At 33.6% G+C, this 60,948-nt stretch overlaps 4 protein-coding genes and 1 non-coding gene across 10 annotated transcripts; 2 read left to right on the top strand and 3 right to left on the bottom strand.

Annotated features, from left to right (window-relative positions):
* Positions 1-13,572: 13,572 nt before the first annotated feature.
* On the top strand, positions 13,573-13,678 carry LOC141694360 (small nucleolar RNA R71). The gene has a single exon (XR_012563674.1). It is a non-coding gene; the product is annotated as a small nucleolar RNA R71 (small nucleolar RNA).
* A 10,094-nt stretch (positions 13,679-23,772) lies between these two features.
* On the bottom strand, positions 23,773-27,461 carry LOC141690183 (L-cysteine desulfhydrase). The gene is made up of 2 exons (XM_074494859.1): positions 25,987-27,461; positions 23,773-24,191 (listed from the first exon to the last, which is right to left on the bottom strand). Exon 1 carries the CDS (start codon positions 27,370-27,372, stop codon positions 26,014-26,016), a length of 1,359 nt encoding a protein of 452 aa, XP_074350960.1. The 5' UTR covers positions 27,373-27,461; the 3' UTR covers positions 23,773-24,191; positions 25,987-26,013.
* A 2,349-nt stretch (positions 27,462-29,810) lies between these two features.
* On the bottom strand, positions 29,811-39,955 carry LOC141690101 (uncharacterized). 3 transcript variants are annotated; one of them, XM_074494718.1, is made up of 11 exons: positions 38,382-39,626; positions 38,248-38,293; positions 36,725-36,871; positions 36,374-36,637; positions 35,965-36,262; positions 33,021-33,133; positions 32,793-32,914; positions 32,576-32,680; positions 30,366-30,466; positions 30,052-30,263; positions 29,811-29,973 (listed from the first exon to the last, which is right to left on the bottom strand). In XM_074494718.1, the coding sequence occupies exons 5-8, from the start codon at positions 36,202-36,204 to the stop codon at positions 32,595-32,597; spliced, it is 561 nt and encodes a 186-aa protein (XP_074350819.1). In that variant the 5' UTR covers positions 36,205-36,262; positions 36,374-36,637; positions 36,725-36,871; positions 38,248-38,293; positions 38,382-39,626; the 3' UTR covers positions 29,811-29,973; positions 30,052-30,263; positions 30,366-30,466; positions 32,576-32,594. The 3 variants fall into 3 exon arrangements, with proteins under 3 accessions (XP_074350819.1, XP_074350818.1, XP_074350820.1); XM_074494717.1 differs by having other exon boundaries at positions 29,811-30,263; XM_074494719.1 differs by lacking the exons at positions 29,811-29,973; positions 30,052-30,263; positions 30,366-30,466; ... (1 more) ...; positions 32,793-32,914; positions 33,021-33,133 and having other exon boundaries at positions 36,062-36,262; positions 38,382-39,955.
* Positions 39,956-40,194: 239 nt separating this feature from the next.
* LOC141690099 (uncharacterized) lies at positions 40,195-42,532 on the bottom strand. Of its 3 annotated transcripts, none has more exons than XM_074494714.1 (6): positions 42,410-42,532; positions 42,262-42,309; positions 42,033-42,090; positions 41,819-41,941; positions 41,323-41,535; positions 40,195-40,840 (listed from the first exon to the last, which is right to left on the bottom strand). In XM_074494714.1, the coding sequence occupies exons 1-6, from the start codon at positions 42,490-42,492 to the stop codon at positions 40,673-40,675; spliced, it is 693 nt and encodes a 230-aa protein (XP_074350815.1). In that variant the 5' UTR covers positions 42,493-42,532; the 3' UTR covers positions 40,195-40,672. The 3 variants fall into 3 exon arrangements, with proteins under 3 accessions (XP_074350815.1, XP_074350814.1, XP_074350816.1); XM_074494713.1 differs by having other exon boundaries at positions 40,200-40,840; positions 41,819-41,944; XM_074494715.1 differs by having other exon boundaries at positions 40,200-40,840; positions 41,368-41,535; positions 41,819-41,944.
* Positions 42,533-45,250: 2,718 nt separating this feature from the next.
* LOC141693101 (putative polygalacturonase) lies at positions 45,251-49,637 on the top strand. Of its 2 annotated transcripts, none has more exons than XM_074498107.1 (7): positions 45,251-45,338; positions 45,731-45,769; positions 46,487-46,804; positions 47,454-47,574; positions 47,654-47,828; positions 47,936-48,006; positions 48,778-49,637. In XM_074498107.1, exons 2-7 carry the CDS (start codon positions 45,752-45,754, stop codon positions 49,467-49,469), a joined length of 1,395 nt encoding a protein of 464 aa, XP_074354208.1. In that variant the 5' UTR covers positions 45,251-45,338; positions 45,731-45,751; the 3' UTR covers positions 49,470-49,637. The 2 variants fall into 2 exon arrangements, with proteins under 2 accessions (XP_074354208.1, XP_074354207.1); XM_074498106.1 differs by lacking the exon at positions 45,251-45,338 and adding an exon at positions 45,345-45,581.
* Positions 49,638-60,948: the final 11,311 nt, after the last annotated feature.

Below are 60,948 nucleotides of genomic sequence, written 5' to 3'. Positions count from 1 at the left end.
TCATAAAAACAATTTTAGAGACACTTTAAATATTTATACAAATAAAGTTGCATTAAATCCACTTTAAAAGTGGAACAATTCAATGCAATTCCTTAATTAATCACACGAACTACCCAGTACATCATAAATCGCACCTAGATAAAAATCAAACAACACATACCGGTCAAACCAATACACATATTTTTTTTTAATAATTTCCATAATAATCACATATTTAAATAGTTCAAAAATACAGGGGTCCTTATAGCTACGTTTGTTCCTAATAACTTCTCCGCTATTCTTAGCAAGTCAGAAGCCCCATCTGAACTTCACTTCATTCAGGACTTTCTTGCTAGTTCTGATATTGGGTATGCTCTGACCGAACCTGAAGCAGTATCCGGTACTCAAGTACTGGAGTTCTGGAGAAGTGGTGTATATGATGATGGTGGTGCTCAAGGGTCCCCAAGTATTATTTTTTCATCAGGGAGGATGAATATGTTGTGACATTGTCTACGGTTCGACAAGCACTGCAGCTACCTGAGAACTGTGTATATTCTACTGTTGAAGAGCCAGTTCTTCAAAACATGATGGCCAGTCTGGGATATGAGAAGACATTGGCAAGGCTGGGCCAGTTGAAGAGATCTTTCATAAGGAGGGAATTGAGTTTCTTCTTTGATTGCATAACCAAGGCTTTTGCAAACAAATGTTCCAATTTCGATGCAATTTCCATATTCAGCCAACAAATACGGTATGCTCTCATAAATCAAACTGATTTTGACTATGCAAGTGTTGTCTTAGGTTTTCTTGGGGATAGAATGACAGAAGATAGAACTACTATTTATTTTGCTAGATTCTGTCAGCTTATCTATAGTTTCTGTTGTGATAATAAGCCCCGATCTGCTAGTGAATTAATTTTATCATTTAGACTAGCTAAAAGAGCTTTTAATGACTTATTATCTACTGATAATAAGAAGGCTGTGTTAAGACCCCTCCTAATTCCTATATCTGCCAAACAAGCCTTAATAACCTACGAACCAGTTAAATACACTGCATTATATCCTGATGTTCAACCATCTGAACCTCATCCATCAGCACCTACCACCTCTACTCACCCACCTCAAACTTCTCAACCTCAACCTTCAGATCCTATAGTGCAGCCTTCATCTTCCAAACCTAAGAGGACTAAGAAAGTACCTCAGACACAACAGAGGAGAAGGAGATTCATTCTGCGAGATGAATCAGATGCTGAGGAACAGGTTCCTATATCAGAACCTGTTGTTTTAGAAGCTGAGAAGGTCTCTTCTCAGAAGGATGTTGATATTGGGAGTTCTAGGCCCCTAACAAGGCTTAGAAAGCGTAATTCCTGATGATACAGCTCCTACAGCCTCCTCAAAAGCTAAAATATTCAAATCATTGGCAAAAAGGCCTGAAGATTTTGGTAAAGGAATGGAAGCAGCAGCTAAGGAAGGGGGTCAGGAATCTCTGATATCATAAGACCCTGTTGAAGCTCACAATTCTCCTAGTGCTGATCCAGACCTTCATGCAACTCATCTCTCTCCACTACATGAGCCAGAAACTACTCACATTCTCACACCTCCAGTATCTCCAGTACATGCTGATAACCAGGGGCCAAGTGATAAAATTGACATCCATAACTTGGAAGTGCCTCAGGTTTTGAATCTAGAAGCTCCACCAACTCAAGTCACTCCACCAACAACACCAATTCCTGATGCTGATTTTAATCCAGAATTGCCTACAACACTTTCTCTGTATCTAGATACTGAAGATCAGATTTTCGGTAAGCATCAGAATATGGCTGTTGATCAGAACTTAGTTGGAGATCAGCACTTAGAGGATGATGTTGAAGCCTCTATAGCCTCTCATACTGTTCTTTTATCAGAGGATGCTGAAGATGTTGACTTTATAAGTTCTGATGCTGCAAATGTTGATAATACTGGTAATGCTGCTACAAATGTAGATGCTGAAGCAGCTGGTCCTTCTGGACATGCACCTCTACAAGCTCCTTCAAAAGCTGAGATAGTCAAGAAGTTTGTTACAGGGGAAGCACCGGTACCTTGGATTGAAACTCCTAGAGGAGAGGAGTGGACTAAAGAATGGAACTCAGTCAGTTTTGTTCCTTCTGAAAAGATTCTTGCTCAGCACTTGGCAAAAGTTGATGAGATGCTAGTCAATGATGATTTCAAGACACAGCTAAGAGTTACTGCACTTAGTACAAGGCACCTTCAAGGTCAACAATCTGTAACTCAGGCCAAGGTGGACAAGATTCAAGAATCCTTGAATCAGCAAGATACAGTTGTCAAGCTGGACAAGAAGATGTTTTTCAAACCTACCTTTGACAGAATTGCCTACACTGAGAAAACCCAAGAGAAGCAACAGTCTCAGATTGATGAAATTTTGAAAAATCAAGCTTCTCAGCAATCTCAACTCAATGAGATCTAATCCTCAGTGGAATTGTTTGTCTCTCTTGTTTTACCTGCTGATGCCAAAAAGGGGGAGAAGGTAATTAAGTCCAAATGCAAACATGTTAAGACACTGAAGGGAAAGGATGATGGTAATGATCCGGGAAACTCTTGAATGGGTGGAGGTCATGGTCAAGGTGGAGGTCTCTCATCAAGTAGAACTGGAACTACAAGTCAAAGAACAGGTTCTGATACTGGGAGAAGAATAACTTCTGATACTGGTAAAAGGATAAGTTCTGATGAACTTTTGGAACTTGATGAAGAAATTTCAAGACAGTTATTTCTGAAAGAAAATCCAGGAATGGACTTTGAGAGTCTAAAGGAAGAAGAAGCTAGACTTAAGTTAGAAAAAGTCATCTCCAAATCTGAAGCTTCTGTTGTTGAAAAGAAACTTCCTACGGCTAAAGGCATTGTGATAAAAGAAAGGACAAATCCTGTGGCAACCAAGGCCAAATCACAATTGCAGATAGATCCAAGGTCCAAGGGCAAAGAAAAAGTTGGTGAACCTGTAAAGGTTTATGTGTCTCCTATGGATGAAGAAATATCTGATGAAGATGATAATCTTACTCTGGTTTCAAGGAAAATTTCTCAAACAACCTCTGACATGGCTCAAGTTGTTCAGAGTCAAGATATAGTAAGTTCTGATATGACACTGAATCAAGCAACCTCTGACATAGCTCAAGTTGGCTTGATATCAGAAGATAAGTCAAAGGAAACCTCTGACACTGTTCATGTTAAATCCTCAAAGTTACTCCTACCAGGATTCACTAAAGCCAAACAGACTCAACCTTTAAAGACTGCAGCAAGTGGTTTTGAAGCAAGACTAGTTACAGGAAAGGAAGCAAGAGATAAATCTGGACTGGGTAGTGCTGATGAAAGAAGAGTACAAAACACAACCAATGATCCAACTTCCTTAAGTGAACCAGGTGTTGGAGCAACTCCTGAAAGATTGAATCAGCTTGAATCTGTACAGATGGTTTACCATACCTTCTTGAAAGAACACATCTTGTTATACTTCATGACAGATGGAAGGGTTTACCATATTAGGCAGAATGCTATACCACTGAAGTATTATGAGGAACTAGAACATGTTCTATTTCTACTTCATGTGAAGAACAGATTAACAGATAGTGCTGCAAATTATTTGATGACTCAAATTCAGAGACAGAAGAAGCTTTATTCTGTAAAGTCTGACAGCACATATTGTCCAAAGTACAGAGATCACAAGGGTGATATTGTCGAGATGAAGCCTAACTCTGCTAAGATTATAACTACCTTTCTGGGTTATAAGGCTGTAGAATTCAATCTTGAGTCTGACAAGGCATATCTGATCAGACTAGATCAGGAGATAGGGAAAGCTAAAATAAATGATCTTAGGGCTGCTATCTTTCAAATTGGTGAAGATACGGTTGAATTGAAGAATGCTAAAAGGAGAATGATTGATGAACTCAGATATGCTGAGAGATGTTTCTTAAAGAACTATTTCAAAACAACTCCTGACATTGAAGAGATCAGAAATTGAAGCCAAGTCAAGATCTACAACTGCTTAAATTCTGATATGTATACAGACTAAAGTTGTTATCTGAAGTTAAAGTTGGTAAAGCTTTAAGGACTGTAACTTGTAGTTATCTAGTCAAATTCTCATGCATTTGTACTTAATGTTTTTGACATCATCAAATATCTGTTAAACTTGTATATTATGCTAATTTACAAGTTGGGGGAGATTGTTAGATATATTTGATAATGTCATGTCTAATATGATTTGTGTTTAGTTTTCAGATCTTACTTAAACAGGACAAATTAGTAATTAACTGGAAATCAGCACTTATACTGAAGTCAGAACTTAAGTTATCAGAACTTAAGGTTCAGAAGATATTTATCAGGAGATAATATCAGGACTCAAGGAGACTTTCAGATAAGGAAGGCGGCTGATTGAAATGAAAGAAGATCAAGACAAATGCAAGAAGAGATATGTATGAAGAAGGAATTCTATGAAGAATTGAATACTTGGAAGAAAAGATATCTGATTGATATATTTTAGGAAGAAAAATTATATTCCATATCAATTAGTGATTATCTTGTAACTGTGTAGTATATAAACACAGACATAGGGTGTACACTAAAACTGTTATCAAAATCGAGAATAATATTTATTGTAACCCTAACAGCTCTCGTGATATTGTGTTCATCACTGAGAGAAGACAGTTCCACATTATAACAGAGTTTAATAAAGTTTGTTTTTTGTTACTTGTGTTCTTTGAATTCGATTTGATTGTGCTATACACTTGATGTGTTATTTTATATCTAACCGCAAACGCACGGTGTCTATTGTTAGTACAAAGTGGCAAGTGCAGGTCGTATCCACAAGGAGACTAAGTTTTAAGAATTTCAATTTAACTGTTATTAATTATTTCCGAGAGAAGAACGAATGTTGAAGGTTTTTAACTATCTTACTAATGCAAATTAAATATGTTTTCAAATCAATTAACTAAAGTTCTAGGGCGATGCAGGTTCACCATGTTTACACCAAGCTAATCATAGAAGTATAGAAATCCAGTGGGTCAAGTAATTAAAGTAAAAGTTAATCTTTCCCAAGCATTAACACTTTTAGAAATCCAGTGATGCTCCCGCTCTCACTTTCAATTCTGCTATCGTATATGTGCCTCTAGTGAGTAAAATCTCCCGATCTATTACCCCTAATGCATACAGATAATCTATGATATTGGCCAATTACACAGATTAAGTATTAAAACATATCGACTAGAATTACTTTTTACCCATTAAACTACTAATCAAATTAAAACATATTCATGGTGCAAACATGACTTCCCTTTGCGCCCTAGAATGAAACTACTCACTCATGCTAGATGTAAAAGCAATAAAAACATTGATGAACGTCATGTAAAACATATACCAATGAAAACAAGAGAATAAGGAATACCTTGAACTTTATACTAATGGAGAATAATGAATCTAAGCTAAAATAAGTGTATCCAATCAAAGAGATGAAGAAAAACCCTAGTTCTCTATAATAGTATGTACGTATGTATCTCTGTTATTATCTAATAATAAAATCTGAAGTCTAGTCTCATAATAAAAGTATTTTATTATTCTAATAAAATTACAAGTGAGAGTTCTAGACCGAGTAGGATTCTGTAATTAAAATTCGCAGCTTTCTGTTCACTGCAGTTTCTGGGCTGCTCCGGTTGGATTTTCCTTACTGAACCATCTTCGAATTAAAGAGAATTCCATGGGCTTCGCGTGGACTGTAAGATCGTCAAAATCGGACTTCTGGATCTCTAGATATGACCCAAACAATATTTGCAGCCCGAGTAGTCCAATATTACGAATTTTCTTCTATTTTCACTACAAAATAGTACTTTTTGCTCCAAATTCTTCCAAGTCTAGAATTTCCTTGTAACCTACAATAAAACATCAAAACCTATTAAATAAATATCCAAATCAGTGCAAAACAGAATTAATATGAGAATAAAATCATATAATATATATATAAAAATATATTATATCAAACATCCCCACACTAAGCATTTGCACGTCCTCGGGCAAATAAGTGAAATAAAAACTAAGTCCTAACTAGCTAACATCGTTTTCGTAGATGGCACGATTGCACTGAGCGAATTCAACAAGCCGTTAAACCCCTAGGCAGCCCTAGTAGGACGAGTTTTGTCTTGTGAGGGCCTGTAGAAGATGTACCCACAAAATCAAATATTTTCAGTCACCAAATCTCTCAAACATGCAACATATCATGGTACTCCACACATGTAAAGCTCAATCACATAACAACCTGAAAGTGTCTGAAAAGTACAAGTACTCTCACTTAAGCATCAATTAACACAAAATAATCCAAGTATGCACACAATGTCTTGATAGACAAAAATATCATGAAATAGACATCAAAGTCGCAATCAGTAAGTGAGCACGCTATGGATGGAAATCACACGTGATTATCAACTCACACAAGTGTATAGGTGTAAGTGTTTCACTCAAGTTCAATCAATGTACATGTGCTACCATATGTCTGGTTGTCCACTGAATCTCCACTACTTCGTATACATGCATACATGAATCAAAAGGTCTTTGATAAGGTTGTAATGAGGCTTAGGTACGGGTAGGATATCAAGAAAATGGCTAACAAGTGGCTAACTAGATAAACCAGTAGAGCATACTGTTCACTTTTAATTAAAGCACTCAACATGAAAATTAGATCATGTAAAAGATGATAAGTCTCTCACAAACATTAAATTTCAAAGCACATATAACCCATGTACTTTCCCCACTTTCATATTGTAACAAGCAATGAACATAAACCTGATCTTGTTCTTTTTTTTCAATTTTTTTCAAATTCAAGTAATTTTCCAGTAACCAAGGGCAGTGAAAAGTCACCAAGAATGAACTTGATACCAGCACATCCATGGATCGTCCCTTTCAGATGACATTGTAATTGCCGCCCAATGATCTCAAAGGAGTACTTAATCTTTCTTTTCTTTTTTTTAAGATCAAGTAGCTATTTTATGTTTATTCCCACTGAAATGTATCACCTTAACTAAAGAAATCCCCACACTTAAGATTCACCAACCCTGAAGTTGAATCAATATGCTCTACCAGTAAATCAAGATAAGAATAAATAAGTAGGCTAAAGAAATTTAGATTGGTGATATATGAAAGAAACAGGATATAAGCTTAAGTGAGTTCACTAAGGATATATTTTTCATGGTTATTGTTTAGGTAAATAAAGTAACCCTAGTGCCTTTATCATATTCATGTACACAAATATCATATAGTCTCAAAATGGTTTAAAACAAGTTCTAGAGCAACATGCAAATGATGAACATCACAAAACAAACGAAATCGATTGATAAAGAATGCATCAATCATAAATTAGGCTCAAATCCTCACAAGGCAAAAGCATGCTCGACTCACTGAAATTAACTAAGAAGCATCTCAAGTTTTCAAATTTTCGCAAACACACAGAAGGAATTATCAAGCATCAAATGATTTTCACGGATATGATACTCAGAATTAATCATGTAAAATTAATCTACACAATGGGTACGTATTCATGCTAACATGCTCTTGAGACAAGATAATTATATACAAAATATTTTTTTTTAATTTTTTTGAATTTAATAATAAATAATTTTTTTTTGAATTTTTTAAAATATAATATGATTGAGAACACATCCACACACTAAAGTGGTTCATTGTCCTCAAAGAACAAATATGAAAAAGAAAAGAAAAAAAATTATATTATAGTACAATATTATAATAATATAATAATAACTCACACAATTCTAAAAAAATACAAAAAGAAAATAATAATAATAATAAATTATACAAAGAAAGTAAGAACTACTCCCCCAGTGCTTGTGCCCAAAATCCCACTTGAAAAAGAATGGTGGAAGGTGTCTCAAATACTTTAATTTTCATTCTCAGCTTCCTTATTTATAATGTTAAATGCATTAGTTAACATACAAAGTGTTGTAGAGTACTCCAGCTAGAAGCTTAGCAATACCAAGGTCAGGGGTTCAATTCCTTCTCCCAACATTTCCAATACATTTTTGCTAAATGGGAAGGCCACCAATCAATCTGCTAAAGAATTGAACTGGGCCGGTTGAGATTGTTTGGGCCTGGATGCATGGACTTAAAGAAAGCTGGATGTAAATGTTGTAGATGAGCAGTAGCTGGATGTAGATGAGCCTTATAATGGGCTGGAATAAAAGAAAAAGCCCAACGGAATAAATTGTGAATGGGCCGCAGGTCAAAAAGCCCAACAGATTAAAATTGAATGTGTGGAGCAGCAACAGGAATCAAGTGTACGACGTGAAGTTGTGTTTAGTACAGAGGCTCAGCGCACCGCGGTAATATATTATGCACCAAGGCGCGTGAAAAGAAGCTGACTTTTCAGAAAGTACAGAAGCAATGTACACCGCGGGTAGAGAAACCCCGCACGGGGGTAGCCAACGGAACCAAAATACTTGTAAACAGACGATTTGTGCACCGCGGGGTAGAGAATAAAATTTCTCTCGGGTGATATCTAGGCCATGTTTATTAATTGCTGCATCAAAATTAAGTTTTCTCCTGAAACACTTCACACAAAATTCATCAAGCACCTAACAGAAGTAATAAAAAAATACAAAAATATCATATAATAATAATACAATAATAATAATAATTAATAATAATAATACAATAAAATACATTACCAACACAATGGGTTGCCTCCCAAAAAACGCTCCTTTAGAGTCATTAGCTTGACTTCTACCCCCGATTTAAAGCTTAGTAACGAGGTTGTTGAGACGAACCGTCTCCAATTTTCCAACGAATGAACCATCTACATATAATTTCAGGCGTTGACCGTTTACTTTAAATTTTCCTCCATCAGATCTCATTATTTCAATAGCGCCATGAAATTTAACATCAGTAATAGTGAATGGCCCGGACCATCTAGATTTGAGCTTTCCAGGAAATAGCCGAAGCCTCGAATTAAATAACAGAACTTTGTCACCAACTTGAAAATCACGTCGTTGGATCATCTTGTCATGTATTCTTTTCGTTCTTTCCTTGTACAGCCGAGAATTGTCATAAGCATCCAAACGAAGCTCATCTAACTCATTAATCTGAAGAAGTCTTGCTTCACCCGCAGCTTTCAAATCCATGTTGAGCTCTTTTATAGCCCAAAAAGCACGATGTTCAAGCTCAACCGGCAAATGACATGCCTTTCTATAGACAAGTCGATATGGAGTAGTGCCAATAGGGGTCTTATAAGTTGTCCGGTAAGCCCACAAAGCGTCATCTAACTTCAAATACCAATCTTTTCGAGACTTTACAACCACCTTCTCTAGGATGCTTTTGATTTGACGATTTGAAACCTCTACTTGGCCACTTGTCTGCGGATGATATGCTAGGCCAATCTTGTGAGTAACACCATACTTCTTGAGAAGAGTTTTAAATTGTCGATGGCGAAAATGAGAACCACTATCACTTATCACTGTTCTTGGAACTCCAAAACGTGGAAAGATAATATTTTTAAAGAGCTTTATCACAACCTTAGAATTATTGGTTGTCGATCCAATAGCTTCAACCCACTTCGATACATAGTCAACAGCAACCAAGATGTACTTCATCCCACAAGAAGTTGGGAAAGGTCCCATGAAATCAATACCCCATACATCAAAAATTTCAACTTCTAGAATCCCAGTTTGTGGCATCTCATGGCGTTTAGAAATATTACCCGTTCTTTGGCATGCATCACAAGCCAGACAGAAAGCATGAGCATCCTTAAATAAAGAAGGCCAAAAGAAACCATATTGGAGTACCTTTGCAGCGGTCTTAGATGGACCATGGTGTCCTCCACATGCTAGAGAATGACAATGCCGGAGAATGTCATTTACTTCAAACTCGGGAACACATTTACGAAAGATACCATCAGCGCACTTTCGATACAAGAAAGGGTCATCCCAAAAATATTGTTTAGCATCATGATAGAACCGTTTTCGCTGTTGATAGGTCAATTCTGGAGGGTGAGAGCCACTAACACAGAAATTTGCAAAGTCTGCATACCAAGGAGTTTGAGTAGCAACCGCAAATAAGTGATCATCTGGAAAAGAATCGTCAACTGGAATGTCTGATACAGTATCCGTTTTGAAACGCAACCGTGAGAAATGATCTGCAACCACGTTCTCAGCACCTTTCTTGTCCTTAATTTCCAAGTCAAATTCTTGGAGTAACAGTATCCAACAAATAAGCCTCGGTTTTGCTTCCTTCTTGGCCAATAGATATTTAAGAGCAGAATGATCTGTATGAACAATGACTTTGGAACCAATGAGATAAACATGAAACTTGTCAAGAGCATAGACCACTGCTAGAAGCTCCTTCTCAGTAGTAGCGTAGTTCACCTGAGCTTCATCCAAGGTTTTACTTGCATAGTAGATAGCGTGCAATACCTTGTCCTTTCTTTGACCAAGAACTGCACCCACAGCATAATCACTTGCATCACACATGATTTTGAAAGGAAGATTCCAATTTAGGGGTTGTATGATAGGTGCAGTGACCAAAGCATTCTTTATCCTGTAGAAAGATTCTAGACAAGCGTCAGTAAACTCAAAAGTGGCATCCTTAAGCAACAATTGAGTGAGGGGTTTTGCAATTTGTGAAAAATCTTTTATAAAACGTCGGTAAAACCCCGCATGACCTAAGAAACTCCTAACTCCCTTGACATTAACAGGAGGAGGAAGTTTCTCAATCACCTCAATTTTTTCTTTGTCAACTTGGATGCCACGTTCAGAAATAAGATGACCAAGTACCACTCCTTCATTGACCATGAGGTGGCACTTTTCCCAATTTAAAACCAAATTAACCTCTTCACATCTTTTAAGCACTTTAGAAAGATTATGCAGACACACATCAAAATCAGAACCATAAACACTGAAATCATCCATAAATACTTCCATAATAGACTCAATGAAATAAGAAAAATTGGCTGTCATGCAACGCTGAAAAGTAGCAGGGGCATTACATAATCCAAATGGCACTCTTCGATATGCGAATGTACCGTATGGACATGTAAATGTAGTCTTTTCCTGGCCATCAGGGTGTATAGGGATCTGAAAGAACCCTGAGTACCCATCCAAATAACAAAAGAATTTATGCTTTGCAAGTCTTTATAACATTTGATCAATGAATGGAAGAGGGTAATGATCTTTTTTTGTGGCGGTGTTTAACCTGCGATAGTCAATACACATTCGCCAATCAGTGACAACTCTAGTGGGAATTAATTCATCTTTATCATTTTTAATCACAGTGGTACCTCCTTTCTTAGGAACTACTTGAACCGGGCTTACCCATTTTGAGTCAGAAATTGGGTAAATAATCCCCGCATCAAGTAATTTTAAGACTTCTTTTTTAACAACCTATTGCATGTTAGGGTTCAAACGGCGTTGTCCCTGTATGCAAGGCTTATGATCTTCATCTAGATGAATTCTATGCATGCAAAAGTCTGGGCTAATCCCTTTAAGATCATCAATACTATACCCAATTGCTTTTCTATGCATACGCAACACAGTAAGAAGTTTAGAAATTTGACCATCATCAAGATTAGAACTAACAATCACAGGAAAAGACTCATTATCATCAAGATACACATACTTGAGATTAGATGGCAAAGGCTTTAACTCTAATTTCTTTACCCGAGGTTTATCACAAGAAGTAATATTATTTGTTACCTCACAACCTCGTCTTGGATCAGCCTTACCATCCAACTCAAGAATCAATGAGTCAACTTCAGCATGTCATTCCCCTTCTGAGGCTTCAAGCATAAGAACTGCTTCCAATGCATTATTCAACAAAATTTGAGGTAGCTCATCATGAACAATTTCATCGATGACATTAATCCTACAACAAGTATTCTCAAGCAAAGGGGACTTAAGGGCAGAGGTTAGAGTGAAAGTAATTTTATCGTCACCCACACTCAAAGTTAGAGTTCCATTTTTAACATCAATAACAGCACATGCAGTACAGAGGAATGGTCTCCCCAAAATAATGGGAGTTTGGCTATCCTCTTACATATCCAACACTACAAAGTCTACAGGAATATAAAATTTTCCAACCCTGATAGGCACATCCTCTAAAATACCCAAAGGATATTTTATTGAACGGTCCGCCATTTGCAGTGTCATTTGTGTGCATTTCAACTCTCCCATATTTAATTTTTGAAAAATCGAGAGAGGCATGACAGAGACGCTAGCGCCTAAGTCACATAAAGCTTTGTCAATAAATAATGCACCTAAATGACAAGGAATTGAAAAACTTCCAGGATCTTTAAGTTTAGGTGGAGACTTATTTTATAAAACAACATTACACTCTTCAGTAAAAGCTACTATCTCCACCTCACCAAAAGATCGTTTCTTTGTCAAAATATCCTTTAGAAACTTTGCATATGATGGAACTTGAGAAATTAAATCAGTGAAAGGAACTGTTACCTCAAGATTTTTGACAAGTGTCATAAATTTACCAAATTGTTGATCTACCCTTATTCTGTTCATCCTGCTAGGGAATGGTAACTTAGGCACAAGCGGTGGAGGAGCATTTACAATCTTCTCGTTATTAGATTTCTTGCTTCCTTCAGTTCCACTCTTATCTGTCTGATCAACATCATCCACATTGTCATCTTTACTGATTTCCTTTTCTTGGTCAGCAGACACATCAGCAGTAGGCATTGAAGGACCATCATAGGTAAGACCACTCCTAAGATAAATGGCATTCACATTCTCTTTTGGATTTGTTGGTTGTGATGGTAAAGATCCAGGCTGCCTTGCTGTTGAAGAACTAGCTAATTGTGCAATCTGAGTTTCCATCATCTTATTATGAACTTTCATATCTTTAATCTCTTGCATCAGTAATTTCAGCATCTCATTTGTCTGATCAGGCTGTGCAGCTTGACTAGCTTGAGGAGCGTAATTTTGAGGAGGCTTCTGAAATCCAGGAGGATTCATAGGACCCTGAGAAGGCTTATACTGTTGTTGTTGAGAACTCTAATAAGATTGTTGATACTGTTGCTGCTGATTAGGCATAGGAAGATTTTGTGCATTATTGTTCCTATATGAGAAATTCGGATGATCTCTCCAACCAGGATTATAAGTGTTGGAGTAAGGATTATACTGCTGCCTTTGTTGAAAAATATTAGCTTGCTCCATCTGAAAATTTTGTGAATTCTGAAAATTATAAGAGCATTCATTACCTAAGTGTCCTTGAACACCGCACACTTCACAAACAAGATTATTCATAGGAGCCATGGATGACAATGCATTAATACTCATAGGAGGATTAGATGATTGTGAAGTCTTCAAAGAATGAATCTCCTGAGTTAACGCAGCGAGCTGAGATGATAAGAGAGAATAAGCCTCCACTTCAAGTTTACCTCCCTTCTTAGGTGCTCTCGGGTTATTAAAGTGATTTGCAGCCAAATTTTCAAGAAAAGCATATGCATCATCAACTCCCTTATCTAGAAAAACACCACCTGCAACATTATCAACAGTACCCTTTGTTTCAGGGTCAAGACCATTGTAGAAGCGTTTAATCAGAAACCACTTCTCAAGACCATGATGAGGGCATGCACGTTGAAGATCTTTGAATCTCTCCCAAGCATCTTTAAGAGACTCTCCATATTCTTATTTGAAACCCATCATCTTGTCAATCAAGTCATCAGTTCTGTTAGGAGGGAAATACTCAGTTAAGAAAGCTTGAGCAATTTCGTTCCACTCAGTCACGTTGATATCATTCAACCATTTTTTAGCTTTATCACGAAGAGAAAACCCGAACAACATGACTTTCAATTGGTCTGCAGTGACACCCCGATGTTTGATGGTAGAGTAGAGTTGTTGAAACCTTTGTAGATGAAGTGTAGGGTCTTCAGAGGGAAGACCAGCAAACTGATTCTGCTGGATCATAGTGAGCAATGCTGGTTTGATCTCAAAGTTTGTTGCTTCAATAGTTGGCATAGTAAGTCCAGTTGGCACACCACTCAGAGAGGGTTGTGAATAGTTCTTCAAAGATTTAATAAGAAGTTCTGCCATTATGATCTTTAAATCACCGAGATTTTGCTGCCTTTCTTTTCTTACTCGATCTATGTATTGCTGACAGGTAATCCCAAAATCCGGACTAAGAGGAGTTACTTCTGCTTCTTTTTTGGACCTGAGCATCAACAACTAAGACAAGAAAAACAGTGAAATATGCCTCAATTGGAAGTAAACCTCCAATGAGACAAAGGAAACATTCAAAAACAATTAAACTAAAATCTATATAAACCAGGCGTCTCCCCGGCAGCGGCGCCAAAAACTTGATGTGTTATTTTATATCTAACTGCAAGCGCACGGTGTCTATTGCTAGTACAAAGTGGCAAGTGCAGGTCGTATCCACAAGGAGACTAAGTTTTAAGAATTTCAATTTAACTGTTATTAATTATTTCCGAGAGAAGAACGAATGTTGAAGGTTTTTAATTAGCTTACTAATGCAAATTAAATATATTTTTAAATCAATTAACTAAAGGTCTAGGGCGATGCAGGTTCACCATGTTTACACCAAGCTAATCATAAAAGTATAGAAATCCAGTGGGTCAAGTAATTAAAGTAAAAGTTAATATTTCCCAAGCATTAACACTTTCAGAAATCCAGTGATGCTCCCGCTCTCACTTTCAATTCTGCTATCATATGTGTGCCTCTAGTGAGTAAAATCTCCCGATCTATTACCCCTAATGCATACAGATAATCTATGATATTGGCCAATTACACAGATTAAGTATTAAAATATATCGACTAGAATTACTTTTTACCCATTAAACTACTAATCAAATTAAAGCATATTCATGGTGCAAACATGGCTTCCCTTTGTGCCCTAGAATGAAACTACTCACTCATGCTAGATGTAAAAGCAATAAAAACAATGATGAACGCCATATAAAATATATACCAATGAAAACAAGAGAATAAGGAATACCTTAAACTTTATACTAATGGAGAATAATGAATTCAAGCTAAAATAAGTGTATCCAATCAAAGAGATGAAGAAAAACCCTTGTTCTCTATAATAGTACGTAGGTATGTATCTCTGTTATTATCTAATAATAAAATCTGAAGTCTAGTCTCATAATAAAAGTATTTTATTATTCTAATAAAATTACAAGTGAGAGTTCTAGACCGAGTAGGATTCTGTAATTAAAATTCGCAGCTTTCTGTTCACTGCAGTTTCTGAGCTGCTCCGGTTAGATTCTCCTTACTGGATCATCTTCGAATTAAAGAGAATTCCATGGGCTTCGCGTGGACTGTAAGATCATCAAAATCGGACTTCTGGATCTCTAGATATGGCCCAAACAATATTTGTAGCCCGAGTAGTCCAATATTACGAATTTTCTTCTATTTTCACTCCAAAATAGTACTTTTTGCTCCAAATTCTTCCAAGTCTAGAATTTCCTTGTAACCTACAATAAAACATCAACACCTATTAAATAAATATCCAAATCAGTGTAAAACGGAATTAATATGAGAATAAAATCATATAAAATATATATAAATATATTATATCAACACTGTATTCAACCCCCCTTCTACAGTGTGTGTGACCTAACATTATTTGTTATGTTTTTTATAAATATGATAAAGGTGGACAGACAAGTATTAGATGTTGTGCATTGTATGATGAACAATGGCTCATAGTGCTTGCTTCTTTTTAGATTATTATAATTTATTATGATTTTGTATTATTATTTCGGAACAAATTATACTTTGTATTTATACTTTGAATGTTTAAAAATTTTATTACTAGTATTTATTTTGCTAATTTTATTGGACGCGGTTTTATAACCGAACCCGATCCGATAAAAACCGAACCGAGATTTTTAAAACCGAAACCGAACCCGTAGTTTCGGTTGTAGTTTTAAATTTTAAAAACCGAGGGTATGCGGTTTCAGTTTCGGTTTTACCCAAAACCCGCCCCGCACTCTCCCCTAGTTAAGTGGATACCTAAGAGATAAAGCAATTTTTACAGGTTTATTTGAAGGTCTATGTTCCGCGAAATAAATGGATCATCGACAGTAGTTGTTCACGTCATATGACGGGTGATAAATCCAAGTTTCTATCTCTAGTTGCCAAGGAAGGTGGTTTAGGTACTCTTGGAGACTCAAACACCGTCCGAATTATTAGAAAAGGCACCATTGATAATGACAAGTTTAATATTTCTAACGTTCGTTTAGTTGATGGTTTGAAATACAATCTTTTTAGTGTGAGTCAACTTACCGATGCTGGTCATAAAGTTAAGTTTGATAAAGATGTATGTTATATTGGTACTCAATCTAATGAGTTTGCTTTAGTTGCCAAAAGGAAAGTGAATATTTTCGTGTTAGATTTTGATAAATAGCAGGAGGAAATTTGTCTTGCTACGGTTCAAGATCAGCAGAATCTTTGGCATCGACGTCTAGGTCATGTTCACATGGATCTTCTTCGGAAGATATATTCTCATGATCTAGTACGAGGTCTACCCAAGCTGAAATTTAAGAAGGTTGAACCTTGCACAGCATGTCAGCTAGGAAAACAAGTAAAGACATCTTTTATTGTTAAGAATCGTGTGTCAATAACTGATCTTTTGCAGCTTCTTCATCTAGATCTTTTTGGTCCTGAGAGGTATGTAAGTTTGGGAGGTAAAAATTATGCATTTGTTATAGTTGATGATTACTCCCGTTTTACTTGGGTACTATTCTTACGCACTAAGGATGAAGCTTTTGTCGAATTTAAAGTTCTTATTACTAATCTTGAAACTAAGTATTCATATAAGCTCAAGACTATCCGTAGTGACCATGGAGGTGAATTCGAGAAGGATTTCATAACCTTCTGCCAATCAAGAGGAATTACTCATGAATTCTCATTTCCTCTTACTCCCTAACAGAACGGTGTAGTAGAACGCAAAAAAAAGGACTCTACAAGAAACTGCTAGAACTCTACTACATGAGAGTAAGCTTTCAAGAAAATTTTGGGCTAAAGCGGTACACACTTCCTGTTATGTCTTAAATAGAGTACTTATTCGTCCTATATTGCTTAAAACTCCCTATGAATTACTTAAGAAAAGGACTCCTAACATCAGTTATTTTCGAGTATTTGGTTCAAAGTGTTTTATTTTAGATACTCAAAATAATCGAGGTAAATTCGATGCAAAATCTACGGAAGGAATTTTCTTAGGATATTCTACTACAAGCAAAGCTTATCGTCTGTATAATTCTGTCAAGAACAAAGCAGAAGAATCCATCAATATTGCTTTCAATGAATCCTCAAGGAATATATCTCAAATTGATGAAGACCCTGCGGATCTATCATCTCATTCCCAAATGAGACAGTCTCATTCTGACAATTCTAACAGTCAAGACTCTCCAGGTCCTTCGCAGTCTTATGATAATTCTCCAGGATCTACTCAAGCTTCAGATGAATCTTCTGGCTCTCCAGAACTCGTGATAGTGTTTCAAATATGAATTCTGTTACTCCTCTGGATAAATCTTCACAAGCGGAAATGAAACAGTCTCTTTGGAATGAGACAACTCCTATTCATTTCCAGGCAGACAACTCTAATGAAGAAGAAATGAGCAATATTCGTCTTCCAAAGTCTTCCAGAACAGTGAAAAATCATCCACCAGATAATCTACTTACAGATTTGGATCAAGGAATCTCTACGCGAAGCAGACTTCACAATCTATGTGCATTCTGTGCTTTTGTTGCTGAGTTCGAACCCAAGAATGCTCAAGAAGCAGTTGCAGGCGAACACCGGTATGTGGCAATGCAGGAAGAATTGAACCAGTTCGAGCGCTGTGACGTTTGGGAACTCGTCCCACCTCCTCAGGATGTCAAAATCATTGGTACTCGTTGGGTTTTCAAGAATAAGAAGAATGAAGATGGAAATATCATTCGAAAGGAATCGATTACGACGAGACATATGCTCCAGTAGCTCGATTAGAAGCTATTAGAATTTTGATGGCTTTTGCAGCTCACAAGAAGTTCAAGCTTTATCAGATGGACGTCAAGAGCGCATTTCTAAATGGCTATCATAAGGAAGAAGTATACGTCAAGCAGCCTCCAGGTTTTATTCATGAAACATATCCTAACCATGTTTACAGGCTCAAGAAATCTGTTTATGGTTTGAGACAGTCTCCTCGTTGTTGGTATGAACGTCTCAGTCAGTTTCTTGTGAACAATGATTTCACTCATGGTACACTCGATCCAACTCTCTTTATATTTCATAAACGTGATAACTTTCTTTTAGTACAAGTTTAAGTAGATGATATAGTATTTGGATCCTCTAATGAATCTTTATGTAAGTGGTTTTTCGATTGCATGCATAAAGAATTTGATATGAGTTTGATGGGTGAATTACAGTACTTCTTAGGTTTGTAAATTAATCAGTCTAATGCAGGGATATTTATTCACCAAGGCAAGTACATAAAGGATCTACTTAAAAGATTTGCACTTGATCATGTCACACCTAAATCAACTCCGATGAGTACTTCGGTTAAGCTTACAAAGGATGAACAAGGTACACCTGTAGATGTCACTAAATTTCGAGGTATGATTGGTTCATTATTATATTTAACTGCCTCACGGCCTGACATTATGTATAGTGTATGCTTGTGTGCTCGTTTTTAATTTCAACCTAAATAATCTCATTTGAATGTCGTTAAACATATTTTTAAATATTTGAAAGGTACGAGTGACTTGGGATTGTTTTATCCAAGCTCCTCTTCCTTTAACTTAATCGGTTTTTCAGATGCTGACTATGCAGGGTCACAGGTTGATAGAAAAAGCACAAGTGGTGCTTGTGAATTTTTAGGAGATTGTTTGGTTGCATGGCATAGTAAAAAGCAAACATCTGTAGCTCTTTCTACTATACTGAAGGAGAGTATATAGCAGCTGGTAGTTGCTGTGCTCAAATTTCATGGATGCAAAAAACATTGCAAGATTTTGATATTTCTTACTCAAATATCCCTATTTATTGTGATAATACCTCTGCAATTAATATCTCTAAAAAAATCCAATCATGCATTCTCGTACTAAGCATATTGATGTTCGCCACTATTTTCAATGAGATAATATTTCTAAAGGTAATATTGAACTTATATATATATATATATATATATATATATATCTACTGAGAAACAACGTGCAGATATTTTCACTAAGCCCTTAGCTGAAGATTGATTTTGTGTAATGTGACGTGAACTAGGTATGTGTTCCATGTAATTTTATGTGATTAATTGTGTAATTTGTCATAATATTTATATATGTTTTTGTATCTTATATTCTTGTGATAATTAGAGAATTTAGTTCTGTGTTAATTAATAATTACTACATGTGTTTATCTGTTTGTATAATTATTAGTATTATTTTATTTTATTATTTTTAGTCCGTGTGTTGTTGAGTGTTTATTGTAAATAGATTTAGGATATCTTTTGATTAGATTTATCACCTCCTCGTATATCGTGCATGTACTTTCTTTTCAGTAGATCACTTCTTTCCCTCTTCTATTCGTTTCCACTTCCATCTCTAACTCTTCAGTTCTTTCTTCTATTTAAACCAATTTTCTTAACCTTTTCGTTTTCTTAATCACCTACTCTATCTTAAATCTCACACCCTTTTTCTTCTCTCTTTTCATCTACTCGTCGTTGCCAATGGCACGCAAATCGACTCCTTTTACCCGTTCAAGATTTGCTTCTCAGCGAACCCCAACCGATGGAGCCTCGGGCTCAAAGCGTCAAAGAGTCGGTAAATTGGAATTTGAAGCGTCTAGCGGAGCGTCTGCAAGTTCTTTTTAGCGTCATGCAAAAGAAAATGTTTCAAAGGTGATGTAAAAGTTAATTTTGAAGGAACGACTGTGTGATTTGGATCTTTTGAAGAAAGTCGGTGTTATGGAGTTGTTTGAGTTAGTTGGTTGTTTGTCGTTGTTGTCGCCGCCAGAGGTTATTTATCCTGAGTTAGTGAAAGAGTTTTACGCCAAGCTTCGTATTCTGGATGGTAATATTGTGTTCTCGAAGGTGTAAGGGAATCCGGTTTGTTTTAAAGATGATCTACTCGCAAGGCTTACGGGCGTTTCTGACAAAGAAATTTGTTCGTCGAATACTCATCAAGCTTTTCAAGATATCCCTGGCGTTCAGTATGAGGAACAGCTCAAAGTCATTCTTGGCGACAATTTCGTTTCAGTATCTGTCAAACTTGTGGTAAGAGATTTAACTCATGTTTCTTTTTTGTTGTTTCGTTTATTTCATACAAACGTACTCCCTCGCAAATATGGTCGTGATAGGGTAACCTTCCAAGATTCTATTCTTATGTCTGTTTTTGTGTAAAAGATCCAGTGTGATGTTGCTTCGTTAATTATAACCAATATGAGTCATTGTGTCAAACATGGTTCTATGTATTTACCGTACCCCGGTCTTTTATCTCGTGTGTTTGAATACTTTCGGGTGTTAACCCCAGCTGTTGTGTCTAACAAAATATCGGTTGTTTTTTATTTGTCAGTGTTAACATTGAATGGTTTAATTGTTTCTGAGTCGAATGAGTTAGTTTTTGATGATTCTCATAGGAATGTTGGTGGAATTCCTAAGTCCCCAAACTACGCGTCTGACCCCTTTGATCAGCCTACAAACACTTTGCTTAATTCCTTGTTGATTAAATTAAATAAAAATTCTACCGCTTTGGCTAATCTTAATCAACACTTTGCGTCTGTTGAGACTTTGGGTTCACTGACCTTACAGGTTAGTATGATGCATGCTTCGTTTGAGTTATTTCGTAAGTTTGTTTGTTCTTCCTTGGATTCGATCAATGCAAAGTTATCTAGTTTTGCATGCTTCTGATGTTAAGTTGTCTAAGACTCTGGACTTTAAGTTTGGAACCCTTCAAGAGGGTCTGGTTTCCTCGGCTAAGGCCTGGGAAAAAGAGTTTGTGAAGTTGTTCTTTAAGTTGGGCTCTGAAACTAAGTTTGTGTCGTAGCAGCTGTCCACTATGCAGGACAAAAGCAAAATGTACTGGCATAAGAAGCGTGATTGGATAGGCGATTGTAAGTTGGAAGAGATAACAGCTCCTTTGCCCCTTCCTTCCATCCCTCATCCCTCTGTTTTCGGCATGTCAAGGGAAGAATACAAAGAGAAGATTTTCGACTGGCTTCGGGAACGAGACGGAAAAGCACCAGCTCATGATGCGTTTGACAAGCTTTTCTCAGAATATGGTTCTGCTCATGTGTATCCTTCATCCTAGAACAAGGCTTCTGGTTCAGGCAAAGGGAAAGGCAAGTCTCCAGTTGATATTGATGATGACTCTGACTGAGGCCCTTTTATGATGAAGGGGGAGAAGTTTGTTGTTTTGTTTTAAGACATTTGGTTTATTTTGTTTAAGATTATGTGTTTGGTTTATTTTCTTTAAGACTATGTGTTATGCATGCTCCTGATGTTTTTGTGATGTTTTAAACTTTGATGGTTGTGTTATATGTTTGAATGTTAAGGCAACTGGACACCCTGGTCGAATGGGTGGGTTGTTCTTATGATGGTTTATTTGAGACTATTTCTTTCATATCTTTTGATTGTCTCATTCATTTGTTATGCCTATTGTCTCATTCATGTATTTGTTGCATATATCTTTTAAACTGCAATATATTATGTTGCATTTAACTCTGTTTTACAGGCCTTTAGTATTTTTGATAGGGGGAGCTTTTATGCTCTTTTTGTCATCATCATAAAGGGGGAGAATGTTAATTTACGTGTTTATGATGATAAGATATTTCAGCAACAGAATGAAAAAAACAGATTGAAAGCATATGAGATTATAACAATGCTTATCAGACCTTCCAGCAATGCAGTTTGTTCAGATATTTCAGGAGTTTATCTCGCAGGTTTAGGTTGTTAGGGTTTTGTGTAAATCATGTTCTGACTGAATATATCTTTTCATCTTATCTCAACAAACCCTATCCTATAAACCAAGTTTGAATTATTCAAAACTTATCATTTACTTGGTTTATCTATTTCAAACAAACTAACAGATTAGCTTTCAAGTTTTCTGTTAGAACTTGTCTATAAATACAACTCACTATTTCAGATTTGAGACTAATGCTTTCACGTCAATTTCTATTCATCTGAAACACCTTCTTGTTCATTATTATCAAAGATACAAATCCAGTCGAACAAGATATAGTTTGAGTTGTAATCAATTTGTTTATACTTGTACTTGTGTATTCATATCAACTTTGTGCCGGGTTGTGACAAGCTTGATTTCAAAGTATAGTAAGGTAGCTAGAAGGCTAAGGAATAGCAGTGGGCTAGGTAGTAAGGTAGCTTGGGAAAGGGTTTCTTTCAAGTGCTATTTTTGTAATCAAGGAAAGATTGTAAGTTTTTTATTAAAGTTGATATAATATTTTCTCTATGCTAGTTATACTAGTTGGCATAGGGACTTGGATGTAGGCCGTAGACTAGGTGTAGGGGCCGAACCAAGTGAAAAACTTCTGGTGTTTTTACTTTTTCAGTTTTCAGCATTTTGTATTTTTATTACTGTTATTTACATTCTGCAGTTAATTGAGACTGTCTCATTTCCTGTCTCATTTGTAAAGAATTTGTCTCATTTGTATAAGAGACTGTACCATTTGCTTTGACAGTTAGAAGTTAATACATATCTATCGAGCCTTTGAATTTCAAGTTTCCCCTTTTAATTACCGAATAATATGTTTAAAACTTTTAGTCGATGTAATAATCTTTCATAATACAAACAAGGGGCGCATATCAATTACACTATGCAATCTCTATGCACGTAAAGCTACTGCGATGCAAGTGAAATTCCTGAAATGCTTAGTTATGTTACAACTAGGTGTATTTTCTTGATTATAATTTCTTAGTTTAAGCAGAATGTGCCACCTAGGTGATCTTTTGTGTTGCTTTCAGTTGTTTGTATCTGGCAATGTAGAATGTTTGATCTGTGCATATGGTTCACGTGAGCTTTTTGCTTGAATAAGCCTTCTAAATAACCTCAAATCCTTGAATATGGTTCATGTGAGCTTCGTGCTTGAATAATCCTTCTAAAATGACCTCAAATCCTTGCTTTTATGTTGTTAAGATTGTTCAAGAGCCAAGAAGTGGACGAATATCTACCAAAATTGTCTCACCAGAATCATTAGTTTCCCTTTTATGTCTCTTTAAATCCTAATTTTTATTTTTTCTCTCCTAATCTTTCAGACAAGATTTCAAGGAGCATTGATATTGTGGAGTCAGAGCAGCCGGAATGTTTCATTTGTTTTTCTCTCATGTTGCCCCCCTTGTAAAGTGGAAGAGTGAGCTGTACTTCTTTTTTCATTTGGTTATTGTGTACATTATCCTAACGTTAAGCTGATCAAGCGTAGAAACTTGAGAAATCGACGTTAAGGGTGAAAATATATGAAATTTTTAGAAGACCGGAGTGTAATTAAGCATACTCTAATCAGTTTTAAGTTAATATTTCTCTGGGGCAAGAAAACAACATTAAGAAACTTATGCGCTCTTCACATTATACACACATACTAGGGTCATAAACGAGTCAAGTCATTTGGGGTCTTTTCGAGCTAGGCTTGTAAATTCTAAAGAAGAAAATCTTGAAGAACAACAAAAAGGTATCAAGCTTTTTAACAAGTTCTATCATGAAGTCCAGCACCTCTGGTGCGGGATTTGATTTATTATGACCAGTTCTGCCTAAACATGGAAGAATAATGAAATGGTCTGTAACAAGAAAAATAGAAAAAAGAAACTACATAGTAAGACTGATGAAAATGCAAAAATTGTACAAAATTGAACTAGATAACCAACCACTGGCAACATATAGCCCAGGGTGCCGGGCACATAGAAACCAAAATATCCTACCGACAAATGTTATAAAGTATACATTAATCACTACAACTGGTGTACACTGCCAGAAGAACCAAAAAAGGAGTAACTATTGCCCATACTTATTGCAGCTAGAAGTTACAGAATCGTGATGCTAGCCTTTTTAGTTCTTATTGTCAGACATCTAATAAAACTTTCTGTAGATTCACCTAGTCCATACAACAACCAACTCCACTGCCGCTTGGCTGTCCAATGATGTCTCCAAGTTCTGCTGTTCAGAAACTGGGGAAATTAGTGTGGAAGTGTAGAAGCAGATCTTATTTGCTAGTATGAATTCTTCAAATGTCTCCAATTAGCTGCACAGAGTGAAAATGTTATGCCAATCTAGAAAGTCTTTGATACGTGTTTTTGTGTGTCTTGGCTATATGGATTTGTTACATATGCATGTTTAATAAGTAAAAACTACAAGCTTTACTGCACATCTCCAAATTCCATGTGCAAGTGCAACACTAATAGACCAAAAAATTAAATGAGAACATGCCTGATACATGGTATGAACAGATGCATGGTTACGAAGGAGTGACAGACTGATTTAGTGCATCTATTACAAAGACAAATGGAACCCAATATAAATTTAATTTGTGCTTCAAACTTTTAAGTTTCGGGAAGACAAGAAAAACAAAATAAAGATACAAAATCTAAAATTCACTTTGTAGCACCACGTAAATAGAAATTAGATTAGTCTGCCGCAAGCACACTATTTACATACTTTATACCGAAGATATGATAAATACATCGATAGCTACCATCAAGTATAGACTACAACATCTTTGGGCATAAACCAAGATGATATTGCTTCTTATAGTTGCACAAAATAAGACAGTAATATCATGCACCTCACGACAACACTTTCTGTGTAAGTAAATCAAGATTTTTTTTCTAAATTTGGTCCTTATGGTACCATTTCATGTGCTTTGGTCCTGATCTAAAATAGGAAATGCTATAAAAGCTTCATTCTTATACAGCCTGGGGCATGCAAATATTGCTATTAAAGTAAAACCAATAGAAGGAGAGCATCCACATATGCACATATAATTATTGTTGAGCCTATCTATATGCATTATGAGAGAACAGATGGACGTGAAAGACAAAATTCTGAATGCCTATAACCTATTGTGCTATAATTGATAGTATTATAATGACAAAACCTCATATGTATTTGTTATTTAGCACAAAAGAGTTACGGCATAAATAATGGGAACAAAAGTGAAATGAGTACAGTACAGTTTAAAGCAATAACGACATCTTTATATTGTCCTAGAAAGAGCTTCATCTATGACACTAGCAAGTGATGTAGGACAGGCTGAACGCCATAGAGCCTAACAAAGTTACCATTCTATTACGAATGCATGGAAGTATGCAACTACCTGAGGGCCAATGTCTGAAATTGGGTAAATTAACATCTGACAGGTCAAAGCCATAGTCCAATTATATCCTTTTCCGAATAAATATCTAGTTATGCCTACAATTCTGTGAGTTACACATTACCAGTTCTGGGGATTCCTATAAGAAGTAGGAACTTCCACATTCAACAAGTGCAAGTCTCTTACTGATTCTATATACAAGTATCTGCATTTTGAGTTCTGATTTTATAAATAAACAGATAAAACTGACTGAAACCAAACACAAAATTTGACCTGAGCATGTGATGCAATAGTGCATCATTGCAGACAGTAAGCCTTATGAAATATCTCTGTTGAAAATGTTCATATAACCTTACGCGAAGAAATAAATATATTTTCTAGACCTATTTGTTAACCATGTCCAGTTTAGGAAACCTTTTCAAGGCCTCTGCAACTGCTGCCAAGTATTTTGTACCATAATACAAGGTGCGTATTCTAGCTTTTACAAACAAAATAGGAGTGGAAAAGAAAACACCAAATACAAGATAGATGAGGTCAAGCCCTAACCCTAAACACATTACAAGGGGGGGGGGAAGGAAAAGGAAGCATATTATTTATTAGGTGTCGCAAATTTTGTTAAAAAAAACATGAGGAATGTGCAAGTCATACTGTGAAGTAGCGCATCAAAATTACACCAAATAAAAGCCTGTCAGTTTTAAGTACAGAAAGGAGTTAGCACACTACGCACCTTTAACCATCCGTCTCTCATCTGTACTTAAAATAGCATCTCACAAGTAAATTTCTTCTCGACAAGCTGATTTACAACATCACGAAATTTCAAATAATCATCAACCGTGTTGTACACTTGATATGAAATTCTCGCATACGTCGTGATTATCCCATTCTTATCTCTAACTCCAATCTCACCATCTTTCAGAACATGGTAATACAATGGAACTTCCACGCCAAAATCATTTCTTAAATGATTCCTCAACTTCTGGGCATGGTCATTACTTAAAATCCCCAAACTCGAAGGCAAACCAACCATCGCCATGCTCGGACACATATTCGGCGGACACCCAAGATTCGTCCCCCAAGCCTTCACCAACATCTCCGCCATTTCCACAACCGCCTCGTGATTCCTCTTCCTAATCCCATCAATCCCCCCTTCAAACCTCCTAACAAACTCCAAAACCTCCGGAACCACAAGTTGCGAACTATAATCCCTTGTCCCAATCCACGAACTCTCAATCGCCAACCCCTTCCCATACTCACTACTCACAACCGGATGATGCAGCCCCTCTGAAACCCTCGACTTCCTACAATAAAAGAACGCAACCGACGGCGGACAAAACAACCACTTATGCAAATTACTAACATAAAAATCCGCCCCTATCTCCCTTACATCAACTTTCACACTCCCTATGGCATGAGCTGCATCAACAAACACATTCTCCACCCCCTCCTCCCTACAAACCCTAACCATCTCCTTAACCGGAACCACCACACACGGCATTGACGTAACATGATCAATTATCGCTAACCTAATTCTCCGTCCCCCTTCCTTCCCTTTCCTAATCCCATTCCTAAACCTCTCCACAATCTCCTCCTCACACATAACCGGAAACTTCAATTCCACAACCACAACCTCCCCGCCCGCTCTCCTCACATACGCCTCAACGGACTTCTTAACCGCCTCGAACGCACACTCCAAAACCACAACAACATCACCTCTCTGAAACCTCCCCTCACAAAATTCCCAAGCCAGATATCTCAACACAATTGCAACAGCCGTAGTCACATTATCAACTATCGACACTTCATCAACATCATCCGCATTAATCAACTCTTTTATCGAAACACGAGACTTCAAAACACGAGATTGTAACTCAGTATAAAAAAACTTATCAGGCTGTTTCAAAAACTCTAATTGATACCTTTTTTGCGCGGCGATTATCGTGTTAGGACAGCTTCCGAAGCTACCGTTGTTGATTCGGGCGATATTCGGGTCGTGATGCGCGAATTCGGATCGGATCTCGGAGCTGGTGATAAAAGATTGAAGCTTTTGCTTCTTTGATAAGTGATTGGTGTGTGTAGAGACGCCGTTAGTGACGGCGATTTGTTCGTCCCCCATTGATTGTGAAAATTAGGGTTTTGAAATGTTGTGTGTATACGTGTAAGTATATATTTTGGGGGAGAGTGTGCAGTAGAGTATAACTACTCTACTGGTTGTGAGTATACAAGTATTGTATTATTAAAAACTTTATTATTTTATTAGTTTAATGGATATTTTTTTGAATTTAATAATTTGTGATTTATAATAATTTGAAAACTTCATTATTTTTAATGTTGCACACCAGGTTGCAGACAACCCGGGTCAAATCCCGAGCCTTTTTCGAAAACCGGGTGAAGTCCCGATTACGAGTCTGAAATAAGACGAAGTATACTGTCCCGAGTGCAGTCATGGCAAGCCCATCACAGGCCCCCAAAAGATCATCATTTATTGGTGCATATAGTAATAGTACTTTACCTTATAAACTGAACAGAAGTCTCAAATTTTCTCGATGTGGGACCGAGGTGTTACAAACTCCCCCACTTAAAATTTTGACGTCCTCGTCAGGCCCGAACAGACAGCCCATAGGACCAAGATCGTACCTCTCTAGCCATTATGGGATAATACCACCAGCCTTCGTGTCCACACCTCCGGCAACTTGACACATCAAACTTTCGAGAGCCGGCTCTGATACCAAATATGACAACCCGGGTAAAATCTCGAGCCTTTTTCGAAAACCGGGTCAAGTCCCGATTACGAGTCTAAAATAAAACGAAGTATACTGTTCCGAGTGCAGCCAACTTAGGTTACGACAAGCCCAACACAAATTCCCAAAAGATCATAATTTGTTGGTGCACGTAGTAGTAGTACTTTATTTTATAAACTCTTATAAATTGAACACAAATCTCCTCGACGTGAGACTGGGGTGTTACACATATGATATTTCAAATGTTGTTTACATATAAAGCTGCATCATCTTTTTGGAAAAGAAATTTTATAACTTAAATATTTTTAGAAAAACCCTTAATATATTTTAGCTAATAAAATATTTTTGTAAGTACCTTCTCAAAACATTATTTTGCTTTTTCATTACTACAAGTAATTTATATAAGATATTGATACTTTAATTTACAATAGAGTTTGTATAGTATGAAGTTTGTTTCTTAGTAATTATAATAAGAATGTTAAAATTAATCTATGCTCAAAATATCGAATTACGTAGTTTGCAGGCTATTACGTGAACCCGTAAGATTTACCCAGTGCGCACCCGAAGGGTAGCGGCTGCGGGTTACCTACGATAAAAAAAATATCGAATTACTCTTATATTGAATTTAAAATAAAAATGCACAATATAACACAAATTTATGACTTCGGATACATAAATTTACTAAAATAATTTGAATATTAAAGAAATAGTTCAAGTTGTTGAACAAAGAATAGTTAAACCTAAAATAATGAATATATCAAATAAACATTTACTCATCAAGATAAGTTCTTTTTTAGTTTTAAAAAATTATTATTATATTAAGTGCCAAAAAGTTATTTATGTACCGAAATTATTTGTTATATTCCATATTCAAATTCATAAATTTTAATTTGACTATTAGTTCCTGACTGACCATCGTAAATTTGGCCATCGTATATTTGGTTCTCCACTTTTTTCTTTTGAAACGATAATTCGGGTTTTTGGCTTGAGATAAAATTTGAGTCAACTCCTACTTCTTCTATTTTTATTTTTAGTTAATACCGAGTTTGGCTTGGTCATGGAATGTAATTTGGCCTGTTGTACACATTTTTAATGAAACACGTCAAAACACCACCACCTTCATATAGCAATCAATCTATTATATGTCTAATGTCTAATACTGCATCAAGAAATTTTAGTAAAACATTTTATTCCGTTTAAATTTACTATGTACATGAGAGAAAAAAAGTGTGAATAAGTACATAAGCTTACTTGAAATCAAAAATTTTTTGAGTTTATACAAGTCCACCAAATATTTCTACTCATAATTCCTAAGCCACCCTGCACTACTTGATCGAAAACCCTCCGAAAAACGGAAACTAATCAAGGAAAATTAATTAATGTGACAAAGATTGACGAGAAAGAAGGCAAATTGTTTTCTTCATTTCTTGTTATAGTTAGGACTAGAGGTGTAATCGAGCCGAGCTGAGCCGAATACTGCTAGGCTTAGCTCGAATTCGATTAAAATAGTTCGGACTCGGGCTCGAGCTCCAACTCGATCAAGCCTTTAATTTCAAGTTTGAAACTCGGCTCGTAAAAGGTTCGGTAGGCTCGAATTCGGCTTCAAAGCTCGAATTAATTCACTAAATATTAACAAAAAATCGAAATATGATCGGTTCGGCTCGAACTCCACTCAAGTTCGACTCAATAAAAATAAATAATATAAAAAATATTAAATATTTACATAAAAATATATTTATAAAAAAAAAATTAAAAATAATAGAGACTCAATAAGGCTCGCGACCTTACGAGTTGAATAATTTAAAACTCGAGCTCCGCCAAGCTCGAGTAGCTCACGAACAGTTTGGCGTTTACAACCTAGTTAGGAATTAGGATGAATACTGGTCATTTCGCCTAAAGTTTCAAGCATAAACCGAAGTCATCAAACCTTCCTTGCAAATTCTACATTTTCCCTGACAAACAAAAGCAGTGTACTACTACATCTTTACAGTAAAGTCGAGAACTATAATCTTTAGACTAATTACCTAGCACATTAATCAAATCTTTTATCATACCTCTTAGTTCCTCACTATTCTACAATTCTACAAACGTGGTCTATTTCTGGCCACTTGTCTGGAGTACGCAGATGCGTCAGTTGCTCAGTTGTGAGGTCACTGTTACAGAACTTTTCCAGATCCTCATTGGTTGATTTTACTGCTTCTGCAATGGTTTCGCCTGTTGAACTCCTGTTGATCACTTGAAGATGAATGTTAAGCCCAAAACACACCTAAAACCAATGTGAAAATTCATTATAAAAAGCAGTATATTACACGAAACTTAAAGACAAAAATCTAAATAATGAAAAAAATAACAAATAATAGTATCTTACGGATGCCAAAATCACTTTATCAAATTCACATATTTCCTAATTGATTCTGGATTTGAGATCATGGCACAGTCGTAACTTTTTCTGTTTGAGCTTTCTAATCCCTGTCAGGACACAGATAGCCAAGAAAATGATATTCATATTAAGTGAGTCAAAAATTAACAAATTGTCGGATTTTAACAATTTAGAAGCACTGAAAACTCCGAAAAAAATCATATTTTTTCTTATTCGTCATAATACACGCAAGAATTTTGAAATTTTATTATTAGAACTGGTTTGTTTAAACCAAAATTCAAAAACTACCACTTTTAAGGGACACCTGGAGTATTCGGCAGCGGCATGCACTAATACATCGTTTCTTATATTCGATAAGCTATCATCCGAAGGGATAAAAGTATAGTCCATTATCAATTTTTCTACTTGTAATAATAATCAGATTTTATTCCAAGATATAAAACATTTATAGGTGCCGAGAAATACAGGTGGTAAATACTTATTCTTATCGCTCAAAATGATAACAAACAAGAAATCAATATATTTTTTATTATTTATTATATATAGTTCACTTATTATTTATAGATGAAGTCAATTGCAGTTATTCTTAGATAGTTTACGTTAAGAAAGTGTAATATCAGAGAAATTCGACATTTGTTATAAATTAACGGTATTCCCAAGTTTAAGTATTTCATATTTATCATTGTGCTCTCCATTATTCTATTTTTTTACACTTGTCGTACATGGGTTTTGAGTATTATTAACAACATCATGCTTGACTAAACTTGAAGAATTAAGCTACTAATTATACAAGGAACTTTCAAAAGAACAAGCCAATTGCAACTGTTGGATCACAAATAACATATATTTGCCAAGAAAATAACTATAACATGTGATGCTCGGACTCTTCAGAAACCCAGCCGTACCCGTATCATTAGGATACGACACTGACACCGACACTTAGATCCGGATTCGAATACCATCTGAAAAATGGACACTTCATCTCAAAAACATAAGAGAACCTATATTTAATTGTTTGTTATAAAATATAGTTTAATTCTTCAACTTTTAAAATTGTACATGTGATAAATTTATAGATAAAAATATACTATTTTACCCTTGTTTTTTAAAAGTTTATGTACTATTTTTTATATAGAATGATAGGTATTTGCTTATAAAAAGTATCATATTATGTTAAAAATAGTAATTGTTGTGTCCAAATTCAAGTGTCGGATCCTTATAAAACCTATCCTCGAGTCTTTGATTTTCGAGTTCGAAGAATTGGACTCTCAGACTTGTGTCCGTGTCGGATTTTTAGAGTCTGAACATCATAGACTATAACCACCGGTTCTATTACTTAGTCAAACATCATAGGGATGACAATGGAGGTTACTGCAGTGATCTACCAAAAGCTTATATCATAGAACTAGCATTTATAGATCTATTTTCTCTTCTGCCAAAGAAGTTTTCTTCTATCGTTTGAGTTTTATTTTTATATCCAAACACCGTGTTAATCACCTCCGCCTACAATATCTGATATGCAATGGTAGGAACCCAAAGTAAAATTATTATCTTGAAGATAATTAAGTTATGAAAAATTGTTTCCTTGATATCGTGAAGTTTCAAAAGCATCATGCTAGGGCTGTAATTCGGGTCGAGTGGGCCGAGTTTCGAACTGTACATAATTCAAGCCGAGATTAATCGAGTCGAGCCGAGCCGACTCGTTTAGTTAAACGAACCTAAACTGTTGCCCGAACTCGACTCGTTTTATTTCACGAGTTGAGTCGAGCCGGCTCGTTTAGCTATACGAGACGGTTTTACCGAGTCGGGCGAGCCGGCTCGTTTCATTTTACACTTAATCGAGTTTAAATCTCTACCCGAACTCGGCTCGTTTAACTTCACGAGTCGAGCCGAGCCGAGCCGAGCCGACTCAAGTAATTAAACGATTGTCCAACCCGAACTAGACTCGTTTAACTAAACAAGTCGAGTCGAGCCCACTTAAACGAGTTCGAGCTGCCCGACTCAAATTATAGCCCTACATCAATGCAACTGAATGTCAAATTTCAACGAAGGGGATTAAAGTGCCGATGATTGTCTTGGGTTGCTTTCATAGAGAAAAGGTAAAACAAAAAAACAAAAAAATCATTTCCTTTTATTGAAGCTTAGAAGGGTAGATAAAGTGGAAACAAAATAATATTATAAGCATGACAATATCTTACCTTTATGCAGTATTCAAATTCAGTAGCTGCAAAATTCAATTCTTCGGCATAATAGGCTTCGACAAGAACTTTTTTCGCCCATTTCACAAAAAGGATGAAATTTTCCTTCAAATAAACATTAAAAGAGATGAAAACATAAGCTATATATAAATATATTAAGTTATCAATTATTTTTAATGTAAACAAATTTCTAATATTAAGACAAAAAGATACATACCTAACATCAAACAACACATTTTGCATGCCTTCAGAAGAGAAGCTATGTAAATGTTGGTATCATTTTTCTTTTCTATAATTGATTTTGCATGTTCCAAGAGACTAAAACCATAATCTTCAGGGCTGTTCAAAAAGAATACTTCAATGAATATGGTACATATTTAAGTTTAACTTGGACTATTTACGGAAAAAGAAAAGAGGTTAACTTGGAATAATAGCAAGTACGTACCTGAAGTGTGCATTTAAGCCAAAATCATGCATATACTTCCACATTTCATCAACGTAGTCAGGGAATATATTCTTCACATGTTCAACCATTGTATAGAAACACCCAAACTTTGCCTGATTTCATTTGAACAATAAAAGTTAGTATTTTGATATATGCGTTGTCTGTTAAATTGTTATTTGATAATTAATGGACCATAATTATTGATACATTCAAAGGATTTACCGACGAAGCAATAAATTGACACATATATCAAGATATCTGATCTATAATCTACAATTTAACGTATGAGCCTATATGTGGGCCTTTTAATGAGTGAATTCCCGATTTGTTCATGAACATTACAATCCAGTCTGCTGGCGAACTTTTAAGCCAAAGTTCATCCCACTCAAGCTTTCTTTTTTTATATATACAGCCCTAAAATTGTGATCAAGATCAACTTGTTTGTTACCAAGCTCTCTTATGATTATAGTCTTAGAATTGTGATCAAGATCAACTTGTTTGTAAACAAACTAAACAGAGTTACTAGTAAGGTCTCATCTAATTTACAACCTTGCAACATAAATCTAATCCATTCGTAAGTTAAAACTAACTTCTTTCATCTGTTTTTCAAATGACAACTTATAAAAGGTTGCATCGATAGGTTAAATGTAAATTGGCAAGGGAGTTTCCAAGGTTACTTTATAGTGGACAAGAGGAGAGGAACTATTTAGAAGTTTCTGGGTACTAGGAAGTAGGAACTAGAATCCAACCCTTTTACAACAAGATATCCAATGGACAGGCACCTCTGTTTTATAACCCTCATATCAGTTACAGTATACAACTGTCGTACAATGTACACAGCTGCATTATGAATTTCATACTTGTACATAAATATACTACTTGTAGGTCAACTCAGAGATTGGATGTTGATCCACTATCAAAACCTCAGAGAGTTTTTTAATAGAGCAACTACAAGGCATGCTTTGTTTGGGTATGGAACAAGCTTCAACATTCAAAGGATAACCTCTGCAATCATTTTCGCAACTAATATGGGAAGACCATCAACCTTCTTCAATTTAACAAACCTAGCAGTATAACACTGTGACTTAAACTAGAACAAGATGTGCTGAATAGTTAGTCAATGAGAGCAACCTAAATACACTCTCAAGCTCAACTTGTCCTGTATTACAAAGTCCTGCAGTCAGAAAATGAAATGAAGCTCACTACAGTGAGCATAATTTACCAGACATATAGCAAACTATCTCAACCGCCTCATGAATTTTTCCCTGCGCTGTGGAAATCTTACTAATTAAAAGTGTGAAATCTCATCTAAAATCCAACTTCTGGCACGTACTGCATCATCAGCCCTTGCTACACATTTCACAATAACAACAGCAGCAGTGGGTAGCACATTTAGGGACAAGGAAGAAACAACCATTCTACTAAGAGCTTTCAAAATTTATTAATCCCTCTATTCAGAGCTACAGAATCTGAAAATTTTGTTCCATGACATGTTGTCATCGATATTCATTTCCACCACTATTCTATTAAATAAATTTCTTGCACAAAGTAGCCAGCAGTGCAGTAACCTTTAACAATTTCATAGTAAAAATAAGTTTTGAAAACATGAATATCTTGCAGAAACACTGTGACTTCATTTAATTGGATGTACAACACCAGACGACTACCTTGACAAATATATAATCAGCTGGCAACAAATTTATAACTTAGCAGTACGATAACCTTTAAGAAGTGTTGAAAACAGAACTGTCTTGCAGAATTATTGTGGCTTCTTTTAACATACCTGATGTACTAAACCCATCAATTATATTGACACATGGTCGGGTGGTCCAAGCTTTCTGCTAGAACACCCTCACTGCCTCATCTTTCTTAGACCAACAATTTTGTACATAAACACAAAAAATTAGTGACTGTTTACATTTTGAGTACCTGGTCATAATTAGTCTCATGTTAGGTTTACCCTTTAGGCACACGACATATTGTCAGGAACTCCAATTGTAGTTTTTTTTACACGACATAAAATTCACAACAACACACGAATTGCTAGGTCTAATTCCTCTGTATTAATTTAGAGCAATATCCACTTGGTTGGCCTCCAACATACAATTTATCATACCAGCACCCGGAATGATCTTCACTTTAACCATTTCGTTTATACCATGAAGCCCTGGTAACTGGTAAGGCACTAATACTTGAAGCTTTCATGAAATTGTTAACAGAAAGCCCACCCATCAATCAAAAATTAAAAAGGATGAGTTGATAACTATGAAACCCCAGAAAACTAACATAAAATAACTAATTAGTAGCCCATGAATTTTGGAATCTGATGATGATTTAAATCAAGTTTTAAATCTTGAATTTTACTTTTTGCGCTGGGTTCTTCAGTTAGAAGCTTCTATGGAGGTTAAAGTTGACTCCGAAATTAATAAGTTAACATTTAGCAATTGGACAAAGTTGTCTCCCTAAAATATTTTGGCTCCCATAAATTTTGCCAGACTAAGGTCACACAGCATCTCTTAAAAGATAGCTTCAGTGTCGCTAATTTTGTCATTAGTTTTATGTTTTAATGGACAACCACTTGTCTACCTTTTTTTTGCAACTTAAAATGTTTTCATGGCACCAAACTTTTTTACAAAAAAAAACTACCATTTTATTGTAAATTTCAAGTTAGGCCATCAAAATGCCACTCACACCTTTTTTATTTTCATTATACAACTCATAAATTATCAATTGAAGTTTCGAAATTTAACAACTTCTAAGTAAAAATAATAACTACTTATCAAATTTAATAATTTCACCTTTTGCTTACAATCTGCAAAATAATTTTCAACCAGGTCCCAAAAATCTCATCAAGCAATCGTTTATAAATTAATTATTAGTACTAATATCAATAAAAAAAATTAGGTGTCAGTAAATTTATAAAATTAAAAAAATTAAATCTGACCTTCTCATCGTGATCTTCTGAAAATATATGCCAGATGAACTGATGCTTATCATATGCTGTATTTTGGTACAGTCTGGGCACGACATATACAACCATGCTCTCAAGCATAACCACCATCGACTTACTTCCTGAAGCGGTGACAATGGCTTTCCAATCACGATCTTTAAATTTGTCACTGAAGTTTGATGCATGATCTAATTGAGTGTAACACAGATCAAGTCCACAACTTGCATAATACATAGACAACACCTTCTCTGAGGTAACATAGGGATGATATAGCAGGCTGTGGATATCCACACTGCAGCAATAAATAAAAAACAAATGTATACAAGTAAATTCACACTGCAACAACAGAATAAATACACACACACATTTATATGTTCACTAACTAATAGTGTTTTGAACTTACACTGTCCGTGACTTGAGAAGTTCTTCCCTAAATTTCTTATAATCATCATCTGCTGCTGCTTCTTCGCCAACTATGAAATCGATTGATTGGCATATTTGATCATGCTGCTTGTCTACATTGGTACGAAATGTTTTGTAATTTTTAAACTAAACCGGAATGCTGCAAAATTTTGGAATACCAGCAACATTGACCAACTTCTCTGGCTCCAAGCGTGCATGCAATACACCATTTAGCTCTAGATATATAAGCAATTCTATCATTTGCCTATATTAAACATAAAAATAAAAATATGATTAGAGCGTAATATTTTTTAAAACTCATCGAGAACTTTCTGCAAAAAATAAAATACACCTCACAGCAGTTCGTCGCTTATCTTTCGGTACAGGAAAGGAATCGCGTTTAAACTTTTCCACTACTACATATGCATTTCCATCAACTATGCAGCCAAATCTCAATGGGACAAAGAACACCGTCGGTAGATCTGATGAAAGTTCCAAACTGCACAAAGCATCATCAACCGAATCACATATAATCAGGCAAAAAATCTTCATTAACCCATGATCACGTGGTAGCTCTAAAAGAGTGAAATTCTACACAAAATAACATAATCAAGCGTTTGTTAGAGTAAAAATTGTCAAAATCATAGAGAGATATAGTTCTTACATTTATGACAATGCTACTTAACGTTGGTTGAGATATTAAAATATTTTTCTCATCAACCTTTTGTATGGACATCATAAATCAGATATCACATTACTGAGATGTTTAATTTCCATTCATTAGGGCAAAACCGGAAAATTCATTGATAACTATCAACACAGTTCTACCTAATAAGATGTTTGATTTCTATCCATTTGCGCGAAGAATGGCGAATTCAGTGATAGTATTGTTTTTACGTATGCTAAAAATGTTGGTACTTTGAATATTTTATCATTAATGATTTTAGCTTTACGCCTTTACCATCTTGATATTTAGCAGTCATTTGAGATGACAGAACTTTTTCCCACCCACCATTTCACCACTATCATTACACATCATACATCAGATATCACGTAGTATAAACCATTTAATCTCTAGTAGAAACCATGGTAAACTTTATATAATCTTCACAAAGCTTCAAAAATCCACTTAATAAACATAGAAATTCATCAAATATTCAAACAAGATTCACAATAAAAGTATAGCCTATAATACACTAAATACAAAGTAAAACCTTAATAGCATTAAAAAATTTATTATGTTCATTGTACGATGTCTCAAAACATCATATTATGTCATTGACACTAAAAATTCATTAATGAGTATCAAGTTTCAACACCAGAAGCATACACAAATTACCTTATAATATATAAGCACACATTTACAAACATATGCACCATCAGAGATTTAGTACTCGGATACAAAGGTTCTGAGATCTTACTGGATTACATGTAATCATCAACACCAAAATAAACTGTTTGGTAAAATAAAAACATATCACTGGACTATCAAATCACATAACTTTTAACTTGTAGAACAAGATAAATCACTGATTTCACTAATTAATGCACCAAATCATTCTGATCTAGAAAAGAAATAATGATGCATCATGCATCTAGAGGTACATATTCCAATTTTTTTATTTTATTTCTTGTTATCAGGTGCAAATACATTGTGATGCATTAGTTGATATAATCAAGCTACTATAATCATAAATATTAAACTGAAGTTTGATGATGATCTTGAAGTGACCAGGTTCATTTGCACAACTGAAATTAATGACCTAAGGCTAAGGGTACGGAAATTTCGGCAGATTTATTCCTGAGAAACACTGGATATCATACAAAATTATAGCATACAAGATATGGTGCATATAGTAGATCTAGAGATCATACCCTGGAAGATCCCTCCAAACAAAGTTTCCCGGAAGGTGCGTTATCACTGCAAAGTTTCAAAAAAGATAGTTTTATCATTACAGGAAAACATATAAGCGCACACATGATTTAAATGATCAACCCAAAATGCTTACATGGATTTGACTTCCATCTTAGATCCAGTTCCGGAACTATCTTCTTCATGCTTCATCTTAAGATATGACTGAAGTAATTCTACCTTGGCAAAACAATACGCATACAGAACAAAGAAAAAATTGACAACTTCTCAAGTTTCTGTAAAATATTTTTCGGGTTGGTTTTCTAAGAACTAAGCAAAATTTTTTGTCCAAGTTAGAAGATATAACATTAGGTAATAATTTCCACACACTGGTGTTATTTTCACTAATCAAACCTATAGTGTCAATTGTTTTAACAGTTAACCAATCGGAAACATTAAATTCCTAAATCCTCCATTCGCAATAACTCTATTGAACAAACACGTATGAACATCCTTGAATTAATATTAAAAATCTATAATCAATATAATGTCAAATGTCAGCCTTAAAAATCTAATATCGCACATTTCACAATGCACTTAAACAACATAAATTCCATGTTTATTTTTTCGAAGTATCAAATTAAACTTTGAATATAAATTCCACCAAAGAGATGTAACTACAACACGAAGCAACGGATCAGAATACTCAGTTTCATATAATATACGCAGGATTATGTGCAAGGGTGAAAATAGTGGAAATAACTGAAATGCACTTTTAGGGCCTAAACTGAAATTAAGCTCGATCAAATAGGTCCGACTCAACAAAAACTTGATTTTAAGCGCTCAAGTTAACAAACACTTGGCTCGATAAGAAATTCGAGTCAATCAGAGCTTTAAAGTACTTCAAAATTACATATAGTTCATACTCATACTCAAACTCAAGCTTTCAAGTTCGAGTTCGAAAGCTCGTTAACAAACTCAAACTCGACTCGGTTTGTACTCGAGCCAAACTCGAACATAAACTAAAGTCTTCATAAATATCAAACTCGACTCAGTTTATACACAATTTATACCCTTCGTTAATTTCAAACTCGACTCAACTCGGCTCAAATTTATGCTAGTTATTAGAAACAGGCTACATACTCGCATTCAAACTCGAGCTTTTGAGAGCTCGAAAGCTCGCTAACAGCTCGATTTTTACACAAATTGTTCTCTTCGTAAATAACAACTCGACTCAATTTATACACAATTTGAACTCGAACACAATTTATACTCTTCGTAATATCAAACAAACTCGACTCGAATTATAGGCTAGATATTAAAACAAGGCTACATTATTAGGTTTAATTACATTCTCGACCAATTATTTTCTTAAAAAATATAAAAATGAATATAGTTAATAAATATATATTAACATGTATCAGAAGAGAGAAGCTTACAGTAGAATACGAAAATAGGGCTTAATGCAAGGGCACAGTGTATGACTATGTAGATGTATGTATTAAAAGTGCACTAGAGACCAGAGAGGTGCTTCTCTCGTGTTTGAACAAAAAAATTGGGGGTTAGACCTCTTTACTCCTACTTAAATTCGAGTTTAATTACAAGTACAAAAAATATTTCCTAAGCCGCCCTGATCAAAAACCTCCAAGGTATTTCAACATTCTAAATTACAGATGCAGGATTCTTTAACTAGGAATGAAATTTGGACAACTTTCCAACTTAACCCAGCTTTCAAGTTTCAGGGACCGACAAATACAGTGTTGTATACTCAGACTGAAAATCAGTTCATCTTGCGCCCCATACAGTATCATCATATTGTTCATACCAAAGAAAGAGGGCAGTAATAATTTATTTGTCAAAAACTCGCAACCAATGCAGTACCTTTATTATGTGAATGCAGCTATTGTATGGTGCAAAAGGAAAACTAGAAACAAAAAATTATAAATTTTCATTTGCAACATTTTAACATAATTTCTTTTAAAGTGGTAATGTCACAATCTCAACCACTTTTTTAAGGAAAAGAAAATTATAAAATTGACAAGGATTTGGGAGTCAGCCTATCTTCTGCTTTACATGACAATTTGTCTCCGACATGTGCTAAATGATGTTGATATCTTCATTCCAAAATTGTTCAAATCATCTTTTTTTTTCTATTCTAGGCAGGTGGCGTAGTGTAACCATTACACGCTTAAAAAAGCATCAAGTCTTACACGCTTAAAAAAGCATCAAGTCGATTACAGATTTTCTACTCTCTTGAAATCATAACTCATAAGGTCGCCTTGCATTACCTCTAATATGCAATCAGCCTAAATGATGTAGAGTATGATACAGCTTGGTCGAAGACTGTAGAGGAGGAACCAATCTTCAAAGTTGTAGATTTTTAACCAAGAATTGAGTACATTTATGTATATGTCCAAGCTAAGATTTGCATGAAGGAGTTTATCTGTGTTACTCTTCTGTCCTGGTCTCCTGGATGGAACCTTTTATTACCTCGACTGGTACCTTCTCGGTTATAGCAAGCATATCCACATTTGATGATTTTAGACCGTCTAGACCATGCGACTCTTGATCATTCAATATATTCTCAATAAGCTGATTAATGCCATTTCCTCTATCCTATATGACATACAAGAAATCAAATATTATTAATAGCATATTCACTAAGACATTTTAATCAAGCAAGCAAGCACTTTATAACACAAAAAAATATAAGAATGTATTCTATCAAGTTTATATACCTTTAATTTTGAACGTATATTTACCTAATAATAATTATGAAGTTTGTATAGAGGTTGAAAAAAATTTGGTAGTCTAAATGAAAACAAACACGATACAAGAGTAAAAAAGAAGGGATACTGCTTGAGTACTCAAAATTCTGTTGAACATCTATAATTCCCCACAAACATTTATTCTTTAACTAAGAGGCCACACAAATTTGTCAAATCTATTTTGTAATATTGTTATCCTATTACTGTTGAACGTTGCCTAATATAATCACAGCCTATATTTACATATTTGTGTCACTCTAATATACAGAAAATGATGAAATTAACCTTAATTCCTACAGCAATGGCAGTTTTCAAAAGTTTGACATTTACCTTAACTCCTATAGCAATGGCAGTTTTCAAAAGTTTGACATTTACCTTAACTCCTATAGCAATGGTAGTTTTCAACTTGACCAAATCACCCAATCTTAGTGAACCTCGTCTCTTATCCTTCACATATATCAGTGGTACATTCTTCGAAGAGGCTAAGCTCGGCAAATGTTTTGTCAGCATTTGTGGGTAGCAATCCGAAGCCAATAGTATAGCCTGTATTTTACATATTCAAAAACACACAACATCAAAAATCTCCGTCTCCATAATGAATAACATCACAATTCCACCGCGTTAAATTAATCACTTTAAGGCTTAAAAATTTAAAAATTAAGCGTTGTTTTGGAGAAGATATAAACGAAAAAGGGCCACAATTACACACAACAAAGGTACGAAAGCATTAAGGAGAAGTAAACAATGTACATTCAAAATACACTATACTAACAATTAACATTAGACAATTAGTCAGCCAATAACCAAAATCAGGCAAAGAAATAACCTGCAGTCCAACATTCTTACTGTTTCCACTTCCGATCATCAAAATAGAGCTGTCAGCTGTTGCAACCACAGCGGGCATCCTCTCAAGAACCCTCGTAACATCATTGACTCCTATCGAAAACTGCTGCTGTTATTCAAAATCAATCAATTCCAATTCCAATTTACACAGAAACTAAACAAGTAACCGAAAGTCAAAGCATATATAAGAAGTTAACCTTGACCCATATCTTATCAGGCACCACACTATCCAAAATTCGTGCAGACTCTATCTCTCTGTTAACATTCAATCATCAAAACCATTAAAGATTCATTTTTTTATCACAAGAATCTCACCACATTAACAAAAAATTAAAAGGGTTCATCAAACCAATTCAAGATTCAATTTTTATCAAAAAAAATTCACTAAATTAACAAAAAAATCAAAAATGCTTAGAAAATATTTACCTCTGAATTGATTTAAGCAGCTGAACAAGATTCTCACCATCAAAGCAACTAAAAACATTCATATATACACACAAATTTAGTCATGTTTCTTGACAACCCATTAGTTCAAATACTAAATATACACACAAACATGGATATATATACTTACATTACTTGTTTTGATTGATGGACACTAGCAGAATGCGATGATTCTTTGTGGGTTTTTGCTCCTTTTTTGTTCTTCCTTGTCATTTTATTTTCATTAATTTTTTTAATTTAATTTAAATAGTTTGATGGCTTTTTAAAAGCTGTTAATTTGGATTTCTAAAACCCTAATATAACCCCCCCGGCAGGCCCAATGATAACCCAAGTTTGTAAAAGCCGATGTAAGAATCTGTTTAGCCCTTTTATACATATTTGTTGGGTTTTTCATGGCCCAGCCCAGTTAAGTCAGTTACGAGTATTATAATTTACTAGTTTATATCCCGTGCTTTGCACACTGTATTTCAAAAATTATTTAATAAAATAAATAAATAAATTTATAATTAAAATTAAATAATATAATTCTGAAAGATTAAGTTATCTATATAATAAGTGTATTTCATCTAAATACTATGATAAATTTATTTAAGAAGTACTTTCGTTACATAAGTTATTTTTATGTTATATATTTTATGAGATTATTTTTATAAATAGATTGTCAAATTTGTATTAAAAACTTAAAATAAGTAATACAATTCATGTTCATAATTATATTGCAAAAGTCTATAATTAAAATGGGTCATAATAAATATATGGATCTTTTATAAACCTAATATGGATACCAAACCTAAAATGGATAGTCCACTGGGTCAAATTAAAGTTAAAAATTATATCCGAGCCAAAATATGGATATAAAACTTAGAAAAGGGTTATTCAGCAATTTATAATATATAGATTAGTTTTTATTGCCTCTTAAAACAAAACGAAGTAACTTTTTTTTTTTTGGTGAAAATAACCTTTTTAATGTAAGATATATATATATATATATATAATTTTTTTATGAATACCATGATATAATGGAAATTTTCTGTCTTTACTTATTTATTGGATATTTCAATTATTTGTGGATAAATTAATTTAAATATGAAAAAATCTCATGCATTTTAAAATCAAATTCCTTTTCCGAGGAATGTTAGGTATTTTAAAATTTTCTCAGATATGACGTGTTTTTAATATTATGATTAAGATGATTAAATCTTTTATCGTACCAGAATTGATTCTCACTCATTCTGAGATTTGAGATTTGTTAGAACAAAAAAACTATCAATAAAAAAACGATTTTTTTTATTAACATAAGTTGATGTGAGATCTTGATTTCTCAAATAGAGGTAAATAGTTCGATTTCTGACTATTTAGCTATCAACAAAAAATAGATAATTTATAAAAAAATAGATAATTTATATTTTGATAATCTTTTTGAAAATCGAGAATTAATCTATTTTATCAAATATACATTTTCTCTAACAAGACTCAGTTTATTAAATAGAGTATAATTATCCTTTTGGTCACATGAGAATAGAATTTATAATTATGTCTCATGAACCCGAGTGTGCCGCTTAAATACGGTTTATCTTGATTCACTTATGCTATTCCGTGAGCCCGTGAATTTTATGCGGGTGCGAATTCTGTACCATAAAAACAAATAACAATGTACAATATGAAAAAGTCAAAATGATAGCCGAAAGAGATGGTACTTGCGTAAAGTTTGTCTGGATTGAGAAGAAAACATAGGATTCTTGCATTGGAAACCTTTGCAGAGGAGAACATGAGATAGTATGTGTTCTGATCCTTGTCAAACGTTTTTGGGTTCATTCTCATCCAGTCATGCAGCTGAACTAGGTAGAGCAGCAGTGAGCAGCAGTATAGTTTGATCTGTGAACGACAAATTAAATTTAATAACCGGTATTAGGACATGAGTGTTCTGTAAAGTGTTTGCAAGTTCAGACAGTGAAGGTCCGTTGGCATGATTATAGAAATAGGTCCAGTTTTTCCTTAATAAATACGTAAAATTTAAATCAGTGATAAAGTAGTAGATAATAATAAAATATTATTAATAAATATAAATCATAATACAGTATTTTAATTGATTAGTTTCGATTTTAAAAATGAGTTTAATTGATTAAGTGGCATTTCTCACAAAAATTATTATATGCTTTATTTGTGAATTTCAATTTCATCTGAAATTATCTAATTTGGGAATTTTATACATAAATCCTTTTTGTTTGATTTTTCGGCTATTCTTTCTTTAAGATTGTCAATTTTTTTTTGTTTTTTAGAATTTTAAGTGTTTATTTTGTGTATATTATTTAAATAACTGTCTCCTTCATTTTTTTATTTATTAATTTCCGACAAAAGAATATATTGTTAGAACTATAATGTTATATTGTAAATTCAGGTTTTCCTCTATTTTATGTTACATAATTGCCAATGTTAAATTTGAGGAAATGAATATTTAAAAAATTGTAAGATAATTTTGCGAGTTAATTAAATTTTATGATTTATTAGGTTGTTTTTAGAATATACTTTTAAAATGAATAATTTTCAAAACTCTACTTGACTGTATAAAAAACAATATTCCTTTAGTTATTATTTCTAACCATTGTATAATACATTCATAATTTTTTCTATTTAAAATACCATATTTATGTCCTATACTCCTTAACCAAAATATTTCATATAAATTTTTACCAAAATAACTTGTTATTTCTAACCATAGTAAAATACATTCATTTTTTTCCTATTTAAAATATCATTTTTATGTCCTAAACTACTAAATAAAAAAATTTCATATAAAATAATCTAATCAAAATAAACATTAATATGATCATCCTTTTTTTATGTGAATAAATAAGGCCCGTATCTCTGAGTATCATATTTGTACAAACATGACCAAATAATCTCAAAATCAAATATAACCTACATTAGTTTTACCCTAAAAAGCTAATCATCCAAAGATTAATCCCTAATGAAAAAGGGGTGATGTTAGCAAAAGTGTTGCCAACAAAAACAATAAAAACAGGCCCTTGTGCAACACTGTCCGGTTTATGTGTCTATGTGTAAGTACTTCCAGTTATGACTCACTGAACTCACTACTCTCTTCTCATCTTTCTCTTTAAAGTTCAAGTCTTTGATCTTGATTCACCCTTGTGTCTATACAAATTATACACACAACCCACATTTGTATATATTTTTTCCTGCAAACCCAATTCATAAGGGCTGCCAATTTAGACAAGAGGGGTCCTACTGCTTTGTTTTTTGGGGCCTATTCAATCATTTTTATTGTTTTTTCAATTTTATTGGTAAAGATTGAATCTTTTTATGTTTTGTCAAGTGCCCATTTCATTTAATTAGTCTTTTTTATCTTGATCAACAATCCCAAGAATTCTTGCAATTTTTTATTGACATTTTGTTTGTTTTTTATAATTTTTTTGGTGGTTTGGGCTTGAAGGGTTCTTGAAGATCTAAGTCAATGAAGAGATCTTTTGCTGTAAGTATTGTTTTTACATACAATTTTGTGAATTTGAGTTTGTTTATGCCTGTTTTGTGTGTTCTTGATTCCACATTGTGTGTAAGGATCTTGATTCTTGTATTTTATGTTATTTGATTTGATGATTAGAGCATTTAAGATCTGTAAAATCATTTTCCTGGTCTGTTTATTTTTTAGTTTTGTGACTGTAATTAACAAGTTAAATTTTTATCATTGGGATCTGATAGAGTGTGTTCTGTGATTACTTTTGCTGAGGTGATAGCTGAATTCTGGGAACTTTATGGTTTTCTTTTGCGTAATTTGTCGAAAAGCTGTAATTATAAATTTACCAGCTTTTTACTGGCATCTTGTGGTGAAATGTCTTTACTTTATGTCTTCTGAACTATAAAGATTGTAGTTGAGTATTGTGTCAGAATGACTGAATTTAGATTTTTTTTGAATTGAAGAATATGATTTGTATTTGAAATTAGTTGTTGCTAGATCCTTAGTTCTACATTGTAAAGTTTTGAGCACGGAGATGAAGATAGAATCCTATTACAATTTGAATTTTACACTGATGATGGGAAAGTATTTAGTTGAGTGGAGTATGATCTCGTGTTGGTCATGCACATTGAGTTGATAAATTTGCATTGGCACTAATGTAAATTGACTTGGCACCTAACTAAAACTGAAGTATGTGCCCACTAACGAACATTTATGTTCCTATATTTCCAACAGTTGGTGGCTTTAGTTCTGGAACTGTTATTGTTTGGTGAACCTCCAGGGCTTGTAAGTGGAAGCTCACTTTGCAGAGAGACTAGTTCGGCGATTGTTCGCCCCCACAGTGTCTCTATTACTGAATTCGGTGCAGTTGGTGATGGGGTGACGATGAATACTAAAGCATTTGAGAATGCAATCTTCTATCTGAATTCATTTGCTGATAAGGGCGGGGCCCAGCTTTTTGTCCCAGAAGGGCGGTGGTTGACAGGAAGCTTCATGCTAATCAGTCACTTAACGCTGCGGTTAGATAAAGATGCACAGATTCTTGCATCTACGGTGAGCATCCACCCTTATAATCAGTACCTTGAATCATCTTCCATATTAGAATAATTTATTAGCCCTTCTACAACATTTTCCTTTGTAATGGCAGATCAGTTAGCTAGGTTTCATTGAATCTTTCTTACTTATGGTTTTCTACAAATGTTGATATATCCTAAATCTAAGGTTTAATACAATGAGATGTTGAAGTATTATAGCTAATTGGTTTATTTATTATGGTTTAATACCTCTATGATGTTAAAATTAAGTATTATAGCTAATTGGTTTTTTTTATTATGCTACTAAGTTATTTAAACGTTCCCTGTCTTGTATGTTTGTGCTTTGACAGAGATAGGGAGTTTATTGTCTATGACCAATTTTTAATAACCCTTCATTCAATCATATTTTACAAAACATTACCTTTATTTTGCAGTTATCTGTCAGACTAAGTATCTATGTTCTTTGTAGTAGAATAATGGCCACACTCAGTTATCCTACTTAACCCTGTGTGTGTGTGTGTTCTACTTATACTCCCTCTTTTTTTAGTAGTCTTAATGCAATGCTCACTTAAAAATTCTGGCGATGTCTTTTGCCTTGTGAATCAAGGTCAGTAGAATTTCATTTATGTAATCATGTCACAAACTAGAATACATTGCATTGCTTTCAGAACTCTGATCATTGGCCAGTCATCGATCCTTTACCATCTTATGGCCGTGGTAGGGAATTGCCTGGTGGAAGGCATAGAAGCCTTATCTATGGACGCAATCTGACAGATGTTATTATAACAGGTCAATAATTCTCTCTTTAAGAAATGTGATTTGCTTATGAGTTTTGTTTAAATCAGTATCAACAGAGTTTTCCGTGCAGGTGATAATGGAACGATTGATGGTCAAGGCAGTGTCTGGTGGAATTGGTTCCGAACTAAAACATTAAATTATACCAGGCCTCATATGGTTGAGTTGATAGACTCCACAGATGTTATCATTTCGAATCTGACCTTTCTTAATTCACCTTTCTGGAACATCCACCCTGTATACTGCAGGTACTAAACATGTCTAACTAATTCTTACCCTTCTGTTATCAGTATGTTCCTAATTGAAATCTTATTTGTATGTAGAGTGCTAAGAATGTGTTTTTCTCTTTGAACAGCAAGGTTATTATCCAGAATCTGACAATTATTGCTCCTCTTGATTCACCAAACACAGATGGGATTGATCCAGGTTAGTTTTCTTGACTAAAAAAAGGTTCCTCTATATCATATTTACAGCCTTCCGTGACCCGTGACTAATTCTCTTCCATAGCTTTCAAGACTTTATAATTTCTTTTATAGTTTTGATGCAACAGATTACATTTACCTAAAACAAACGGCAGTTGCAGTTATATATGGAAATGTATGCGTGTCAAGAGAATTGGTTCAACTTTTATCAAATTATCTTTTCGAAGATTTTCACCATGAACATTTTGAAATAATATTACCTCATAAACTATAGATCTTACTGAAATTTCATATTAATATGGGTCTTTCCTGGCTGCCAAGAATTAAAGCAGCAGATGCAGATCACCTTGGCTGTACTACTCAGTTAAATGAAGATATTGTACCAGTGTACAACAGTATAAACTTAGCCATAGTAAAAACTGGAGTTGGACGTTAGGGATTTGTTTACACCAAGGTCTACTGATAGTAAATATATGTCCGCCTGCTATACTTTTGCCCCTCGAGATAACCCAGAAACTAACATAAGGGTCCTCATCTTCAAGTCTAACACTAAATTGTATAAAACAGATGGCATGATATCACCAAATTTGCTTGAATATGCAGGAATTTTGAGGGCCACTTTATTGTTTGAATTGTGAAATGCAACTTAGGAAAGACAACAGAGAAATCTAGATTTCTTCTTTTTTGAATATTTCTTTGGACAGGAACTGTATGAGCTTTGTTACTCTGTCAAATTTTTTATTGGACTTCTAACTGATATATTAAATGTATTCAGACTCTTCAGATGATGTTTGCATTGAAGATTGCTACATAACCACAGGGGATGATATCATAGCCATTAAAAGTGGGTGGGATGAGTATGGCATATCTTATGCTCATCCTAGTACGAATATTATCATCCACCGACTTGTTGGACAGACTACATCTAGCTCGGGCATTGCAATTGGCAGTGAGATGTCCGGAGGTGTGTCACAAGTCCATGTAGAAGATATACATTTTTTTAACTCTAACAGAGGTATTTCAATAAAGACGGCGCGTGGACGGGGAGGTTATGTGAGAAATATATTCATAACCGGGGTGGTCTTGTCAAATCTTAAAGTTGCTATTAAGTTTAATGGTAATTATGGGGAGCACCCTGATGAGTCTTATGATCCAAATGCTCTTCCTGTGATAGAAAAGATTAGCATTCAAAATGTTACTGGAGAAAAGATTGAAGTTGCGGGTCTTCTAGAGGGAATAGAAGGAGATACATTCAAACACATTTGTCTATCTGACATTATTCTTGATGTAAGCTCAAAATCTCCATGGACTTGCTCAAATATAGAAGGATATTCAGACAAGGTTTCTCCAGATATTTGTCAGCCGCTCAAGTCCAAAATAAACCCAGAGTCAAAGTGTTACCGCATGTCAAATCACTTGCGGGGTATTTCTCCTCAAAACAAAGGTACTTGGTCGGAATCCTTGTAAATATGGTATACAAATGCCACCCCTTCCCCTCAGAAATGGTTTTGCAATTGATTTGATTCTTGCCATTTCAAAAACAGTTTCTTCCTGAATTGCAAAGTTTTCTATGTAATTTTTTTGTGCAGCGACAATAACCAGAGTGATTTATAGATACATGTTTTTTTTATTTCATTTCGTTTTTATTACAAGGAGGGGATAGGAGAATCGAAAACAGTTTCTTTTCGACACCACTATATTATCCTCATCCTTATCTTATGATTTTGTTTAGAGTATCAAGCACTCTTGGTATTGCAAATTTGTTTGAAGGCGCATGAGAACATGCCGTCAAGAACATCGAGAAGAGCTGTCATCGAACAGTGCTGCCTCGGAAATTTACTACTCCCTCTGTTTCATTTTAATAGTCGTTTAATTTTTTGCACTCATTTCGAAATGTTTTGACCGCATTATTAAAATAATAATTTTTAAAATTTTCTTTTTCTGAATAAAAATATATAACTTAAACTTTTATTTAAAAAAGAAAATTTTTAAAAATAATAATTTTTACTATGCGGTCAAAGTATCTTGAAATATGTGCAGAAAAAGTTAAAATGAAACAGAGGGTAAAATGAAACAGAGGGAGTATGAGCTAAGAATATTTTACGATGAAAAATGCTTTGGAAGCTTATATATATCGGGGAAAAAAATATATCTGTTTACCCTGGATTTGTTTGGTCAGAAGAATAGGAAACATGTAACAGGATACAATGATATCCTTTAATTCCCCCTCAAATATATCAAGTAGAATAAGTATGACTATAGTAGTTTAAGAAGTAGTTTAGAGGTTATATAATTTTATTTATTTATTTTTAAATAATAGAATAAGCCGTGGTCGTAGTTTAGTAAGATAAGTAAAATATATATAGTAGTTTAATGATTTAGTAATTTAGTGGATATATAATACTTTATTTATTTATTTAGTAGACTATATCTAATAGTTTAATAATTTAGTAGTTTAGCGGATATGTAACATTATTTATTTATTTAATAATTAAAATTAGGGAACAACCGTTGAGCCAAATTATAGCTCATTCCAGTTATTATAATATAGTATAAATAAATATTTTCTACTAGTAGAAATACGTGTAAAAAATAAAGAATGTACTCCCTCTGTCCCTCCCATTTGTTTACACTTTCCTTTTTGGGATGTCCCATCCAATTGTTTACATTTCAAAACTTTCCAAAAATAGTAAAGTTTTTATAATTTTTAAATTAACTACATCCACTATTTTCCTCCACTATAACCACTTTATACATATAATATTAATCGGTCCCACTACTTTACTCATTTTTTCAACTTTTCTCCACTATTTTATCATTTTTCTTAAACTCCGCGCCCCACCCAAATGTAAACATTTGGGAGGGACGGAGGGAGTATTATTTGAAGAGGATAAAATCGTGAAGTTTTTTTAAAAACTAATCTTGAAGTTAAGAATATCAAACAGTCATCGAAAATTGCATAATCACCCGCAGATATTTGCGTTCATCTAAGAATAATTGGAAATGAAAATGCTAACGGGAAGCTTTTGAGTTCTCTTATAACGTAAACGTTAAGCTGTTTGGGGAGTGTTTTAGCACGATCACCTACGATAAAAAAAATAAAAAAAAATAAAAAAAATAAATAAATAGTAAAAAAAATATCAAAAATCATCACACTAAATTTCATTTAAATGATATAACTTAAGTACTTCTCTGGCCTCGATTCAATTTTTAAGCTATCTATTTATTACTATTATATAAAAGACGAAATATTGAAAGTTTTGGTACGGTATCTATTTTTTGGTATACGCTGAATTTACTGAATTACCCTTATTTACTTAAAAGTTTTATTAGTCTTAGTAATCGAATTATAATAGAAAAATAAATATAAATCGTTTTCAACTATAACACCTTACCTTTTTTATTTCTCTCAATTAAAACAACTTCTTTAAATATCACACCCTTAGTATAATAATATAAAAAAAAATCGTTTCCAACTATAATACGTTACCTTTTCTATTTCTCTCAATTAAAACAACTTCTCTAAATATCACAGACAAGTTTATTTAATAAAATAGGATAATAATATTATAATCACTAATAACTAATAAATTACCTCTTTCAGCTACTTAATTATTATTTATTTTTTACTGGTCCACATTAAAAAATATTTGTTTTATATAATTTTTAGTATTAATTAAAGACAAATATTATTAAAGTAAGTATTATCTTACAATTCAATTACATAAACAAAATAGGAAAAAAAAAATAGACGAAACATTAAAAGTTTGGTAGTCGGTCGGTCGGTATTTGCTGAAATTACTTAATTACCCTTACTTAATAATTCTAATTCTAATTATTGGGTCGATCAATTCTAATTCTAATTAATATTGAAATCAACTTCCTCTATTATTTTATCAATTTCAATTCTATTTTATATCGAACTCTATATCACTATAATTTATATATTAAATTCAACTTAATGTGACTCAGACTAAGATAAAATAATAATATTATAAATTCTCTTAAAAAATTTATACTAATGAACTTGGATAAACAAAATAATATATATTATTTATCTAGGATAAAAAAATACATTATACAATTGATTCAGGCTAATACAAAACTAAAATAAAAATATAATCCGACCAAATATATATATATATATATACCAATTATTCAGTCTAAAATAAAATTATCTTATTGATCCGGACTTTTAAAAAAAATCAAAATCAAACTAAAAATAATTAGTTTGATTTGGTCGGTGTATTGGGCATTAGGCGAAAATAAAATAATGTAAATCACTGATCCGAGATAAATCAAATTAATATTAGACTAAGTATAATTCGTATCCTATTCATGTGAAATAAAAAATCAAATTTTATTTAAAACATAATTTTTTTAAATACACTTAAAATTATCAATAAAACTATATCGTTCAATCACTAATATTGTCTTTTTCAAATATCTTTTATAGAGTTATAGTTAATCAATTAAGTAATTATCATGCTAAAAGAATATTTTTTTAGGGTTCCAACATTATGGAGACATTATATTTTTACCCTTAATAAAATAATAATTTTATAATAATAATATTTCCCCTTATCAATGTTATCACTTTAAATAAGTTTAAATGTTTTAAAAAGTTATGAATACTTATATAATTATCATGAAGTTATATCATTTAAAATTTTAAATGAACAAAATTAAGAATTGAATTCAAGTATTTATTTTTAAAATTATGTAATATTAAAAAAAATTATGCAGTCCGTGCATCGCACGACTTTTAAGCTAGTTGAAGCTAATATACTGAGAATTGAAACTCAGCATTCTCATTTATTAATATATTTTTAAATTACTATACCAAATCATCACTTATATTTTATATGAGTATCATTTAATACTTAGACCTTTTATTTAAATTTAAACATAAATGCTAGATTATTTGTGAAATTAATTTTAATAAATTGAATTTAAATACAAGTCAAACATAATGCATTAACAAATCAATACCTTACTTATTACTCATTTTTACGTTTAAAAATATATTTTAAACTTTGTTACATAAATTAAAATCTGCAATTCCTTATATTTTTTTGAAATTTACTGAAATAGAATCGCAATATATATATATATATATATATATATATATATATATCAAACTATAAACTAACCTAAATCATTAGATCAATATATTCTAATGCCCCCCAAAACACCACACCGAACTAATCTGCACCATCCCACACACAATCTCAGCTTTTCCCCTTCATTTTTAATTTGATTTTTCCCGTCAAACTGTAAATATTTTTTAAATCCGACTTCATTGTATTTTTTTCATCTCTCGACGACTCGATTTGCCTACCATGTATATATATATATCACTTATATTCTGCAAGTAAAATCTTGCATAAAACATTGCAAAACTTATTATTTTGTAAATCCTGCTCTATAAACATCATTACTTTGTTTAAAATCTTGAATATCATGTATGTACGGCATGTACAATATTATAAAATATTTTATATTACGAAACATGTTTAGTTTGCAGAATATTTGTTCAGTTTGCAGAATATACACATTTTACTTTTTAAACTTGAAGGATGTTAAATAATTTCAATGAATTAGTGATATTCATATAACATTTTTCATAAAATAATATATTTTATAGTGTTTTGATTACAGAACGTAGGTGGTCTCCGATGAAATAGTGGTTTTCATAGAACTTTGTTCTATATATATACATATATATACATATATGTATATATGTGTGTGCGCGCTTGTGTGTGGGTCACGACTATAAAGGGTCAACGTACCAATTGAATTCAAAATCATAATTAGACCATTTTTTTCTTAAAAAAAATACTTGAAATACTTCAGCTTGATTTGAATTCGGAATTTAGCCCATTTTTTTGAAAAATATTCATCACCTGCTATATGACCCGATTTACTATGTAATTTTAGTCAAATTAAATTATGAGTCTGTCGTGGTCATCTAATCAATAAGACAGATTATTTTATATCAAAAAAATGTGTTTGATATTTTTTATAAGATAAATTAAAAAATTGATATGTATCAAATTTACTAATTTGAACAAAGATTGGTCATTCAATAAACTTGACATACATGAAATTTAACATGAGTCGTCACAAAATCTGTTGATCACCCAAACTTACTAGATGTGTGTTATCTTATATTTAAAATAATGACGAATGATGTTAAAAAGACACGAAAAAATAGTAAACATAATGGAGGAACATTACATTTAAGAACCCTTTTCGTAAAAAAATAAAATTGAGTTGTGAATGAGATTAACGAAATAATTAAAATTTAGCTCAACCGTAAATCAGAATATTCAAAACATCTATAGAAATTCTTTGTTTAGCCAAATTTTAGAATAAGTATATAAAAAAAAATTATGGAGTTCTTATTTTTTGTATCAGGTGTTATAAAATAATCGTTCCTCCTTTAGAGATTACTTAGGATACGATTATAAATGTAATTTATTAATTAAAATTTATGGTACCTGATAAATTAGTCTTTTTGCTGAATTTTGACATTTAATAGAAACGTGCGAGTTAAACTTTCAGTAGTAGAAAATGGAGTTTAGCAAGGATAACATTCTTTTACATATATATATTATGAATCTTAAAAAAAAATTAACGAGAATTATTAATTACCATTCACTTTTTAAAAAACCCAAAACCAAGGATCAGGGACATGTCAGTGACCTCTTAAAACTTCAGATTGTAGAAAACATCAGGTAATGTCGGGTTTTTAGTACAACCTCAATGAGTTTTAGAGGTAAACATACTTGTGGGAAATATATGTGGGATCTATAACAATTTTCACCACAAACTAATACAAATGTATGATAAAATAAGCAAATTCTGTTGAACTATAAGGCAACGTATACCTTCAATAACATTGCAAACTACATTTCTGATGTTAAATTGGTAAACAGCGTCGTGGACTCATCAACACATGTACAGTGGATAAAACTTGACAGATACAACCAATGATAGTATGAACCAACGTTAGTGGTTATGTAATATGCACCATGTAGTCATGTACCAATACACATTTTACACCAGAAACTAATATGCATGGATGAATATTTATTAACCGAAAAAACTTTGCATTTTTATAATTGGGTACATAAAGATTTTATTTACCTAAAGTATAGTTGTGTCATTTATATTAACATCATGTCGAGTTTAATCCTTATACCTGCTGAGCTATGAATGACAAGTCATAAAATATTGACAAAAAACACAATGACGCAGGTTTACACTTTTTATAAATATTGTACAAATTCTTGTACATTACCGTGCAACAACAATAAAGTTAAATACTAAGAAAGATTTGATAAATTTTACACACGCCAAACATTCAATATCAAGGTTACTTATTTCACAACTCAAAAAAATCTCAATCATGAATGGTTTTATCGGTAACAAAATAACTACAGTAACATCACAAATCATGAACATCACACGCCATAACGTCTCGAAACTTTAAAAGTTATAATAGAGCATGACCCGTGCCTCCCACGGATTTTCATGCTAGTTATTTTTAATAATTCAATATCGATATCATTATGATTATAAAGAGATGAACAGTGGCGTATCCAGGATTGTACCGAGAGGAAGGCTTCATTAATAATTTTTTTTACAAAAGTATTAAAGTTATCAAATATGTAATAATCCTTAAAATTATTTTTATACACTATTACGATGAGGTAATTGAATTCTTCGAGATGTCATATTTTGGAAACGATCCAAAATCAATTCACGATCAATATTTACAAAGACATCCTTCTCGACGTATACCACCAAACTATCATTCATCCATTTATCTCCCATTCGCTTTCGCAAATAAGTCCTAACATGTATTAATTGCATAAAATACTCTTTCAACAGAAGCAGTTTCCATGGGTAGAAGTAATGCTAATTCAATCAAGTGATACACCAATGGATATGGGCCAGACTTCTTAGTTGCGACCATTTTCTTTGCAAGAGTTCCCAAATCTCCGATTCTGGAAAATTCTTGATCTCTCTTGACATCATAAATGTACATATCTAATTGACTGTGAATCATTAGAAGTTCTGTCCATGAAAAATATTCTGAATAAAGATTAGCAAGATACACTAGTTTATCAACATCAAAGGTATAATATATATCTCTAGGATCATGATAAGTTACAAAAATAAGCAAGTATGTACTTATTTCTGAAAATCGGTTATCCAACTCTTATGAAATTAAATCAACAACCTAAATTATAAATGATAATTACTAATATTAGTAAAGAGTTAATGCAATAAGAAAGATATAATTGAAATGAACATGGTAAATTATCTCACAAAAAACTTCAACTCGATATTGATGGTAATTGGTAACACTTTGTCCATCTCGTCTCATTCGAGTACGAGATTGTATGATATCATCCATATTAACAATGGTGATACTATTTTCCACACAAAAAGAGTTGACCTCATCTAAAAAGATATCCCATCTTCTCTCTCGAAAGTCTCTTAGTTGTTCCTTTACATTTATTATTAAATGCATAACTTGTCCAATATTTTCATCTTTTTGTTGTAGCAAATTTAACAATTCATTTGTGTACCCCAATATTTGTTTCATCAACTGAAAGATAAACACAAAGTCATAATTTTCCATTATAATTAGTAAGATTTTAGACATACCCTGTGTATCATTATTTTTCCATCATCACAAATATTTTCAAGAACTTCTATCACTGAGGGCCATATTAATGTAAACGTAGAAAAGTTATGTAATGTGATCCCCATCTAGTATCACCCGGTCTTTCCAATCCTGTTTCTTGATTTTTCCAAAGAATTCTTCCAATTCCTAAATCATTTCTTTATAGAAACATTATCCCCAAACCGACTAGCATTTGTTGCCTTGAAAAGAAAGCAACAGAAATAATAAGCAACATCCTTGGATATACTATATTCCAACCAGTCATGCAAACTAAACCAATTCCCTTGAAAACACCTAATTAATCCATCACATTGATTTTTTGAAAAATTATGTAGTCTTGGTCAACAAGCACCTTTAGATATGTACTCTCTCCGAACACGATCTCTAACCCCAACATCAAATTCTTCAATTGGTTTTGTTTAACCTGGATCACTTCTAATATCATTTGGATTAAACTCCAATATAAGATTAATGTTTGTTTCTACATTTGATCTAGGAGATGGACTACTACCTCCACTTGAATCCAATGAATTTCTTGATTGTTTAATAAAAAATTTATCGATTGACATTGAGCCTACATAAATTTTTAACACAACCAATAATTATATTTGTACCATATATGTACCATATTACAAAATTATATAATAGGTCAGCAGCACAACTAACAGTTTAACACTACAAATTGAGCAGGAGAAAAATATAAAATTAGTAAAAGTGAAACTTACAAATTGGCGAGATGAATTAATTAGAAGCTAAAAAAATTCAATTGATGGTGTATGTAGCTTTAAGCCTGCATCAAAAATTAAAATAAAATCATAAAATTTTAACAAGCAGAAGAAATCCCTAATTTTATTATAAACAAACCTGTATTTGAGGGAAAAGCATTTAGTTTTGGTGGGGAATAAGCTATATTTATGAGTGAAGAAGCAGGATGAAGCGGGAGTAGTTAGTAGCGGAGAAGTCGAGAGTAGCAGTCTGTTCTTTTCTTTTTAATCCTTTCGATTGACTAATTAAAAGTTCTGTATCTATAAGTTAGTGTGTATAATGTCACCAAATAATTTAGTTAATGGGCTGGGCTCAAGGATATAAAAGGGTGTGTTAGGTATGAAGTGCAACACAGAGGGTGAATGTATTTTCTTATTTTTTTATTTTAGTGTGAGTGTTTGTGGCTTCTGGAACTATACAACTAGATGAGTTTGTAGTGATAATGGACTAAATGTAAACACACAATCAATTTATCAAAAACTCACTTGATTTATATTAAATCAAATTTGTATTGCTAGAAATATGTGTTCTTGAAAATAAGAACTCGACTACTTCTCTTGAGAGAATTACAAGATTTTCTAGATCTGTTTGTTATATTTTTCAACAAAAGATCTGTGATATGTTTAACATGCACGGTTTACAAAACTTGCACTAAAATAGACTAACACATTTTCTAAAACTCCTTTGTCTATTTCTATTTATAGTGTAGCATATCTGTGCATAATCTGCTAGGTCTCTGACCCTAGTTGTGCAAGACATGCCTGAATAATAACAAGACTAAGTCACATTGACAACCCTAAGATTTTGTTGTTTGATAATCAACATTGTAATTTGTATTGTATTACTTGAGTCTGTAAAATAGTTAGAAGATTAGACTGGAGTATTTTTCTGTAAACAATTTCAAGCCTAAGAATAAACTCTGGAAGAAAATCAAGCAATGATCATTCTTCAGAGAAAAGATGTAGAAGCTTGGAGTTGAATAAATTTGTTTTATGAAAAATGTTTTAAGTCAAGATATCGACAAGTCACAGATCAAGTTATATAGAGAAATCATTCGAGAACTCCAGAATGACTTATCGAGAAGTCTAAAATGGCTTATAGAGAAGTCTCAGAGATATCGATAAGTCAAATGAAGATGTGAAGATTGAGATATCGACAAGTTATTTCTGTATGTAGAGAACTTAGAGATATAGACATGTCAAATGAAGATGTGAAGATTACAGATATCGACAAGTCAATTTCTCATTAGTGATCTTAGAGATATCGACAAGTCAAAATGTATGTAGAGATCTCAGAGATATCGACAAGTCATTTCTACATGTAGAAATTTAGAGACCTCGACAAGTTAAGTACACTATAGATAACTCAAAGACCTCGACAAGTCAAATGTTCTTATAGAGAACTCAGAGATCTCGATAAGTCATTATACTTATCGAGATGTCACTTATCTATAGAACAAAATGGAGATCTCGACATGAACCTCAAATACAGTAATACATACAAGTTAAAGATTCAAGATTATCAATCAACAAACGATATATTCACTTAGATTAGAAAGTCTACAAAAGCATCTTGAAGAGTGCAAGATAAAAGACCAAGATTAAATGACAAAGGATGGTCACAGACCTACAAGATTTGCAAAGATTTAATGAGCCAAAAATAGAAATAATTAGAGATAGCTTAAAAAAGGGTTTAGTACATCTTATTGCATGTTGTGTAAACCCGTGTTTACTAATCTATAAAGTAAACACTGGTCCTTTTTTTTAGAGTAACAAACATATCTAAATTTTCTTATACTCTCTCAAAAAATAAGCCGAGTTCTTATATTTTTAAGAACACAGAATTTGTAGAAAGACAAACTTAATTAATACAAATTAAGTGAGTTTTGAAATATTATATTTTTTGTGCTTGTGCATGTGATTTTATTTCTGTTAAACACAATATCTTTACAAATTATAAACTACTTTGTTCACCATATCCAAACAAGTTTGAAAAAGGCTAAAAATCAAGGAAACACATTCACCCCACCTCTGTGTTGCACTTAAAATCTAACAAGTGGTATCAGAGCAAAATCTGAAAGGAAACAGATAAAGATCTTGGAAGTATGAGCGCACAAAAGTTAAGTAGCATCAAGATACCAGCTTTTGACAGAGTCAACTACACACTATGGAAAAAGAAGATGCTGCAATTATAAGGATGACTAATATACATTATATATTCAGATTCTCAAGAATGGCCCTTTCACTCCCATGGAAAGGGTTTAGGAATCTACATATGGAGACATGATCATCCCAGCTCATTATGCCCCTAAAGACCCCTCAAAATATACTGAAACTGAAAAATAGAAAGTCTCTCTGGATAGTGGTTTGCAACTAATTCTGATAGAGTCACTTGACAATATGATGTACAACAACATTGTCAATTGTGACACAACCAAACCGATCTGGGAGAGTATAGAGATTCTGTGTGAGGGAACAGAGGAAGTTAATTCAAATCAAAGGAGGATACTGGTGTTTCAGTATGAGGGTTTTATGACAAATTTTAATGAAGGAATTATTGAAGTTTTTAAAAGGTTTAACAAATTGATAAATGACTTTCAACTTCATGATAAGTATTATGAAGCTGAGGAGGTTAACCTAAAGTTCTTGATATCTCTTCCTGACAACCTTGAACATAAGATATCAGCCATAAGAGGAGGAAGGGAATTTAGCAGAATGACATTGGAGGTGCTGTATGGAATCTTTAAGACACGTGAACTTGAAATGTTACAAATAAAGTAATTAAGATCAAACCAAGGATATGTAGTTGATGGATATAATGCCTTGGTTGTCAATAACAGTGAAGAATGTGAAGATGAACAAGATCCACAAACTCCAGTCATTAAAGTTGTTGAGCAAAAGAACAAAGGACCCCAAAAATAAGTTGTTTTGGAGATAAAGGAAGATGAGTACTATACCCTTGATGATCTAGATGAGATGGACCAATCTAAGGCATACCTGGCTAGAAAATTTTCTAACATTATATTAAGGTCAAAAGCCAAGATTTTTCAAGAACAAGGGACAGTCTTCTAACAGCAAAAATTGAAAACCAAAAGCTCACTATAACTCAGCTAGAAAAGGTGGCTACAAGACTTGATCTGTTGACAGATCAAAGATAAGGTGCTTCTACTGTGATGAGTTGGGTCACTTTGCTACTAAGTGCAGGAAGCCAAAAAAAGTGAAGAAAGATAAAGCTTATCGGGAATAGGAAGCAATGTAAGAAGCTCTCTTGAAGAAACAACATGGATAAGTTTATATTGCTGAAGGAAAGAGTTGGGATGATATTGATGAAGATGATAAAAAGGAAGAATTTGGAAACTATGTTTTTATGGCTCTTTAGCATGGAGAATCATCCACTTCAAAATCAGAGGTACCAAGTCTAACCACTATTGATTTAGATGCAAGTCAATATGAAGAATTTGTTAAAAAAATGAGTATAGAG

The sequence above is a fragment of the Apium graveolens genome, chromosome 10 (genome assembly GCF_009905375.1).
Source record: "Apium graveolens cultivar Ventura chromosome 10, ASM990537v1, whole genome shotgun sequence".
In the NCBI taxonomy this organism is placed as follows: Eukaryota; Viridiplantae; Streptophyta; class Magnoliopsida; order Apiales; family Apiaceae; genus Apium; species Apium graveolens.
The sequence above is the reverse complement of the archived record's forward strand: the minus strand, read 5'-3'. Positions and strand labels throughout refer to the sequence as shown.

Excerpts from the sequence above, each read along its gene's own strand:
- LOC141690183 (XM_074494859.1), bottom strand. The coding sequence starts at position 27,372 with ATGGGGGACGAACAAATCGCCGTCACTAACGGCGTCTCTACACACACC.
- LOC141690101 (XM_074494717.1), bottom strand. The coding sequence starts at position 36,204 with ATGTATTATGCAAGTTGTGGACTTGATCTGTGTTACACTCAATTAGAT. Across the intron at positions 32,915-33,020 it reads GGCTTAAATGCACACTTCAG|CCCTGAAGATTATGGTTTTA; the intron begins GTACGTACTTGC and ends CTTTTTGAACAG. Across the intron at positions 32,681-32,792 it reads AATGTGTTGTTTGATGTTAG|GAAAATTTCATCCTTTTTGT; the intron begins GTATGTATCTTT and ends GTTTATTTGAAG.
- LOC141690099 (XM_074494713.1), bottom strand. The coding sequence starts at position 42,492 with ATGACAAGGAAGAACAAAAAAGGAGCAAAAACCCACAAAGAATCATCG. Across the intron at positions 42,310-42,409 it reads CATCAATCAAAACAAGTAAT|TTGCTTTGATGGTGAGAATC; the intron begins GTAAGTATATAT and ends GAATGTTTTTAG. Across the intron at positions 41,945-42,032 it reads CTGATAAGATATGGGTCAAG|CAGCAGTTTTCGATAGGAGT; the intron begins GTTAACTTCTTA and ends TTTGAATAACAG.
- LOC141693101 (XM_074498107.1), top strand. Across the intron at positions 47,575-47,653 it reads GACAGATGTTATTATAACAG|GTGATAATGGAACGATTGAT; the intron begins GTCAATAATTCT and ends TTTTCCGTGCAG. Across the intron at positions 47,829-47,935 it reads ATCCACCCTGTATACTGCAG|CAAGGTTATTATCCAGAATC; the intron begins GTACTAAACATG and ends CTCTTTGAACAG.